Source organism: Muntiacus reevesi, chromosome 2 (genome assembly GCF_963930625.1).
Source record: "Muntiacus reevesi chromosome 2, mMunRee1.1, whole genome shotgun sequence".
In the NCBI taxonomy this organism is placed as follows: domain Eukaryota; kingdom Metazoa; phylum Chordata; class Mammalia; order Artiodactyla; family Cervidae; genus Muntiacus; species Muntiacus reevesi.
In genome coordinates, this window is record NC_089250.1 from 64493273 (window position 1) to 64564914 (window position 71642).

Sequence of the window (71642 nt, forward strand, 5' to 3'; positions counted from 1 at the left end):
TTGAAATACAATTCACATATCACACAAGTCACTTGTTTGAAGTCTACAGTTCAAAATTTTCATAAGTTTATTCAGTTGTACCACCATCACCTCAGGCAAGTAGTCCTAGAGATGGACACACCACTAGATGTTCCAAGAATCGAAAAAAGGGAGGAGCCATAGTAAAGCTGGGAGAGCATCAGACAGGAGCAGAGAGAAGCCTAAAATGGGAGCAGGTGTTTGGGGCACAAATGGATTTGGATTTGAAAATCAGTTCTGCCACTTGTAGGCTGTGTGATCCAGGTCTAGGTGTTTCATCACTTTGAGCCTTAGTTATCGAGTCTGTACAAAGGGTGTGATAACCTCTGCCTTTCCAGGTTGTTATGAGTGTCAGAAATATGCTTATAAAGTGTCTGGTACTTTTGGTCTGTGTCAGCCATTACTGCAGTTCTTATGAATAGAGCTGAGCTCTGAAAAGCTGGGTGCCATCCTGGGTGATGAGCTTAATTTGCTGTAAATTTTCAAACCCATCAAGGAAGAGGATGGAGGGAGGAAGCCAGCATGAGCTTTGAGAGTGAGAGCTCAGCCCCCTCCACCAGTTCTGGCCGCCTCGGAGAGGGGTGGGAACAGCCCGCTCGCCACCCGGCTCTCTTCCCAGGACGGGTTTTCACCCAGCATTAATTAGCGATCATGCCTGTGTGTAAGGGCTGGGGGCTTGAGCTATGGAAAGAAAGCGCCCCAGAGAAAGGCTGGCTTTAAAAGGCTCCAAAAGGCTAGGGCAGTGAGGCTCCACCGAGAAACAAGCCGTGCGTTTGTGTTGCAAATTTCCAGTGTGTTGGAGCCAGTCATTCAAAGAGGGTGATGCAAAGAGGCAGGGGCGTCGGGGTAGGGAGGACAGAGGAAGTCGACAAAGGGGGGCCTGTCCGAGGGCCTCAGACCCCGCTTTGTAAAAGCTGCTTTCACCCTCCCTGGATGATGGCAGGGTGCCCAGCCTGAGGTGACTGTGCAGGGATGGAAGGCCTGGACCCCAGACTCCCAGATTCCCATGACACCCCCCGGCACACCCCCCCACCGCTCTGTGCCTTCTTGGCCTGTTTTTATGGAGTCAACCTTGGCAGATGTCACAGGAGAGCTCCTGAGTGACATGTCAGGGGGTTCAGGGTTAGCCTTGTTGTGTGGGCTCAGGCAAAGTCACGTGACCTCCTTGAGCCTCAGTTTCCTCTTCTGTGAAATGGGGCCAATGGGGTCCTTTCTCTTACTTCATGTCCTACCTAAGCAGAAGGGTCTGTGACTGAAGGGTGATCCAATCACCATTAGACGTTCATCTCTTTCTGGAAAATTCTGTATTTGGGAAGGTCATTAGAAGAACTCTTTATAAGAGGTGACGTTGATTATATTTAGCAAATCAATTAAGTGACTGTTGCTCAGAAATGTTACTGCCATTACTATTTTATTTAAAAAAAACTTTATTTTTTGGCCATGCTGGGACTTTGTTGCTCTGCGGGCTTTTCTCTAGTTGCAGCGCACGGACTACTCTCTAGTTGCAGTGTGTGGGTCTCTCATCACGGTGGCTTCTCTTGTTAGGGGGCACGTGCTCTAGGGTTAGTGGGCTTCAGTAATTGATATTCCCGGGCTCAAGAGCACAGCCTCAGTAGCTGTGGTGCATGGGCTCAGTTGTTCCATGGCGTGTAGGATCTTCCTGGATCAGGGATCGAACCTAAGTCTCCTGCGTTTGGAAGGCAGATTCTTTACCACTGAGCCATCAAGGAAGCCCTCCCATGATTATTTAATCAGTCACCTTGCTTGCAATCTTTGGGCCAGCCCCAAGTCAGTTATTATGGCTGTGAACCATTGTGTCTGGGCTGGTAGACCCAAGGCAGAAGGAAGGCTGTTCCCAGCTGACCCTTTAGGCAAGTTCCCCGTGGTGAAGGTCTATCAGACCACCCTTCAAAACATGCTTTGGATCCCTTCTCTCCTAGAAGCTTTCCCTACTCATCTTGCCTTGTGACTCACAGATTTTATATGTGGACAAGTATCTTTCCTGAGACCCTTGGGGTGTCTGGGACCAGACGTGATTCATATCTGAGCTCCTCAAAGCATTTAATTTCCTCTAGTTCTATTGAGATATAATTGAGATATAAAGCTTTCTGATCAGGTCCCTAAACCAGTGGCATGGGCAGCCTGTTAGAAATGCAGAATCTTGGGCTCCATCCCAGATGACTGAATCAAAAACCAAATCCTCTTTGTTCCAGGATTCTAAAGGCATCCCACACCTAAGACAGTCTCTGAACGTCCTGTGGTTTTCCCACCAGGAGGAGGGCTGTGACTGCAGGCAGCCAGGAGATGGCGCTGTTCCCCAGTCATTGACCATGTCGAGCTGTGGGAAGAAAGCCAGAGGTCCCACAGCCCGGGCTTTGTTCCTTGTGAAGTCAAGGGAGCACTGAGGGTCCAGGTCAATTACTTCCATCAGGCCATGCCCTCCTCAGCCCCTTGCGCCGCACCCTCATCTTTCTTTACCCAGGTCCTGCCCTGGGTTCTCAGCTATGTTTCCAGTTGGGAGAGGCTGTGTGATCCCCAAGCTCAGCCCCTGTCCCAGGGTCCCCGGGAAGAAGCACAGAGAAACAGCACTTGGAGCCTCCCTCCGGCCTGGCTCACCAGCAAGAACGTGGCCGGTGAGGACGAGGGCATCTCTTGGGAGGCCCCTTCTCACTGGGAGACAGAGTTGTTGCATCTTAGTGACAACAGGACCTGCAGACACAGACAGAGGAAGTTCCCAGTAATTCAGTACCTACAGAAAAAACCCAAGGCCTGCCTGGGACTCCAGTTTCCAGTTTCCCATCTGATGTGGGTGACCCGTACCAGGGACCGGATTATGACTTCACTTCCTGTCTGTGGTCAGAGTGCAGCTCAGGATGCTGCATTAGCCATGGAAGGGGCAAACCTGGCCAAAGAGCCCTGACTCCAGACTGGAAACGGCGCTGCTGGGGTTTCCCTCCGGGTCCAAAGCTCCCAGGCTAGCCACATCCTCCTGGCCTTCCCTGGCTCTGCATCATTTGGTCCCTGAACACGCAGACCACAGAGCAGAATGAAGATCAGCTTCCACACTCGGCCCCACTCCTTTTTTTAAAATTTTAATTGGAGGCTAATTACTTTAGCTGGTTTTTGCCATATATTCACATGAATCAGCCATGAGTGTACATGTGTTCCCCATCCTGAACCCCTCTCCCACCTCCCTCCCCATCCCATCCCTCAGGGTCATCCCAGTGCACCAGCCCTGAGCACCCTGTCTCATGCATCAAACCTGGACTGGCGATCTATTTCACATATAATAATATACATGTTTCAATGCTATTCTCTCAAATAATCCCACCCTAGCTTTCTCCCACAAACTCCAAAAGTCTGTTTTTACATCTGTGTCTCTTTTGCTGTCTCACGTATAGGGTCATCATTACCATCTTTCTAAATTCCATGTATATGCGTTAATATACTGTATCGGTATTTTTCTTTCTGACTTACTTTGCCCTGTATAATAGGCTCCAGTTTCATCCACCTCATTAGAACTGATTCACATGCGTTCTTTTTAAGAGCTGAGTAATATTCCATTGTGTATATGTACCACAGCTTTCTTATCCATTTGCCTGCCGATGGACATCTAGGTTGCTTCCATGTCCTGGCTATTGTAAACAGTGCAGTGATGAACACTGGGGTACATGTGTTTCTTTCAATTCTGGTTTCCTCGGTGTGTATGCCCAGCAGTTGGATTGCTGGGTCGTATGGCAGTTATATTTCCAGTTTTTTAAGGCATCTCCACACTGTTCTCCATAGTGGCTGTACTACTTTGCATTCCCACCATCGGCCCCATTCTTAAGCTAGAATTCTCCTCTAACTGGGGAATTTACTCCTACTAGATGTCTGAGACCTGGCTTCTTGACTCCTACCACTCCAGCCCCTGAGTCAGCCCCACTCACCACCACCTAATCGTTTACTGGAATCTACCTGCCCTGGTTACAGCAGTGTAGCAATAACATCTCTCTCTCTCTCTTTTTTTTATTTTTTATGTGGCTGCACTAGGTGTTAGTTGCTGCATGTGGGATCTAGTTCCCCAACCAGGGGTTGAACCTGGGCTCCCTGCACTGTGAGCATGATGCTTACTATGTGTTACTCATGTAATGTACATGATCTTGTTCAATAACCTTAAAGGGTAGGAGCACAAAGTGACCTCATTTTATGGTGGAAGAAACTTGAGTATTGGAGCCATTGGGTAACTTGTCCAGTCTCACACAGACCGTAAATGGGGAGGCCAGGGCTAGAAGTGGCACCTGTCTGCTACCAGACATGACTTACTGCCTTCTACCCCAATCTTAGCATCTTTTTTTTTTTCGGTTGTGCCACAATACTTGAGGAATCCTAGTTCCCCAACCAGGGATCAAATTCAGGCCCTCGGCAGTGAAAGCGTGGAGTTCTAATCACTGGATCGCCAGAGAATTCCCCCAGCCTCAGCACCTGGAGGCTGAGTTCTGCCTGCTCCTCACAACAGATATCAGGTTTCCCTTTGAGCAGTATCAGTAGGCTGTCTGTGGACCCTGTGAGGTGGAATGATAAACGTGATAAGTGAGGATTTCCCAAGGCTGATGCCAGGAAAGTTGCGATGGAAGATGACCATGCACTCATCATGGTGACAGTGACATTTCTGATTAACATGAGAACTTTGGTCTGCCAGTTTCAACCAGGGAACCTGGAACCAAAAGTCCTGGGTTCACATTGAACCCTATTCACGCATCCCGTCAGGTTAGAGATGGTCTCAGGCACACCCAGGCGTTTCAGAATACTAATCAACGATAAAAATTCATCATTAGTTTATTTGCATATTTCATCATTCATTTCAGGCTCTCATCTATCCTTTGATAATTCATCCATCAGACATCAATGTAATAAAACCTGCCGGGAGCTATGCATTATGTTTACGATCCAGGAACCAAGAAGTAGTAAGATGCAATTTAAATTAATTAATATTTATCAAGTGCCTGCCGGGTGCCATTCACTGTGTTGGGGGTTCTGGGAGTTCTGTGAAGTGACTTTGGTGGAGACTTCCTTCTAGCTGGGAAGACAGGCAAACAGATCATTACATACCCTGTGATACATGCAGTCTGCAACAGAGGTGTGTGCCTAGTGCAATAGGAGAGAATGGGTGCAGAATTTGCTTCACCGGGGAGAAGGAGAGGCTTTGCAGCTGTTCAGTCATGTTCGACTCTTTGCGACCCCATGGACTGCAGCACACCAGGCTTGCTGTCCTTTGCCATTTCTCGGAGCTTGCTCGAACTCATGTCCGTTGAGTCAGTGATGCCATCCAACCATCTCATACTCTGTCGCTCCCTTCTCCTGTCTTCAATCTTTCCCAGCGTCAGGGTCTTTTCTAATGAGTCAGTTCTTCGCATCAGGTGGCCAAAATATTGGAGTTTCAGCTGATGAAACATCAGTCCTTCCAATGAATATTCAGGGTTGATTTCCTTTAGGATGGACTGGTGTAATCTCCTTGCAGTCCAAGGGACTCTCAAGAGTCTTCTCCAATAGTTTGGAAGGCAGCTATGCTCACCACTATACCACCAACGCTGCTCTCTTCTCCAATAGTTTGAAGGCATCACTTCTTCGGCGCTCAGTCTTTTTTTTTTATTGTCCATCTCTCACATCCGTACATGACTACTGAGAAGATGACATTTAGGCTAGGCCTTGAAGAAAGGGGAAACATTAATAAAGCATGAACAGAGTCCTGGAGGCATGATCCAGGCAAGCAGTTTGGTGTGACTAGAGTGAGGGTCCTCAGCTTTTATGTGCATCAGGCCTGGACCCCTCCAGATTCACTTGTCTGGGGTAAGACCCAGGGTTCTGCATTTCCCACCAAGGCCCCATGTGTGAGAGATGGCAATCTGAGATGCCCAGGCCAAGGGCTTCCTTGGCAGGGAATGCAGAGGGTGACTCTGGAACAATATGCGCACAGGCCAGGCTGTGCGGGGTGTCAAATACCGAGCCCAGGAATGTGGAACTTTCCTCTTCTCAGCAGAGAGAGCCCCTGGGAGGCCTTCCAGTCCAAGAGTGCCGGTTTGGATGGAGAGTTGGGCCAGCAGCCTGGAGTGGGGACTAGAAAGCAGAGGGGCCCCAGGGAAGGAGCCCAGGCGGGATGCTTTTACAGCTGGCCAGGCCCGCGGGTCTGAGCAGAGGAGGTGGTGGGAGCCCCTGAGGTGGATTTGAGGGACCTCTGGAAGATGGGTGCGTGGGGCTGAGGCAGACAGGATGGAGGGGGGAGGGGAGAAGGGGGAGGGGAGAGGGGGGAGGGGTGGGGAGCCTACAGGGTGTTCAGATGCCTTGCGGGGGACAGATTAAGAGGAGGAGCAACAAGTTCCAATTTACATGTGTTGGGATTTTCAGACTCATGGCACCTCCACGAGGAAGTGGGTAACAGGCACTCAGATCCCGGCTGGACCTCCATCTGGGCAGATTGAGAAGTGGTGGTGATGATGGGAGGGTAGGGTGTGAGGGCAGGGAGTGGGGGAGGGGGAAGTGGGGGGCGTGGGTGGGATGGGAGAACTGGCACAGAGAAGGCAGTAGGAGGAGCCTCTGAAGAGCCAGGGCTTCTCTGGTACTCAGCTGGTAAAGAATCTGCCTGCAAAGCAGGAAACCCCGGTTTGATTTCTGGGTTGGGAAGATCCCTGGAGAAGGGATAGGCTACCCACTCCAGTATTCTTGGGCTTCCCTGGTGGCTCAGCTGGTAAAGTGCGGGAGACCTGGGTTCGATCCCTGGGTTGGAAAGATCCCCTGGAGAAGGGAAAGGCTACCCACTCCAGTATTCTGGCCTGGAGAATTCCATGGACTGTATGGTCTATGGGGTCAAAAAGAGTCGGACATGACTGAGCGACTTTCACTGAAGAGCCAAGGGGCTTGGGTGGGATCCTGGAGAAAAAGACAGACTTTCAGGGCTGGTGGAGGCAGACTTCAAAAAAGTGGAGGAAAAGAACAAATTAGAAAAATAGGCTGTTTGTTGGTTGTCTATGTATTATCTCCACTCTGCAGATGGGGAGTGAGAAATAAGACACTTAAATGGCTTGTCCTCGGTCCCTCTGCTCATAAGGGTGGAGCTGGGATTTTGAATCTAAGCCTCTTTGGCTCCAGCATCTATAGACTCTCTTCTGGGCTGCGACCCCAGGAGGCAAATCTCACCCCCAGATAGGGAATGCACAGATTCATAGATTGGGGGAGGGGAAGAGGCTGCAAAAGAAACTAGAGAATGCCAGTGGAGAGCTTTGAATGAAGGGAGTGGGTTTTTCTTTATCTCCCCCCATAAGAATATTCTGAAGCAAATCCCAGACTTAATATCACATCATCCATAAATATTTCAGTCCATATCTCAATATGATAAGGACTCTTTCTTTAACATCATCACAATAATGTTATCACACTTAAAGAAAAATCTAACTGTAATTCCCATTAACTGAACCTATTGAGGGCAATTTGACAAGACCTCAGAATGTGCTTATCTTTAGCCAGTATTGTCACAGAACCACGATAAGGAATTTAAATTTTCCCAAGATAATTACAGTGGAGGCCGAACAGGGGATTGGAAATGCAGGAGATTTGAGAAGCTCTGGGGGCTTGGAATGGAAATGTAATATAAAAAAAAAAAAAAAAAAGTCTGGAAAGGTTTGCAGAGTACAAAAGAAAAGAATCTTCTTTCCAACTTCCTTTTTCCTCACACAAGGGCCTTTAGTCATAAATGTGAAATGGGAACCAGGTCTAAAGTGAAACGAAACGGATAAAAATAACACAGTGAGTAGCTGCTAAACGTAACAAGACAGATTCATGGGGCTGGTTTCCCACTAAGGCTCTCCCGACCGCTCACTTCATAGATAAGGACTGTCTTGCAGCTGCTTTCTGGGAGGTCCTGTGTATTGTTTATTACTTGGAGCATCAGCTGGACATGACCCTTCCCCTGGGCTTCAGGAAACCTGCTTTCTAGGTCCAGCTCCTCTATGAACTTGCTCTGGGATCTTGGCCAAGTTACTTCCCCTCTCTGAGCTGATCTGCAACATGAGGGTGTTAGATGCTAAGAAGTTCCCTTTTGAGCTTTTAATTCTGTGATTCAATGAATACCTAATGAAATGGCACTCATGCCCTGGAGTTTACAAAGCATTACCGGGGTACGGTATGATATTTCCCGTGTCTGCAAAAGGCGTGGCTAACCTAGATGAAGGATGCCATGCTTTTATCATCAGGCAGGTTCGTGCTCCAAAATCACCTGCGGTTGCTCTCGGTTGAGACCCGGAAGAGATCTGAAAGGTGGCTCCATGTGAGCTCTCGAGAAAAGCAGCAGTGGATGGAGACCAGATGGAAACTGCACGGAGCCATCCGCAGATGGAGCTGGTTGCCTGAGGCCCAGGAAGCAAATTGTAGAAATAAGTTTAAATGACAGCCCGATGGTTTTTGTATGGCAGGTAAAAGGGTTGATGGATGGCAACCAGGGATTGGAGGCTGAGAGGGAGCTACAGGGAAGGGGCCAGTGGGAAGCTGTCAGATCGTGTTGCCATATGCTGCTGGGATTCTGGGCCTCGGCCTGGGGAGCTGCGTTCGAGCAGAATCTTAGGACTTGGGTTCGGTGGGGAGCCAGAGGAAGCTACATGAGAACGTGAGCTGGAAGGGGCAGAAAGGTAGGGGAGAAACAAAACAGACCCCATCTGGGGCCAGAAGAGCAGGCTTTTCCAGAAACCCTGACCCCCCCAACTCTTCCCCACCATCACACTGCAGAGGAAAGGATGTGTTGAGCTCAGCTCCAGCTGCCGTTTCTTTTCTTCAATTCCTCTAATGAGCTGTGCTCTTTCCTACAAAGAGCTTTTGCCAGAGCTGTGTCATCTGCCTGGAAGGTAACTCCCCTCCTCTGGTCAACTTCCACTTAGACCTCAGCTCAAACCTGCCACCTCCAGGAAGCCCTCCTTGATCTCCCTATCTAAGACAAACCACTTCGTCTTTAGGTCCTAACCACCATTACATACTTGAAAAAAAAAAGAAAAACCAGCACTCTTCACTGTTTATAATTTGTCGTGTATTTATGTGACCCTATTTTTTTGAATATTTATTCGTTTACTTATAATGATATTATGGTCTAAATATCTCCAACATATAGGAAACCAGAGGATACGTTTGTACAAAGTCGGCCTTTCAAAGTATTCAAAGGTAGCAAAAATGATAGTTTAGTATCTCAAACTACAGGTTTAGCAGACCAGCTCCCTCACTTCCACACATCAATATTTGACGAAAAATGTTCTTTTGGCAAAACCTGTAATACTAAGAGAAAGGACAAGCTGCCAATTTCATAATGTGAGCCTTTTTTAAAATTCAAATTTTAAAATAACTTCAAGCTTTCAGAAAAATTCTAGGAATAATATCAGTACAAAGAACTCCTTCCCATATACTCTGCCTCCATTCAACAATTGTTAGTATTTTGTCTCATTTGCTTTATCATTTTCTCTCTCTGTCTCTCTCCATGTACGTATATATATAATAGATTACATGGGTAATATATACAATCATAAATGTATAGATAATATATGATATATGATTATTTTTCTGAGCTTCTTCTTCTTTTTTTTTTTTCTGAGCTTCTTGAGATAAGTTGCAGATATCTTGCCCCTTTACCCTGAAATACTTAAGTATTATTTCCTGAGAACAAAATCATTCACTTACAAAACCACAGCACAATTAAACTGTCTGATTCTTTGAATAATGTCTGTCTCCTTTTACTTAAATGTAGGCTCCATAATGGCCAGGGCCACACTTGCCCACTGCCCACATGTGCATCACCCATCACAGCGTCTGGCACATCACTGGTACTTTACAGGTATTTGTTGAATGTACAAGAAATCCTGAATTTGAGGGTACCTATCACTAAGATTGCATTCTGCCCCAGCCGGGAGCTTTCTCACTCGGGGTGCTGTGTGCCACTAAATGGGGTTGGGTGTTTGGACTTGTCTGCCTGCTTCCATCTCTGTGGGGCGTCAGAATACCACTGCGGGAAATTATAGCACCTGAAGATTTGGCTTCTGTCAGTTTCAAATCCTCTCCCACCAGCCCTGGCCCTAGCTCAACCACAGTCCTGACAGGCAGCCGCCTTTCCTCTGGCCCCGTGACACCTGTTGGCCATCACACCCAGTTAATTGGCCTCACGAGAGAGTTCTGGCAGAGGCGGCTGATATGCTGGCCAATCTTCCCAGGCAATTGCTTGTGTGGGGCATTGGCCTCGGCTTTGGAAACTGCCCTCGAAGGCCTTAGGCCCATCAGGTGTTTTGGGCTACCTTACAACCCACACTGGGTGTTGTAGCTCCTTAGTTAGCAGAGGAGCTGATGGGGGGGATGGACGTGCTTTACCCAGAAAGACTGAAGCATTATTTCCTGTTTCAGGGCGAGCGGGAGGTGGAGCCCCAAAGCTCACGGAGTTCTCAATACAAGAAGCCTTTTGAGATGGTTAGGATGGTGGTCTCCAAGCCTTAGTTTCTGTACCTCCTGGGAACTTGTTAGAAACGCTCCTCCTCATACCTATTGAAGCTGAATCTCTGGGGATGGGAACAGCAATCCGTGTGTGTGTGTTTTAAATTATTATTATTATTATCATTTAATTAAAAACAATTTTTTTTCCTGCTGCAGTAGGTTTTCATTGTGGTTCGCGGCTCTCGCGTAGCAGTGCATGGACTCTAGTGTGCGCAGGTTCCCTAGTTGTGGCGCTCAGGGTCTTTAGCGTGGTGCGCAGGCTTCAGTTGCCCTGTGGCATGCGGGAATCCCCGTTTCCCAACCAGGGATCGAACCCGTGTTCCCTGTATTGGAAGACGGATTCCCAACCACTGGACCATCAGGGAAGTCCCCACACTCTGTGCTTTCCATCCTGGGTGGAAAATACCCTGGGGGAGGGCATAGCAACCCATTCCAGTATTCTTGCCTGGAGAATCCCCATGGACAGAGGAGCCTGGTGGGCCACAGTCCATGCGGTCTCAAAGAGTCGAACACGACCGAGAGGCTAAGCACAGCACACCACACCAGGTGATTTGGCTTCATGCTCAGGTTTGTGACCCTCTGCTCTAGGCTGACCCCACCAGCTTTCAAGGGAGGACCTCAATCTTCGAGAAGGTCACCTTGACACCTCCTCTCATGCGGGCATCTTCTCTGCTCATTGCCGCATATCTGCAGCTTGCTGGTGTGTTTTTTTTTTTTTTTTTTTAATGTTTTCAGAATCATAAATAAGCTTATCACAGGCTATTACATCACCATGGCAACCTGGCAGCTGGCTAGAAAGAAGCAGGTAGCGCAGCTGCCTTGGGGGCTCAGTGGCACTAAAGTAATTGTGGATTTTTTCTCTGCCAGTCTCTGCCTGGCCTCTTTGTTTTTCTCCTCTTTTCCTCCTCCTTTCTTCTCTGTTTGGCCCTTATTCCTCTCTCACCTCATTAGGAGCAACATGTGTTCTAATTGTTTTAGATTTTCCAAGGGCTGCCAAATCTAACCTCTCCTTTGAAACTAACAATAACACCATGAAATGGGCTGATGTGAGTAGGGCTATTTTACTGCTTTTTTTACATACCCATCAACATGCTGTATTTAAAAAGTTCTTGAATTGATTAATTTATATTTTGATAAGGTACCTGCATAGAGTACAAAATGCAAAAGGTACAAAATGGCACACACTAAGAGTAAGTCGTGGACTTCCCCGGTGGCCCAGCGGTTAAAAATCTGCCTGCCAATGCAGGGGACATGGGTTTGATCCCTGATCCAGGAAGATTCCACATGTGGTGCGGGCAACTAAGCCTGTGAACTGTGACTAGCGAGCCTACGTGCCCTAGACCCGGTGCTCTTCAATAAGGAGAAGCCGCCGCAATGAGAAGTCCGCTCGCCGCAACTAGAGAAAGCCTGTGTGCAGCAACAAAGACCCAGAGCAGCCAAAAAATAAAATAATTTTTTAAAAAGAATGTGTTACCCCATGACTCACTGGAATCCAGATCTTAGTGATCCTTCTCTAGCATTTAGAGTTGCCTCATGCTTTTTAATAGCTGCATATTCCATGGTTGTAGATGTACCATCACTTATTTAAGTGGTCCCCTGTTGATGGATATCTGGGTTACTTCCAGTCTTTTGCTATTTTCATCCCCATTTTAAAGCCTGGGAACTCCATCATTCAGAGAAGGAAGTATGGTCTGTGGAAACTCCCAAAGCAGTTGTGTGCATCTGCAGGCATTGCTTAGCTACTGAATCTAAGAAAAAAGGAAGAGTTGACTGACTCCTGAATTGCAGACAAGAAAGAGCTACCCAGAGACTTGATTTCTTTTCTTGCCCTGCTAGTGTCTTACCTAGTTCAATTAAATTCTGCTAACATTACCTGATGCTTGATATGTAATTAAATAATTGTTTGTGAAAGTGTTTCATATCTGTCTTCCCTGCTAGGTGATAATCTTTGTTAGGGCAGGGACTGTGTTTTCTTCCCTATTGCATCCCTAGCAAGTATTATACTCCTAGCAAACACTGGGTGTACAGCAGATGCTCAACAAATAGTTGTTGAATGAATGAATGAATGGGCCAGGATTCTGGGTGGTTAAGACAAAGGGCTTGGAGGCCTGGGCTTGAATCCTGACTCTAACACTTATTAGCTGTGTAATCGAAGACCCATCACTCAGCATCTCTGTGCCTTGGTTTCCTTGGCTGTGAAATGGAAACACACTCTCCTAGTTGTTGGGAGGATCAAGTGAGTGATTGCAAATCAAGTATTCAACACAAGGTCTGTAGAAAGTGAAGTTCAGCCACTTCTCTCAGCTTCTTCTAGGGTCATATACAGCAGGGGAATTCTGATGGAGGAAACAAAAAAATCTAAGACAAGGTAATTTGAACTGGGCCCTGGGGAGGAGTTAAGATTCCACTTTGTGTGGCTAGGGCCAGATCTCTTTACTGAGATCATCCAACTAAAAAATGGAGATGATATACCCAGTTTCTGGCTTCCTCTGGGGAGATGGTCCCACTTAAAGCTCCCAAGAAAGAAGATAGTGCACAATTAAAAGCCACCATCATTATTCAGCTGAAAAAGTGCCTTCACAGAACAAGTGAACTGATCTCCACCAAATATGACTCTGCTTGTATTGTGCGTAATTGAATATTTAGTGTGGATTTAACCTAGGGAGCCACCTATGCTGTTTGGTTAGAGTCAAGTTTTTCTTTAAAAAATTTAAAAAAAAAATTTGTATTGGAGTATAGCTGATTAACAAACAGTGTTGTGATAGTTTCAGGTGAGCAGTGAAGGGACATTCACATACATGTATCCATTCTCCCCCAAGGGCTTCCCAGGTGGTGTTAGTGGTAAAGAATCCGCCTGCCAGTGCAGGAGACACAGAAGACACGGGTTTGATCCCCGGGTCAGGAAGATCTCCTGGAGAAGGAAATGACAACCTGTTCCAGTATTCTTGCCTGGAAAAATCCCATGAACAGAGGAGCCTGGAGGCCTACATACAGTCCATGGGGCTGCGAATAGTCAGATATGATGGAGCAACTAAAGATACATTCTCCCCCAAACTCCGCTCCCATCCAGGCTGCTTCATGACATGGAGCAGAGTCCCATGTGCTATACAGTAGGTCCTTGTTAGTTATCCATTTTAAATAGAACAGTGTGTACATGTCCATCCCAAACTCCCTAACTATCCCTTCCCCTCATTCTTCCCCAAGGCAGTCATAGTCTCCTTCATGAAGTCTGTGAGTCTGCTTTTGTTTTGTAATTAAGCTCATTTGTATCATTTCTTTTTATATTCCACACATAAGGGATGTCATACGATATTTCTCCTTCTCTGTCTGACTTACTTCATTCAGTATGACACTCTCTAGGTCCATTCATGTTGCCACAAATGTTATTATTTCATTCTTTTTAATGGCTGAGTAATATTCCTTGTATATATGTACCACATATTCTTTATCCATTTCTCTGCTGATGGACATTTAAGTTGCTTCCATGTCTTGACTATTGTAAACAGTGCTGCAATGAACATTGGGGTGCTTGTATCTTTTTGGATCATGTTTTTCTCCAGATGTATGCCCAGGAGTGGGATTGCAGGGTCATATGGTAGCTCTAGTTTTAGTTTTTGAAGGAACCTCCGTTCTGTTCTCCATAGTGGCTGTACCAATCTACATTCCTACCCAACAGTGTGGAGGGTTCCCATACGCTCTCCAGCATTTATTGTTTGTGGGTTTTTTGATGATAGCCATCCTGGCTGGTGTGAGGTGATATATTATTGTAGTTTTGATTTGCATTTCACTGAAAATTAGCGATGCAGAACATCTTTTCATGTGCCTAATTTAATGCAGCATTTCATAAAGGTGGAGGTAATTAGCACCATCCAGATGCTGGATCCCTGTGAAGTTTTTACTGCTTCCATGGCTGAAGGATTTTCAAGGAGATGAAGCTCTGGACTCTTTCCAGAACTTCAGTACTCTGGAAGTATGAGCCCTGACCTGGCCTTTGCTTCAGCTGTAACCTCCTCCTGGAGACTGAGTATCATAGGTGACACTCTAAGATGCCCTCCATGATCAATGAAAGCAAAGTCTGAAGCTTCTTCTGGGTTTTTATGTCGTTCTGCACACACTTCTTTTGTAGAAACTCAAAATATCCTATTGTGTTAGTGTGTGTCTATGTCTGTCTCTCTCACCAGAGCCTAAGGTCTTATTCCCACTGGCTCTCAGTGAATGTCTGCTGGATAAAACTTTTCAGGTTTCAAAACTGTGGGAAACCTGGGGTCTCAAGAACAAGTTATAGCATTTGGATTTTCCTGGGAAGGGCAAACCCTCTGTGGTGTTGATGTGCACTCTACCTTCTGATTAAGTTCTATGTGATGACTTAATGAGCCCGTGGGTGAACCTCTCCTCCTCTGAAGCCGACATGTTCCTGTGATATCCTAAAGCACAGTATTAGGATCTGAGTTTACTGATGCTGAAGCTGCAGCTCCAATACTTTGGCCACCTGATGCGAGGAGCTGACCTCGATGACCAATGACCATCATTGGAACAGACCTTGATCCTGGGAAAGATTGAAAGCAAAAGAAGAGAGCGGCAGAGGTTGAGATGGTTAGATAACATCACTGACTCAATGGACATGATTCTGCGCAAACTCTGGGAGATAGTGACGGACAGGGAAGCCTGGTATGCTGCAGTCCATGGGGCTGCAGAGAGTTGGACATGATTTAGTGATTGGACAACAACAAACCATGGGTTTATAATTTTTAATGAATTAATTTATTTTTGGCTGTGCTGGGTCTTGATTGATGTGTGTGGGTCTTCTTCAATAGCCATGAGGGGGGCTACTCTCTCGTTGTGATACATGAGCTTCTCATTACAGTGGCTTCTCTTTTGTGAAGCACAGGCTCTAGTACACAGGCTTAGTAGTTGCGGCGCATGGGCCCAGTTGCACCACAGCATATGGAATCTTCCTGGACTAGAGATCAAATCCATGTCCCCTGCATTGACAGGTGATTCTTAACCACTAGACCACCAAGGAAGTCCACCACGCGTTTATAGACACTCAAGTGTGAAATCGAGCCTTTAGTTCAAGTTCACACCTTGTAGAAAGCAAGAGAACAGGCAATAGACTATCAAAGATGGTTATCTGCTAGAAGGGTCCTGGAGGCCCAGAGAAAGAGACCAGAATATGATGAGCCTCCACTATTGTTTAGGCTCTGCTGGCTCCAAGATGAATGTGTCCCTTGACTTTCTGGCACATAAAGTACGTCCTCCCCGTTTGGAGGAAAATACATAAAATATGCCTCCTCACCAATGGATACATTCTGGATTCACCAGGATGCACCACACTCAACATTCCTAGTTTCTTGCTGGAGCCGAACCTAAGGGCAGGGAAGGAGTTAATGGAACACAGCAGGACTGAAGGAGCTCGGGCAGGAGCCACCCAAGGCCAGGTGTGGCCAAGATCCACTTGCTCTGAACAAGGCCCTGGACTTGGGACCCTTCGAGCTGGCACTCCTGCCTCCAGGCTCAGAATCTGGAGTGGGGGCTTCTGATGGGTTGTGGTTAAGTTCAGCACCTTTGCTCCAGCAGGGACCGAGGAGAGGGTGTGTCCATCCCATCCATCTGCCATAGTGAGGGGGGCCTGTCTCCTCCTACCTCTTGGGATTCCCACAAATGGGGGTTCAGATTTTGGGCAGCCCAAGAGACAAATAGCAGTTACCCCCCGACTCCGTGAACTCCATATTCTCTTCTAGTACTCTTCAGAAGAGCTCCATGTCCTGCTCACTCAACAAACATTCATTTGAACCTACACGTACCCCAGGCAGGGTGCTAGGTGCTGGGAGGTAGGAGTGAACGAAGGAGATAAGAGTTTACATCCTAGAGGGGGAGAGACTGATCACAAACAAGCATATAAGACAACTTGTGATAAATGTTATAAAGGAAATAGGCAGGAAGCTGTGATAGAAAGTAAAAGAGATCTACTTAGAGAAATTTTGTAATCTATTCCCCAGATCTTAGTGGCTTAAAATATCCATGCATGATTTTGTGGGTCAGGAATTTGGGAAAGGCTGGGCTGAGAAGTTCACCTCTGCTTCAAGTGGGATCAGTTGAGGTGTTTGGGACTGAGGCGTCCCCTTCCAAGATGGTTTCTTTTTTGCTCACAACTTTGTGGTGAAAAATTTCAAATATACCAAAAAAAAAAAAAAAAGTTGAAAGAATTGTATAGCATATGCTATGCCTACCACTTAGATTCTACACTTAACATTCTACCATCTTTGCTTTATCACATATCTATCTGTCTTTCTGCCTCTCCAAATGGCTTCTTCACTTCTAGGTCTGGTGTCTGCTCAGATTCCCTTCCTCCCCACGTGGCTTGGACTTCTCACAGCTCACTGGTCTAGGCCTGGTCATACCTCTTAGCTGATGGCTGACTTTCAGGCCAGTTGGGTGCCACGTCTGAAATGGACGCAGCAACTCTTCCACTGTACGCAGTTGGTCCAAGCAATCCTAGGGCAGAAAAGAACCTGTGGGATGAACAACAGTGCTGGAGTCATTTCTAGAAAAAATAACTAGCTGGAAAAGGTGATCATGGGAGACGTTTCTGAAAAGGTAGTGTTTGGGATGAGCCCTGAAGGATGCTAATGAGCCTGTCTTGTGAAGAGCTGTGAGAAGAGGCGAAGACATCAACAAAGGCAAAGGTTTGGAGGTAGAAAAGCAAGTCTTGTGCCTCACTTTCCTTTGTGTATGTGTTAATCACTCAGTCGTGTCCTACTCTTTGCGACTTGGTGGACTGTAGCCTGCCAGGCTACTCTGTCCAGGGAATTCTCCAGGTAAGAATACTGGAGTGGGTAGCCATTCCCTTCTCCAGGGGATCTTCCTGACCCAGGGACTGAACCCGGGTCTCTTGCATTGCAGGAGGATTCTTTACTGTGTGAGCCACCAGGAAACTCCACTTTCCTTTGCCCATATCCAAATTCAGCCCATCATCCAGGACCCACATCGAGCCACCTTCCTCATGAAGCCCTCCTGATACCTCCTTCCCTGTTGATCCTTCCCTTCATCCTAGAGCACTCAAGCCTGGAATGCCCATCTGGCTTGAATAGCTTGGTTAGGTAGCTCGGTGGTTATGCACACCATCTCTGTGGGGCCTTGGGGAAGTTGCTTAACTTCTCCATCCCTACTTTTCGTCACCTGTAGATGATAATAATAATACCTGCCTTACAGGGAAGCTGCTGGGAGAATATTGATATATGTAAAGTGCTAAGCACCTGGTGAATACTCAATAAATAGCCGCTATAATTAATAATTTCAAACTGGTTCACCCCGTCGTGTTCATCTAGTTTAGAAATGTTTCTCAGAGCAGACACCATGCTTTTTGCAACTTTTTCTCTTTCATCGTGCAAGCAGTGTGCCTCGCAGAGATGTTATGGATAAGAATGAGCACGCCGCAGAGTTCTCCACCGTGCTGTGGTGCTAATGAAGCCAGGCAGGGCGCAGAGATGAGTAAGACTCAGCTGGATCCCTCCAGAAGCTTCCAGAGAGTAAGGAAGTAGCTGTGTTTGCAGCAGCCGTGCTGGGAATCTTTCACATTTGGATACTGATACTAACAGGTTTCAAAGCACCTGCACATCTGTATTAGTTTGCTCGGGCTGCCATAACGCGGTACCACAAACTGGGTGTCTTCAACAAGAGATAATTATTTTCTCACAGTTGTGCCAGCTAGGAGTCAGAAAGTAAGGATGAGGGCTGTGGGGAGAGATCCCCTCCACGTCTCTCCCATGGTTTCCAGTGGTTTTCTGGCAATCTTTTGTCATTCCTAGGCTTGTAAAAGCATCACCCTGGCCTCTGCTTCCATCTTCACATGGCATTCTCCCTAAGTGTGCGTGGTGTACAAATTTCTCCCTTTAATAAAGACACCAGTCATATTGGGTTAGGGTCCATCCTAATAACCTCAGTGTAATTTGATTACCTCTGCAAAGACCCTGTCTCTGCATACAATCACATTCTGAGGTACTGGGGTTCGTTCTCTACCAAATCATTTTTGGGGGACACAATTCAACATGTAAGACATCTCCGTCTCCTATGGCCCTCCTCATCCATACCCCACCGTGAGCCCCTCCAGGACAAACACCAAGTCTTATCTTAAATATCTGTACATTACTTTCTCTCTTTTTTTTTTTTTTTGGCCATGCTGTGTAGCTTGTGGGATCTTAGTTCCCCTACCAGGGATTGAACCTGGGCTCTGAAAGTGCTAAGTCCTAACCACTGGATCGCCAGGGACTTCCCCTAAATATCTGTACCTTTCAGGCCTTGGCTTCTCCCCACTCTTTTATGCGCCAAGCCTTTTCAACAGCCTTTCCACCTCCTACCATCCTTATGCCTCTTTTGCCTGGCAAATTCCCATCCATCCTTTGTTTCTTAGTTTAAATGTTACCTCCACAGAGAGAACTTCCTTGATCACCCTTTCTTGATTGCATTTCCCAGGTTATTTATTCTCTCATGGTTTCCTCTTCTTTCTTCTTTACACATCTCATGGTTAATAAATATACATTTCTTTGCAATTGATTAATGAAGGTGTCAGATAACCCCCTAACCTCTAAACACAGTGAGGGTAGAGACCAACCTACTCACTATTGCCTTTCTGATTCCATAGTATATGATTCAGAGTGGAAACTCCATAGATATCTGTTCAGTGAATGAAGAAACAACACATCCTTGGATTCTCCATATCATCTCACACAGTAAGGGTGATGGAGGATGTTGAGTGAATTATAATTATTTCTGTCTGTGTCCTCTAGGAGACAGTGAACTCCTTAAGGGAAAGATCAGGTCTCATTCTTTTTTTTTTGAATCTCTAGCATCCCCCTCCTCCTCCTGGATCTTCTCTGTACTAGTTCTATATGCTGAAAGCAAATTACCCTGGAACTTAGAAGTTTAAAATCGTTTCTATGGGTCAGGAATTGAAGAGTGATTTTGTTGTTTTTGGCTCAAGGTCTCTCAATTATATTAAAGATTTTAGCTAGGGATGGAGTCATCTGAAGGCTCGGCTGGGGTTAGAGGATCCATTCCCAGGATGACTCACACATATGGCTGGCAAGTTGGAGATGGTTGTTGGCAAGAGACTCAGTTATTATTCTTGCAAGCCTCTCCCCAGGGCTGCTTGAGTATCCTCATAATATGGATCCCTCATGAATGATGAAGAGAGTGCAAAAAGGAAGAACAATATCTTTTTTTGTCTTAATCTTGGAACTCATACTTCATGATTTCCATAATATCCTATTAACTATATCTGTTAGCCTTATTCAGTGTGAGAAGGAGCTACACAAGGGCATGGATCCCAGGATTCAAGAATCATTCAGGTCCAAAGTGGAGGCTGATTACCATGTCCAACTAGAGTTCCCCTCCCCCCTCGTTATTTGCTGAACCCATGCTCAGTCAGGAACTGTACTGCCATCTAAACACTCATCACATTATATTACAGTGTGTTCAAATTGTAAGCTTTGTGAGGGCAGAGACTCCATCTGTCTAGTTGAACAACCAGCACAAGCCATAGAGTAGGTACTTGGTGAATGTTTTGAATGAATTTTAATAATTTGCTTCTGTCTGAATTACAAAACTGTGCTTGTCTGTCTCCTTTCTGCATTGCAGGCTCCTAGCTCAGGGTCCCACATAGAATTAAGGCATCTATCTATACAATGTAAATCAACTACAATGAAGTATCACCTCACGATGGTCAGAGGACCATCATTAAAAAGTCTACAAATAACAAATGCTAGAGAGAATGTGGAGAAAAGGGAACCCTCCTATACTGTTGGTGGGAATGTAAATTTGCTGCAGTCACTATGTAGAAAAGTATGGAAATTCCTTTAAAAAAACTAGAGTTACCAAATGATCTAGCAATTCCACTGCTGGGCATATATCCAAGAAAACTCTTAATTCAAAAGGATACACACACCCCAATGTTCATAGCAGCACTATTTATAATAGCAAAGACATGGAAACAACTTAAATGTCCATCAATTGCTGAATGGAGAAAGAAGATGTGGTATGTATATACAATGGAATATTACTCAGTCATAAAAAGAAAAACATTGCCATTTGCAGCAATATGGATGGACCTAGAGACAGTCATACTAAGTGAAGTCAGTCAGAGAAAGCCAAGTACCATGTGCGCTGTGCTTAGTCGCCCAGTTGTGTCTGACTCTCTGTGACCCCATGGACTGTGGCCCACCAGGCTCCTCTGTCCATGGGGATTCTCCAGGCAGGAATACTAGAGTGGGTTCCCATGCCCTCCTCCAGGCGAATCTTCCCAACCCAGGGATTGAACCCAGGTCTTCAGCATTGCAGGCAGATTCTTTACCATCTGAGCCACCAGGGGAACCCAAATACCATGTGATATCACCTCCATGTGGAATCTTTTAAAAAATGATACAAATGAACTTATTTACAAAACAGAAATAAGACTCACAGACATAGAAATCAAACTTATGATTACCAAACAGGATGAGAGGAAGGGATAAATTAGGAGTCTGGGATTAACAGATACACTATGTGTAAAATGGGCTTCTCTAGAGGTTCAGTGGTAAAGAATCCACCTGTCAAAGCAGGAGATGCAGAAAATGCAGGCTCGATCCCTGGATTGGGAGGATCCCCTGGAGAAGGAAAGGGCAACCCACTCCAGTATTCTTGCCTGGGAAATCCCATGGACAGAGGAGCCTGGCAGGCTACAGTCCATGAGGCAGCAAAAGAATCAGACATGGCTCAGCGACTCAACAACAACAACAATAAACGTATAAAATAGATAAACAATAAGGGCCTACTGTATAGCACAGGGAACTATATTCAATATCTTATAACAACCTATAATGGAAAAGAATCTGAAAAAAAATATATATATATAGCTGAATCACTTTGCTGTACACCTAAAACTTACACACCACTACAAACACACCTAAAACTTACAAACTACTTTGTAAATCAAACTTCCAAAAAAAAAAAAAAATTAAGGCATCGATAAACGTGTATAAATGTTTGCTGAAATGGGCTGTGATACAGCGCCTTAGAGAATCCAGGGAATCTGGCTTTCACTTCTGCAGGCCTCTCTCTCCAGCTCCAAAGCACAGGGTTGGGACAAAAGGCTAACAAAAGCCCAGCAGCCTAGATTCGCCAACCCTAGCAACACTGAGGGGCGGAACCGAGCCCGCTGGTTGCTCAGGAGCGTCACTTCCGGGCCCCAAGGTCGCAAGAAACCACTTCCGGGGACGCGGCGCGGCAGCGCGGGAGGTGAGTACCGAGGCGCCCGCGGTCGGTCCGGGCTTCGGGGCGGGGCGTAGTCATCGAGGCTGTGGTACTGGAACCGGGATTAGGCTCCGGCGCCGCTGCCCCAGACCCGGAGGCGCTGTTCTGCTGGCCCGGGGACTGCTCCGTGTTTGGCGCAAATAACTTCCTGGGTCGCTTGTTCGGAAGTTACTTGCGGAGGACAGTTTGACTCCCAGGGGCGGAGGGCCTTGCTTTGCTCGTGTCCAGCGCCTTAGCTCTGAGTTGGGACCAGACCCGGTGCTCCTCACAGTTGTGACCTGGCCTTTCTTCCCAAGGGCGGAGCATTCGGAGGAGCTCCGGAGTCAGTCTGGCTGGGGTTCGAATCCTTAGTGTACTGTGTTACTCGGTAACTGTGGGCAAGCTCTGTTGCTTCTTTGGTTCTCAGTTTCCTTCTCTGTAAAATGGGTGCATAGAGTTGCTTGTAGGATTAAATGAGATGGTGAATGCAAAAGGCTTAGTAAGTGCACAATGCGTGTTTGCTGAATTTTTTTTTTTTTTTTGAGAGAAGTGAGAAATGAATCTATGAAACCACACTTTTTCATGTGTCAGTCGCACTTGCCGCATCAGAATGACATTTTACAGGACATCTGCCCGTCTTTTTCAGCCCATTGGCTAACACCGTTTACTACTCTGGGAGATGGCTTATCTTTGCATAGGACAAAATTCGAACTCAGTTTTGAGCAGTTCTTGGGAATTTGTTGTAATGGGAGGGGTCTGGGTAAACAGCCCAGGGTAGTAATTCCTGACACTGATTTTCTATTCCCCATTCTGTTCCAGTTGAAGTCTCAGAGCAGAATTTTAAAGTCATTTCTTTAGAAGCCAAGGATCCCCTACCAAGATACTTGGAATCTGGGTTTTTCTGTGTTAGACAAGACTTAAATTTCTGTTTGCTAAGTCTGGACATCTATACATGTCTGAAGGGTTATTTATTTTGAAATGTTGACTTTTTTCCAATAAACTTAATTTTAGAATAATTTTAGATTTTCAAAATTACTGTGAAGATACTACAGTGAGTTCCCATATGTCCCCCCACAATTTTCCCTATTATTAACATCTTACATTAGTATAATACTAATGTCACAATTAATGAACCAGTATTGGTAACTAACTAAAGTTCATGCTTTCTTCAGATTTGCTCAGTTTTCTCTTTGCTCAGTCTCTTTGCTCAGATCCCATGTTACGTTTAGTCATTTCTCCTTAGGTTTCTAGGACTGTAGTAGTTTCTCAGACTTTTCTTGTAGATAAACTTGACAGTTTTGAGTATTACTGGTCAGACATCTTATAAAATGACTCTTGTTTGGGATTTGTCTGATGTTTTTCTTATGATGGCATTGGAGTTACAGGTTTGGGGAAGGAAGATCCCGGAGGTAAAGTGCCATTCTTATCACTTCACAGAGTATATACTATCCTGTATGTACCTCACACCGTCACAGTAGGGTACATACTGTCAGTATATGTCATCACTGTTGATGTTAACCCAGATCACTAGCTTGAAGTAGTCAAGTTCTTCCACTATAAAGTTACTCTCCTTCCACTACTTTTCCATATTGTACTTCTGGAAGGAAGTCATTATGCACAGCCCATCCTTAAGGAGTGTGGAGTTACACTTAACACTTTAAGACAGATTATCTACATAAATTATTTTAAAATCTTGGGAGGTTTGTTTGCTTATTAAATAATATCAGTATGGCCTTGAATAATTCTTTTCATACTTCGAATTATAATCCAGGGCTATTCAATTTGTTTTGCTGTGCAGATTGTTCTGGCTTTGGCAATCGAAGTGGGTCTTATATCTCTTTGACATACCTTGATCAATGTGTTTTGTTGTTTTGAACACTTTCTTACTTTCTGTTACAGGCTCATCTTATATATTTCCTGCTTCTGTCCTAGAGTTAACCATTTCTCTGAGGAGGCCCTGGTTCATTTTCTTGGAGAATTGTATTAGACACCAAGATCTGGGTGCTTCGTGTGCTTATTGCTACTGTTTGGGATGCCCAGGTTTCTAGGCCCTCTCAGTAAACGCGTAGCAAGAGATGTATGTGTATAGACTAGCCTCTCCTTCCCCGCCCTCTCTGTCTCTCTCTCTCTCTCTCTCTATATATATATATATATATGTAGCTGTATCTATAATAATCTAAATATGACTTTGTACTGATATCCACAATGCTTATCCATCCACGTGGATCATCTAGCCTCCTCTGGCTTATCTATAACCTCCTACTCCCAACTGTAACAAACCTGGCTCCCACCATCTACCATCCATTTACTTAATTGTGCAATTCCAGTGTATGTGTATAGTTTCAGAATTGTTAACCTGTATCCCATGTGGAAAACAACAGAGCCCATGTACAGTTCCTCTTGCTTTTAGTCTTCTAAATTCCATCTGTTTCCACAGTTACTGAGGTCAGCACCTCATTCCTCCTACCTCTACAGTGAAATTACCTCATCCATTTGTAATATATTTAGACTCAGAACGTCACATTCTACATTCCATCCTGGACACCTAAATGATTTTTTGAAATATATTTGTGTACATTAAAGTTTATGCTTTGTGCTGTAAAGTTCTGTGGGTTTTGACAAATACTTACGGTCTTAGATTCACCGTTACAGTATCATACAGAATAATTTCACCTTCAGGTCTTATTGGTAATTTCTGTCTTTTAGATTTCATCCCAGAAATCCTGTTGGCCCTCCTTTAAAATGTATCTATAACCTGAGAATTTACTGCCTCCACTGCTGCCTGGTGCAAGTGTGTCTTTTTGACTAGTAATTATTGTTGTTTAGTTGCTAAGTCATGTCCGACTCTTTTTTGACTCCACAGACTGTAGCCTACCAGGCTTCTCTGTGGGATTTCCCAGGCTAAAATACTGGAGTGGGTTGCCATTTCCTTCTCCAGCGGATCTTCCCTACCCAAGGATTGATCCTGGGACTCTTGCATTGCAGGTAAAGGACTCAGTTCTTTACCACGAGCCATCTGGGAAACTCTTTGACTAGTATAGTAGCCTCTTAACTGGTTTCCCTGTTTCAGATTCTTGTCCCTCTGCGATCTGTTCTCAATACAGCAGCCACAGGGACCCTTTAAAAATGTCAGATGATGTTGTTTCTTTGCTAAGAACCTTCCAGAGGCTCCCCTTTGACCCAGAGTCCTACTAGTCTTACACAGCCGCTCATTTTACATTCCTCCGATCATAAAGTTCTTTTCCGCCTCAGACCTTATCCCTTGCTCTCCTCCATCTTGGGGTACCTAACAGATGTTGAAATAACTTGTTCTTTCGCTTTCTTTGTCTCTGCTGAAATGTCGCCTTCTCAGGGTGTCCTTTCCCTGACCACCTCATATAGAATAGCACCCCTTACCTCCCTCTCTATATTTTCTCATACTACTCACTGCCAGCATTACATTCTATCTTTATGTGTTTGGGTGCCTCTGATTGGATGGAAACTCCACGGCAGGGACTCAGTAACTCTGTGTTCAGTGAATGAATGTCTCAGACCACTGGTGTCTGATATTCACGGATGAGCCTCAAGGGGTCTCATGACCCCCAGATCATAAGGTCTAATGACCTTATGAAATTATCTTTTCCGTGTTTGATAATAAATGGGTCTGTACTTTTTATTAAATTCCAGTAGGGGTATGAGTTTCCCCATGTGTAAAGAAAAAAAAAAACAAAACCTTTGCTCTTAAGCAGGCCTGGAGCACCACAGGGTTAGAGACATAGCGGGTTGTTCAGCTTTGCCCTGATTCAGTGGGTGAGCCTGCGTAAGCCCCGTGCCTCCCAGCTCCCCCTCCTTGTTAAATGAGGCTACTCTTTAAAGATGGGAAACAAGCGTAGGTTTGATCAGTTACCAGATATTTGTGTCAGGCCCTGGAACAAACTCAAAATGGACCCTCGGTTCCAACTACCTCAGGAGCTTATAGTGGAACAATACGAACATTAGACTGTATGGTATTTTTCAAACAGTAAGAAATGAATTTTGATCCAGAACATGCATGCTGGGACGTAGATGGATATAACTGGAAAAAAAAAAAAAAGCTTCAAGATATAATGCTCACCCTTACTAATGTGATATTTTCTATTGTGAGAACCATTGACCCCCAGGTGAGTTTCAGTCTTACCCACCAGCCAGTTTGGATCCCGACTTTGCTACTTTTCAGCCAAGTGATCCCTGGGTAGGCCACATAACCTCTTTGAGCCTTGGTTTCCTTGTCCTCATTAGTAATACCCCCTGTCCATAGTGGTTGTGAGTTGAATGAGTTAGACTATAAAGTACTGTGCTAATCTGGCAGATGATCTGCTGGGACAGTGGAAGGGGTGGAGGAGCAAAGCCTGTCACAGAGTCTGAGAGCTAAGAGCCTCTTCATTGGGAGCCGAAGGATGAGTAGCACTCTTGTGACTTCTGTAGTCAGGAAAGGAAAACCCAGAAATCCAGGCAGGCAGGTGGGGAAGTAAAGCCTGGGTGCAAAGAAAACGAGATAGAAGTCCTAAAGCAGACACACAAGCTGTATAGAGCATTTTATGTTTTCTTGAACTTTACTACAGCCACTCTCTGATTATACGTGTGCTGCCCAGTCTGGGAGTCCTCTAACCACATGTGATGATTTATAAATTAATTGAAGTTAAAATGAAAAATTCAGTTCCTCAGTTCTCCTTTAAGTGCTTACTAGCCACATATGGCTACCATATTGGAGAGCACAAGTATAGAGCACTTTGGGCATTGCAGAAAGTTCTCCTGGGCAGCATTTCAATTTGTTCAGTCGCTCAGTTGTGTCCGACTCAGTTGTGTTCACGCCCCATGAACTTCAGCATGCCAGGCCTCTCTGTCCATCACCAGCTCCCAGAGTCCACCCAAACCCATCTTCATTGAGTCGGCGATGCCATCCAACCATCTTATCCTCTGTTGTCCTTCTCCTCCTATCCTCAGTCTTTCCAGCATCAGGGTCTTTTCAAATGAGTCAGCTCTTTGTATCAGGTGGCCAAAGTATTGGAGTTTCAGCTTCAGCATCAGTCCTTCCAATGAACACCCAGGAATGATCTCCTTTAGGATGGACTGGTTGGATCTCCTTGCAGTCCAAGGGACTCTCAAGAGTCTTCTCCAACTCCACAGTTCAAGAACATCAATTCTTCTGTGCTCAGCTTTCTTTATAGTCTAACTTTCACATCCATACATGACCACTGGAAAAACCATAGCCTTGATTAGATGGACCTTTGTTGACAAAGTAATGTCTCTGCTTTTTAACATTTCATTAAACTCTATAAAAGTCTTATGAAGAGAGCAGATAGGGCATTGATTTTTCTTTCAGATTGTATTAATTTTTTCAATAAGATTCTCGCCTGAATTAAAATTTATGGCCCCTTCACTTTTTTTTTTTAATTTTTTTCTTTTTTTTTTTTAAATTTTTTATTTTTCAGTGGGTTTTGTCATACATTGATATGAATCAGCCATAGAGTTACATGTATTTCCCATCCTGATCTTCCCTCCCACCTCCCTCTCCACCCGACTCCTCTGGGTCTTCCCAGCCCACCAGGCCCGAGCACTTGACTCATGCATCCCACCTGGGCTGGTGATCTGTTTCACCATAGATAATATACATGCTGTTCTTTTGAAACATCCCACCCTCACCTTCTCCCACACAGTCAAAAGTCTGTTCTGTACTTCTGTGTCTCTTTTTCTGTTTTGCATATAGGGTTATCATTACCATCTTTCTAAATTCCATATATATGTGTTAGTATACTGTAATGTTCTTTATCTTTCTGGCTTACTTCACTCTGTATAATGGGCTCCAGTTTCATCCATCTCATTAGAACTGATTCAAATGAATTCTTTTTAACTGCTGAGTAATATTCCATGGTGTATATGTACCACAGCTTCCTTATCCATTCATCTGCTGATGGGCATCTAGGTTGCTTCCATGTCCTGGCTATTATAAACAGTGCTGCGATGAACATTGGGGTGCACGTGTCTCTTTCAGATCTGGATTCCTCAGTGTGTATGCCCAGAAGTGGTATTGCTGGGTCATATGGCAGTTCTATTTCCAGTTTTTTAAGAAATCTCCACACTGTTCTCCATAGTGGCTGTACTAGTTTGCATTCCCACCAACAGTGTAAGAGGGTTCCCTTTTCTCCACACCCTCTCCAGCATTTATTGCTTGTAGACTTTTGGATAGCAGCCATCCTGACTGGCATGTAATGGTACCTCATTGTGGTTTTGATTTGCATTTCTCTGATAATGAGTGATGTGGAGCATCTTTTCATGTGTTTGTTAGCCATCTGTATGTCTTCTTTGGAGAAATGTCTGTTTAGTTCTTTGGCCCATTTTTTGATTGGGTCATTTATTTTTCTGGAATTGAGCTTCAGGAGTTGCTTGTATATTTTTGAGATTAATTCTTTGTCTGTTTCCTCATTTGCTATTATTTTCTCCCAATCTGAGGGCTGTCTTTTCACCTTACTTATAGTTTACTTTGCTGTGCAAAAGCTTTTAATTTTCATTAGGTCCCATTTGTTTATTTTTGCTTTTATTTCCAATATTCTGGGAGATGGGTCATAGAAGATCTTGCTGTGATTTATGTCGGAGAGTGTTTTGCCTATGTTCTCCTCTAGGAGTTTTATAGTTTCTGGTCTTACATTTAGATCTTTAATCCATTTTGAGTTTATTTTTGTGTATGGTGTTAGAAAGTGTTCTAGTTTCATTCTTTTACAAGTGGTTGACCAGTTTTCCCAGCACCACTTGTTAAAGAGATTGTCTTTTTTCCATTGTGTATCCTTGCCTCCTTTGTCAAAGATAAGGTGTCCATAGGTTCGTGGATTTATCTCTGGGCTTTCTATTCTGTTCCATTGATCTATATTTCTGTCTTTGTGCCAGTACCATACTGTCTTGATGACTGTGGCTTTGTAGTAGAGTCTGAAGTCAGGCAGGTTGATTCCTCCAGTTCCTTTCTTCTTTCTCAAGATTACTTTGGCTATTCAAGGTTTGTTGTATTTCCATACAAATTGTGAAATTATTTGTTCTAGTTCTGTGAAAATTACCGTTGGTAGCTTGATAAGGATTGCATTGAATCTATAGATTGCTTTGGGTAGAATAGCCATTTTGACAATATTGATTCTTCCAATCCATGAACACGGTATGTTTCTCCATCTGTTTGTGTCCTCTTTGATTTCTTTCATCAGTGTTTTATAGTTTTCTATGTATAAGTCTTTCCTTTCTTTAGGTAGATATACTCCTAAGTATTTTATTCTTTTTGTTGCAATGGTGAATGGTATTGTTTCCTTAATTTCTCTTTCTGTTTTTTCATTGTTAGTATATAGGAATGCCCCTTCACTTTTAATAGCAACTATTTACATTTTCTTATGGCCTCCATTTTGATCTTTAGCCAGTGAAATCACAATTTTTATATGGTTGCAGTGATAGTGTTTATGTAATTGTTTTCTTTTTTCATGTAACATAATTTTGCAAAGACTTTTCGCTGGCCTGATACGCAACATCTGTATTTGCTATTTAAGCCAAGGGGCAATATGCCTTGATGTACCATAATTGGGTTAACGGCTTCTTTATTGTTGGACACTTGAGTTGCTTCCTGGTTTTCAGTATTATGAATAGCACTGCCATGAACTCTTTTTGTACCTGAAGTCTTTTTCTTCTTTTGAATTGTTTCCTTACTGTAAATTCTAGGAAGTGAGTTACTCAGTCAAAGGATATAATAATCACTTTTATGACTCTTGCTATGTATTGCCTAATTGATATTAAAAAAAAAGCCTAAATGTATTATAGCTTTGAATACATTATTGTTGTTTGGCTCCTGAGAACATCAAGTCTCTAGATTGGTTCAAAGTGTAGCTAATTGGTAATAGAAGCAGAGTCTGTGCCCTTAGCCTTACTCTTGGCCCCATGTTTTTATTGTATTAGAAATATTCTTAACAGTGTTGCTGTTAGTAACACTAATAAATCTAAATATTGATAAGCCCCCTAGGCTGGTCACAGCCTTAAAGGTAAAGTTTAAGGCCAAGGGCATTTTTAAAAAGTGTGTATTTATGAGGCATAACTGAAGAAATGAGAGAGCTTTTTTATACCTTACAGTTCACACAGCACGAGGATACAGTGCCCTGTCTGGCCTGCACGTTTCCTCTAGTGAAGCTGTTCTTGCAGCTGCCTTGGAATTCACTTCAGAGCCAGTGTCTGAGCCACCACAAACAATCTGCCGAGGCTCTGAGCGTCATACCTTGTATTTGACCAAAAATGGTATTCCTGGGCTTGAGGCGCCACCTGATTCACCACCCTGGGATCCAGATGATGTTGGGTTCTTTCCAGAAGTCAGATCTTTTCTGGGAGGATAAGATCTGCCAGCTCTGAGGGTTTGGGGCAGGGGAGTGAACCTCAGACTTTGAAAACTATTCCCAAGGGAGACAGGAGTGGTGTGGGACAATGGCCACCTTGTCAGCACAGGTGCATGACCTTCCTAAGAGACTAGGTTAAAAGGTAGACCATGTGTATTTGCATAAACCCCCCAGCCTATTCACTTCAAAGATCATTGTTGTCATCCTTTAGTCACTCCGCATTCATGTTGGAAAAATGTTGCAGAGCAATGAAGTGTCAGAGCCAAATTGGAGGAAGCTTTTCGGGCAAACGCAGAGCCATACATAGGGGTATAATGCAGGCCACGTGTTTAGTTTTCTAGTAGCCATATTTAAAAAGTAAGAAGAAACAGGTACAGTTTTGTGTGTGGTACAATATCCATAGCATAAAATTTATCATTTTAACCACTTCTAAGTGTACAGTGTGTGTTACCATCACCACTATTTCCAGAACTGTTTCATAATGCCAGACTGAAACTCTGTACCCATTAAACAGTAACTCTCCATTCCTCCTCCTCAGGTCCCTGTAACCTTATAGTCTAGTTTCTGTCTCTATGATTTTGCCTATCCTAGGTACCTAGCAAGTGGAATCATGTAATATTGTCCTTTTGCGTCTGGCTTATTTCACTTACTGTGTTTTCATGATTCATTCATGTAGTAGCATGTGTCAGAATTTTATTCATCTCAGTATTAATAGCTGAGTAAATATGTGTGTCTTTGTGTGTATATATATACCACATTTCGTTTATCAATTCATCTGTTGATCAATACTCCGTTGTTTCCATCTTCTCACTACTGTGTATAGTGTAGCTGTGAACATTGGTATAAGTATCTGAGTCCATGCTTTCAGTTGTATTGGGTTTATATACCTAGGAGTGAAATTGCTGGGTCATATGATAGTTTTAGGTTTAAGTTTTTTAGAGTCTGCCAAACTGTTTTCCAGTTTGTCTTTCACTCTCTTCATAATTCCCTTTAATGCACAAAAATTTTCAGTTCTGATGTAGTCCAGTTTATTTTTTCTTTTGTTGCCTGTGGTTTGGCATCTAAGAAGTCACTGCCAAATCCAATGTCATAAAGATTCCTTCTATGTTTCTTCAATAAGTTTAATAGTTTTAGCTTTTAAGTTTAGTTCTTTGAAACATTTTGGGTTAACTTCTGTTCATTCTTCTGCATGTGGATATCTAGTTTTCCTAGCCCTGTTTGTTAACAAAACTATCTTTTCCCATTGGATGGTCTTGGTACCTTTGTTCAGAGATCAGTTGACTGTATATGGGAGGATTTACTTCTGTGGTCTTTATTCCGTTCCATTGGCCTAGATTCTTATGCCAGTATCATGTTCTTTTGATTATTGTAGCTTTGTTTTGAAATCAGATTTCACATTTTGAAATCAGAAAGTGAATCCTCCAACTTTGTTCTTTTTCAAGATAGATGATGTTAATAATTTATTTAGCCCAGTGTATCTTTTCAACATGCCATCAATATGGATTCAATATAAAACATTTCTAGTGAGATATTTTGCATTCTTATGATCATCCTAACTTATAAATTGAGTGTGTTTCTAACTTAACAGCCATCTCAGTTTGGACTAGCTGTGTTTCAACTCTCCATAGCCACATGTGGCTCATGACCATGATATCAGGCAGCTTAGATTTAGCAGAAAGTTATCTTGTGGCACAAATCCCTGAAAACACAAAGGGCTTTGGAGTCAAGATGGGTCTGGTTCCCCAAAGTTTTCCCCTTTCTTGAGAAAATTGGGGTGGGCCAGAGGAAGCCACTCACAGGTGCTGTGGTAGAGGGGGAGCAGTTCAGTCCTACAGGATAGGAGGAGGGCGGTAAGAAAAGCATGCTGGGGAGGTGACATGAGTTCAGCCTTAGAGGTAGAGTGGGGACTTGGCCAAGCGGTCGGAGTGGGAAAGGGCATTCTCGACAGAGGATGCAATTTGGGTAAAGACCCAGGATTTGAGAGAGTTCAGTGCTCTTGGAGAATTACAGGCAGGTCTTTCAGCTCGACTAGGATGTTAGGGGTTGGGGGCTCTGGTGAAAGGAGAGTCTGGAGAGGTGGATTGAGACTGGACCTGCCACCACTGACCACCACTGCCCCTGTCATCCATGTCCCCAGCATCTCTTATTTGGATTACTGATAGTAGCCTCCTCATGGGTCTCCCCATGTCCACTCTTGCCCCACTTAAAATGTAAGTCAGATCATGTCACTTTTCTGCTCAAAACCCTTCTGTGGCTTTACATTTGACTTCATAAAATCAGAGGGTCAGGATGCTTCCAGGTCAGTCCCACTCCTCTCTATCGTACCTTGTCCTTTTCCTTCCTGCATTCCTCTCTGGCCATTTTGGACTCATATCCCTGACCAGGGGCTTCTACACTTGCTTTTCTCTCTTGGGATATGCTTCCCAGAGATGCCACCCCGCCTCACTCTCACGCTTCCTGTCTCCACCACTTCGTTCCTGTCTTGTCTTCTTATCACTCTATACAAAATAAAGTGATGCCCTTCTGAAGCTTTTTGTCAAAACAGTGTTTTGTCAAAACACTAGCTGGCATGTTCCATCTGGATGAGTTCTTTGTCTGCCTCTGCCCTTCAGTCCTTAGAGGTCGGCCTTGAGAGAAGAGAAGACTGTTTTGCTCAGCCTTCAGTGCTTGGTGTTCAATGAGTATTTGTTGAATGAATGACTGGATGTATAAATGAACAAGTAAAGAAAGCCTGAAACAGAGTAGACCTTCAGCAAATGTATGTTGATTTGAGATTTTTGTTGAAGTGTTTGCATTTATTTATTTTCTGTAACTTCATATTTGGAAAAGATTGAAAACGTACAAGAAAGTTGAAAGAATGGTCCAGTGGCTCTCCGCATATCCTCCATTTAGACTCAAGAGCTGTTAACATTTCACCACAGTTGCTTTACATATTCTTGCATGTATGTGGGCGTGTTTGTGTAAGTGGACCCGTTTAAACATCAGTTGTAGAAACGTGACATTAACTCTTTGAATTTAGAAGCTGGCTCTGGATAGCAGTGAGTCGGAGGGGACCTCAGGCAGCGGGCAGCTGGGGCCATGGCCTCCGACCTGGACTTCTCCCCTCCCGAGGTGCCCGAGCCCACGTTCCTGGAGAACCTGCTGCGGTACGGACTCTTCCTGGGGGCCATCTTTCAGCTCATCTGCGTGCTGGCCATCATCATTCCTGTTCCCAAGTCCCACGAGGCGGTGAGTCTTTCCCTGTGAGCCTCAGCTCCTCGGGCTGGGTTCTGGGTCCTGAAAATTACAGACTTCGCAGCAGTGAAGACTAGCAGGGATTATGCGGGGCTTGATTGATTTAAAGTGTATCCAAATTCCCACCTGGTGGCATTGGGCCATGTGGTTCATACCTTATTTGTTTGCATATGTGTGAAACAGATTTTTATTTCGTACCTACTTACTATGTGTCAGACTCTGCTGAAAGATGTGGGGTCTGCCCTCAAGGAACTTCTAGTCTTTGGGAGAAGGGCAGATATGAAACAAATACACATGTTTCCCTGTGAAGTACAGGGTACTGAGAAGGTGTGTAACAGTGGGAGGACCTGAACTTACACTCCTCCCCCAAGGAGAAGGAACTGCATATGTAAGGACCCGAGGAATGAAGGAATGGGCTCACCCCTGAATGCAGGTAGGTGCCTGTGGCCAGAGCCCAGAGGGGACGTGATGAGAGGTACAGCCAGAAGAGTGGGGATGGGGGCCCAGGGGTTTTAAAGAAGAGAGTGATGTAATCAGATTGACTTTCTTGTTATTTCAGCTTTTATTCATTAGGTCTGTTTATTCTGTAGCTCTACAGCCTCTTTCCTCCACCCTACCTTCACTTTTCTCGTGACATTGATTTGTTGGAGAAGGTAGGTCGTCATCTACCACATCCAGGATTTGGCTGATTGCTTCTGTGTGGTGTCATTTGACATGTTCAACTTGTTCCTTATATTTTCTGTCAATGAGAAATGCAGTCTAGAGGCTTGATTCAGTTCGGATCCAGTTATTTAGTGAGAACACCTCATAGCTAGTGCTGTTAATGTCTTGTTCTTTGAAATCAACAAGCACTTAGTGTCTGTTTGTCATATAGAGATTCTAAGATACCTGTGGGTTCAGGTGGTTATAGTTGATCCCTCTGTTACAAAGTCTTCATCCCTCTTTCACCTAAATGGTTTTAGCATCCATTGATCATTGCTTAGAGCCATTCTTTCCTTCTGCATTTTATTAGCTGGAATTCTTCAGTGAAGAAGATCCTTTTATCATGCCTATATGATTAGTCTGAAATGCTGTTCATAGTAAAAGGCAGGATAAATGCTTGATTCTTTCCCTCTATTAGTTTTCAGAGTTGTGAGTTTGGACTCTAGCAACCTCCAGTCTTGACCAATAAAGCTTTGATTTTCAATGGGAACCCCATCCAGTTGTGTGAAAGACTGTCTACCAAGGAAACCCATTAGAGACTCCTTGCCTAGGGTTTTAGTGGGGACAGGTCACATAAGCACCCTCTGCCCAACACAAACCAAAATTCCAGACTTCCAGCAGGAAGACAGGTTTTCAGCATAAACCATGTTGTTTCCACAGACAGGTTAGGCCTTGTGAGCCATTCTTATCAGTTCTGAGAATTGTGGGAACCACCCAAAATCCAGTTTCCCAAATGTCAGCCAAGGGCCAGCTTTGCAAGCTGGGTTTTCTAAGGACTGCAGTTTACTTTTTTTTTTTAATGTAAACTTTGTTCAACACACCTGAAAAATACTTATTATACCTTTCAAATAACTATGTTGTTTTTCTCTATTAACAGTAAGATTTAGAATGAAATTCACCATTTCTTTATGTTTCTTTCTGGGCCCCAAAATATGTCCCAGTAGGGATGTATATTCGGAGTACTGTGTTTATAAGCCTTTTCTTCACATTGGTATACTCCCACCATGACATAACATTGATTTGCTTCATTTTGTTTTTTACTTTTAGAGGTTTTTCCTTTTGATTTAATTTAAAAATTATGTAAAACTTTTATATTACAAACTTTCCCAGAGTCAAAACTATGTAACAGGATGCAGTTTCAGAAATTTCCTTGAATCTCTATATCTTCCACCCTTTCCCCTTCCTCCCCTGGTAGGTACCCATTTTTATTTAATTTATCCCCCTTTTGTTTCTTTTTTCTGAAGATGTATGCAAATGGATATGTGTGTGTGATATACCTTATTTGTTTATTCATTTATTTTTTCCCATTGATTTACAAACAATACTAAACAGTTTTATGTGCTTCCTTATTTAACAATATATTCTGGAGATACATATCTTGGAGATGACTGTGTCCCAGAGATCCTGCTGGTGTAACTGGGAGGAACTCTGGCAAAGGTGGGTTTGGGGTGAGGATTGGGAGGCAGCATGCTGGGTTCAGTTTTTAACAAAGGCCTTTAAAATGTCCAGGTGATTCCATCAAGTAGGCAGTTGCATCTACTGTTCTGTATGAGGAGGAGGGTCTGTGCTGAGTGTTGATCAACATTTGAGAGTCAGTAAGATATAGTTAAAGCCATGACAGAGGATGAGGTCTCTTAGGAGGGAATGTGGAGCAGAGGCAGGAGCTAGATGGGCCTCTGGGTGAACAGCTTGTTTCTCCCCTCTGGATAGCTACTCCAAAACAGCAGGAGAGAGAAGGGCTGAGCCTTCCCAGATAAGAGATAAAAGACAACATATTTCTCATTCTTAAGGAGACCTTCTCAACTACACATGCCCAGAAAGGCTCTTGGAGGTAACAAGAGAGGAGATGTCTGCTTGTGGTAAGTGATGTCAGCTTACCCATAGGTCCCTTCGCTAGAATCCATCTTGGCTAAGAGATGCATGGGCACACATGGAAGGGCCCTGAAATATAATGATGCCAAGGACAGACTCAGAACCAGGCAAAGTAAGATTATTGGCTGAAGGAAACTTGGAAGAAATGCCCTGTAAAAGTGATTATAATAAAACCACCATGAGGGCGAAATTCTCTGAGCCCACCTGTGTCATAAACACTTTACTTGTTTCACTTTCAGTTTTGCCAGCACCATTTATTGAAGATGTTGTCTTCCCACCACTATATATTCTTGTTTCTTTCATTGTAAATTAATTGACCATAAGAGCATGGGTTTGTTTCTGAGCTCTGTTCTGTTCCATTTATCTATGTGTCATTACAATACCACTTTGATTACTGTAGCTTTATATAGACTGAAGTCAGAGTGCATAATTCCTCCAGCTCTGTTCTTTCTCAAGGTTGTTTTGGCTATTTGGGGTCTTATGTGTTGCCATACAAGTTTTAAAATTATTTGCTCTAGTTCTGTGAAAAATGCCCTTAGCATTTTGACAGGATTTCACTGATTCTGTAGATTGCCTTGGGTAGTGTGGTCATTTTAACAATATTGATTTTTCCAATCCAACAGCGTGGGATTTCTTTCCATCAGTTTGTGTCATCTTCCATCTCTTTTGTCAGTGTCTTATAGTTTTCCAAGTACAGGTCTTTTGCCTCCTTAGGTATTAGTAGGTTTATTCTTAGGTGCTTTATTTTTTTTGACATCATGGGAGATGGGATTGTTTCCTTAATTGCTCTTTCTGATAGTTCATTGTTGATGTATAGAAATGCAACAGATTTCTGTATCATAAATGAGTTTTTGCAGTTCTCTGGTGGCCTCTTCAGGATTTTCTATGTATGGTAGACAGATAGTACCATCTGCAGACAGGGAAATTTTACTTCTTTCCTAATTTGAATTCCTTTTATTTCTTTTTCTTATCTGATTGCTGTGGCTAGGACTTCCAGTGTTGTGTTGGATTAAAGTGGTGAGAATAGGCATCCCTGTCTTGTTCTTGATCTTAGAAGAAATGGTTTCAGCTTTTTACCGTAGAGTATGACATTAGCTGTGTGTTTGTCATATATGGCCTTTATTATGTTGAAGTATGTCCTCTCTGTGCCTACTTTCTGGAAAGTTTTTATCATGAATGGATATTGAATTTTGTCAAAAGCTTTTTCTGCATCTGTTGGGTTGCTCATACACTCATATTCTTCAGTTTGTTAATGTGGTATATCATGTTGATTGACTTGTGGATTTTGAAAAATCCTTTCCTCTCTGGGATAATCTCTCTTAATCATGGTGTATGAACCTTTTAATATACTGTTGGATTTGGTTTGCTGATACTTTGTTGAGGATTTTTGCGTTACTGTGTTCATCAGTGATATTACCCTTTAATTTTCTTTATTTGTGGTATCTTTGGTTTTGGTGTCAGCAACCTCATCTTTTTTTAAAAATTAGAATACAATTGCTTTACAATGTTGTGTCAGTTTCTGCCGTACAACATTGGGCATCAGCCGTATGCACACATGTACCCGCTCCCTCTGGAACCTCCCTCCCACCCCCATCCCACCCCTCTAGATCGTCACAGAGCACCGAGCTGAACTGCCTGTGCTATGCGCAGCTTCCCACCAGCTCTCTGTTTTACCCGTGGTAGTGTACATATGTCCATGCTGCTCTCTCAGTCCGTCCCACCGTCTCCGCCCCTCCCTCTCCTCCCCATGTACACAAGTCCATTCTCTGTGTCAGCGTCTCTATTCCTGCCCTGCAGATAAGTTCAGCAGTACCATTCTTCTAGATCCTGTATATATGCCTTAATATACGGTATTTGTTTTTCTCTTTCTGACTTTACTCTGTAATAACCTCATGTTTTAAAATACAAATGTGGTACAAAACATCTCATTTTCTTTTATCTTCAAGTTCAGGGGAGTAAGGAACACAAATGTCTTTGTAATTGAAGATTCCTGTGTTAACGTTTTTTGTTTCTGTTTGTTTTTTGGTTTTTCAGTGGATCAGTAGCAAAAAATATAGTACCATTAATTTGACTTTTTATTGATGTGTCATGTCCGAAAATGGTCCTCAGTTATGCAGGGATTCCATTGCTAGCTTTACTCTGCATGCCCCCTAAGGCAGCCTTTTCCCAAACTCTTAACTAAATGGAAAGGAAACACCAAATTCTATGTGTATAAACAGCCTTAACAAAGAGAGAATGAGTGCTAAGACTGTGGTTAGAGATTGTGCTCAGCAGCTAGCTGTGACTGGAATTTGGATAGGGAGGGAAAAAGAAAGGGGTTTTAACTTGGGGCTGGGGCGCTGTTGTGGAGGAAAGAAGCCTGTGGGAATGGGGACAGCTGTGGGGACTCTAGGCAGCTTGAGAGCAGGAGCGAGGTACCTGGAAGCGGAAGGTGACAAGGAGGTGGGAAAGGGTGGGGTGGGGGGCCCAGAGAACAATCTTGTTCTCTCAGCCACATTGCTTAGGGGAAAATCATGCCTCTTGCTTAGCCTATAGAAGCAAGGTTTATTAGTGGCTTTTTGGGTCAGAAGATAATATTTTTGGCTCTAGATGATGGGAAAGGCTTTGAAAGGCAAAAGAATGTCTTTCCTGTTGTTCCAGTAAGCCGATTTTCTGCAACTAGTTTATGACTTCAGTATTTCAATACTTAGCAGATTATTTGAAAGCTCTTTTGGGGGTAATCAGGAAAGGAAAAAAAGAACACAGAGAAATGCTTCTCACCCCTCACCCCTTTCTTTTCTGTAGTAGGAGCGAGAACTAATTTGTAAAATTAAAACCAAAGCCCCTAGAATCCTAAGCCAGATGAGAACGTTTTCTCATTGACACCTCATTAAACTAAGACCCGAGAAAACAAACATTTGTTTGAGCCTGATTGAGGCCTGAGCCACATTGAATCCAAGCATTTTCTTGTAGGCCAGGCTCTAAAATCTAAGAAGGTAGGTCCTTGTACCGTTTCTGTCAGTTCCAGGATGCAGCTGTGTTTCATCTCTCATGCTCAGTCTGATTGTTTGTGTGGTGGCCATGGTGGAAAGGATTCTGGGGCTGCTTTTAGGCTCCAGAGTAAAGAAATTATTCATTGATGTCTGCCTTGAGTTAGGGACTGGCGAGTGTTATCATGAATTGCCTTTTCTTGGTCTGGTCTGTGATTCTCTCTCTGGCTCTTCCCACCTGGGGAATTTTCAAAGGCCTGGTCTGTACCCATGGAGATTCTGGTTCAGTTCTCTGAAGCCTTGGATTAGAAATTTCTTCAAGTGCCCAGGTGATTCTGTTGTGCAGCCACTGGTCCTTAGACTGTTTCCCTGAAGCACAAACCAATTTGGGGAGCCCAGGAAGTGTTCAGTTCTATGTGTTTCAAGTTTGTATAAAAGGTGGCATCCAAGTGGGAAGGGAAAAGCTGGCAAGAAGTTGGGGGTGGAGACCTGGGGATTATTTTAACCAACATAGTATTACTTCTTGAAACCCTAAGAATGAGTTGCTAAGCCTTTCAAGGGAAATGAAGATTCAGGGAAGGCCTGAACTTGAGGCATGCCTGACTTGCTTGAGGCAGTTCTTGTGCATTGTAGAGATACTGAGAAGATATGGGTGATCTCCCTGAGCAGGGATGCAGCTGGGCCTCTGGAATGGGTGGGACCCGATCACTCACATCCCCTCTGACTCCCCTCCTGTGCGTCTCCTGTGTCTCACTTCTCTTGCCCTCCTTCCTCTGCTCACTGTCCCTGTGATAAGGTAAAACATGGCCACTAACAGATTCCCAAGTTTGCATCTTTCACCTGCAGCCTCTGGAGGCTGCCTTCCTTCTTGGTCCCAGTTCCAGTATCCCCAGAGAAGGAGCTGTACCTGAGACCCTGCTTGGGACCGCTGTGGCCAGTGTTGGGGAGGGCAGCATCCTGCGGTGTGACCTCTGGAGGGGGAGTGGGAAGTCAGCTCCCAAGGGAGCAGGAGTGCCATGCAGACAAAACTGGGGTCTCCATTCCTTTTATTCTCTTGGAGACGGGCAGACTAATTAATGGACAGAGGACTAGAAGACTGTGGTCTCGCTGCAAACCCCCGTGTGGTTCAAGGAGGACACAGACTAGGCTGAGTGATGGAGGAAAGGCTGCTCCACCTGATGACATGTTCAGACTGCCCTCCTTCAGAGCTGGTTTCAGGAAACTAAATCCCTAGCAGAGTTCTGGGTCCCTGGGGTGCCCCTCGATAAAGACTGCAGAATCCCGTGAGCTTCCTGCAGCTCTGTGCAAGAATGCTTCCATGCTTAGTCACATTTTCTGGGAAGAAAAGCTATCGCTTTTCTCCAAGTGGAGGGCAGTAGTTTGAATGAGGTGGGTGCCACGTTCCAGGAGTGAAGGAGTAGGTAATGAGGAAGCGAAGGTCAGGAGTCCTCTCCATGTTCCCCACAGCCTACCTGAGCGTCCTCCCCAAGCCTCTTTTGGATTCGTTTCTGCCCAGACTGTTGATCCTGTCCATCTTGGGCAAGCAGGTATTGACTTTTTGTTCAGTGACTCATGTTGTAGGTAGTATTAGTTCTTCTGCCAGTCACAAACTCTCCTAGTAGTTTAAAGGCTGACTGTTCTCAGGTTTTCATATGTTTATGTCACCTATGCCTAGCCAGCCGCAAGCCCCTCAGCAGGTGCCTTCACTCCCACCCTGCCATCTTTGCAGGCTTGCCTCAGTCTCTTCTGTTAATGGGGACTCTTTCTGTTGAAAACTCAGAAACTTGACTCCAGCACTTTCCTTAGAAAGAGGCTGTAGGGGACTTTCATGGTGGTCCAGTGGCTCAGACGCCACGCTCCCAAGGCAGGGAGCTTGGGAAGATCCCACAGGCCGCACCTATGGACGATCCCGCCTGTGGCAACAAAGGTACCCGTGCCATCATTAGGACCCAGTAGAGCCAAATAAATAAGTAAAAAATTTGTTAAAGAGGAGAGAAGGAGACTGTATTGGCTTTTAAAGCTGGGAATTTCAAGGCACAGCTGGATTCAGAAGCTGAAAGGTCATCAGGGTTCCCTTTGTCTCTCCATCTGCCTTCCCACCAGTGTTGTCTTTATTCTTAGGTCCTTGCCGCACATCCGCAGAATGGCTGCAGCAGCCCCAGTCTGTGTCCTTATTGCCCATGCTTTACAAGCAAAGAAAGCCATTTCTCTGCCTCTGCTCACTTTCCAGATCTCATGGAAGGCCTCTGCTTGGCTGTGGCCTGGCCACATGTCTATACTTTGCCTCATAGGTGGGAAGGGGCATTGGGTACCATTTCTGGCCAGGCCATGTTTAACTGGCCATGGCTGTGACCACAGTGACTGAGAGCCCCCAGAATCACATGGGACAAGGAAAGAGCATGGCCTTGATGGAGCGGGGGTGGGGGGCAGACAGATAACTGGTGCTTAGCACTATGATCCCGCGGAGAAGAGCTCACCAGAACCGATGGCAGGGGTGGTGACGTTCCATGCGATGCCCACGTAGACTTCACTGCAACCAGGAAGCCCTGAGATGGATGGAGCCTTCCTGAGGTAGTGGGGCTGTGGCCTGGAAGTTCCTGTTGGGAAATCCGGCATGGAGGTCTTGATTTGATTTTATTTTGTTATCTTGGTCATGCTGTGTAGCAAACTGGATCTCAGTTACTCAGTCAGGGATCGAACCCATGCCCCCACCATCGGGAACTCAAAGTCTCTTTACCGCTGGACTTCCAAGGAAGTCCCAGGTCTTGATTTTAAACTCAGCCCCCGATTGCCAGTGAAGGCTGCCATAGTAAATAGTTAACTTGGGCAGGGTGTATGCCTATTCTCAACACCTCAGGGGATAGTCTCACAGAACCACCTCTGCAGTTCTGCCCTGTGTTTTTTTAAGCTTGGGAGGGGTTTGCAGTTGAATTGGGCAGCAGGGTGTTTTTTACTTAATGAGCCGTTCTCAAGAGATTGCCACGCAGTGGGTAGGGCAAAGGTCTAAACACGGTCTTGAGATGCTTACCAACTCATGGGAGAGATGGCCGGACATGCATGAAGCCACAGACCAGCTGGTGGGCGGGGCCCGCAGGGGTGCTGAATCGTGTCTGGGGTAAGCTCTGTGGGCCATTCTCTCTAATCACAGCTCTCCTCGCCTGCCAAGCATGTCCTGGACTCTGTCTCTGTTCGCCTGTGGAACTCACATGAACAGCTTCCCCCTCTTGATTTCAGCTAGTCCTGTCCTCTGCCCAAGGCCAGTGCTAGTCCCAGCCCCGCAGGGTATCCTAGCCACCACCCTGCCCAGGGCTTCAGGCAAGAGCGCACAGCAGGGCAGGCTGAAGCTTCAGCCCCGGGCGCCTTCCCCTCTCTGAGCCCGTGTCCTGAGCTGGAAAAGGACGGCATTCATGCTCAACCCATGTGGTTCTTTTTTTTTTGTTTTTTTATAATTAAAAAAAAAATTAGAGTATAGGGGCTTTACAGTGTTGTGTTCTGCTGTACCGAAAGTCAGTCAGCCATACATACACATATATCCCCTCTTTTTTGGGTTTCCTTCCTGTTTAGGTCACCATAGAGCATTGAGTGGGATTCCCTGGTGGCTCAGACGGTAAAGAATCCACTTGCAATGCAGGAGACTTGGGTTCAATCCTTGGGTGGGGAAGATCTAGAGGAGGGCATGGCAACCCACTCTAGTATTCTTGCCTGGAGAATCGCATGGACAGAGGAACCTGGTGGGCTGCAGTCCATGGGGTCACAGAGAGTCAGACATGACTGAGTGGCTAAGCACAGCACAGAGCATTGAGAAGAGTTCTGAGTGTATCTATACAGTAGGTTCTCATTAGTTATCGATTTTATACGTGATCGTGTATATATGTCTGTCCCACACCGTCCTTGAGGATCGGGTGAGATAAGACCCATGGGGCTGCCTGCGCACAGCACAGGGTCTCCTTTGCCAGGATCATTTCAGAGGAGAGAAGAGCTTCAGTCTGTGTAGAATGACATTTTGTCCTGATTTATTGGACTCAGTCCACCCTGAACTGTATAATGGAAATTATAAAAATTCTGTGTGCTTTCCCTGCTGGAAGAGATTAGATGCACTGTGGCACAGATTCGATTATTTGAAGCTGATGAATAGCAGCAATTTCCTGGCCTCATAAGTGGCTGTGGAGCTGCTTCATTATTGATGAGGCCTGTGTCACGGAGGACGCCTCCGCAGACCCAGGAGCTCCCCGGGTGGAGGGGTTCGTTCACTCCCTAACGTGAGATTGCGGGGGGCACTTGCTGCAGAGGAGGCGCAACTGAAAGGTGGGGCTGTCGTCTTCGGAGTCTGCCATCTGCCTGGCTTGTACCAGCAACGCACATTTGAAGAGGAATGAGAAGTCAGCCATTTATTCGGAGTCACTCTTGCTAGCTAAGAATTTGGAACTTGCTCTGTGTGGCTAGGACCCCAGCAGCTGAATCAACGTGTGTAACAGCTGCCTTTGTTTCCCTGCCCCTTTCGGGGAAGGGGCTCTCCCTCACTGGCTGAGTCTCCAAGTCTTGGTTAGCCTCAGTTTCCTGGCCTGTGAAATGGGGCTCACAGGGATGGTCTCACCAGGGTAGTGGGAGGCTCAGCAGCTGATGTTTGAGAGGCAGTCACATGGCACACATCAGGAAGTGCACCTCCTCTTGGTTCCCCTGACCCAGAACCCGCATGCACTGGGCGCAGATGGATGAGTGATGGGTGCTGAGCACCTGTGCCGAGCTGGAAAGATGCAGAGCATCTGGGAGTCACTGGCTGGCCAGTCGCCCAGAAGTGACAGAGTGGGCTGCATGAGGGGGCGTGCCCAGGGACAGGGCCAAAGCTGCAGTTGGAATAGCTCTGGAGGCCACTCAGGGGTTCTTGGAATCTGCCTTATACGAAGAGGGAACCAACAACACGTTTAAAGCAGAAAACAGGCTGGTCAGGATGGTTGTTTTAGGAGAATAGACTGAAAGCAGTGCAGTGGATGGTAAGGAAAACCTTGAAGTGGGCAGGCAGGAGACCAGGGCGTTGGGGTGGGCGGTGCAGGGGTCGTCAGCCGGCTCAGTAGAGTGTCCAGAGGGGACCGGGCAGAGCTGAGAGCTCTGGAAAGCTGAATGGACTGGCTATGATGACAGATTGGATGTGGGGCACGCAGGGAATGGCGAGAACTCAGAAATGGCTCAGTGGTTTGTAGCTTGGGGAATTGGGTGAGTGACAGTGCTAGAACCTGAGCTGGAGAAGAGAGGAGGAGGCCTGGGGTGAGGAGGAGACAGACAGGGCGCTCGGATGACGCAATGACTGTGTCCACGCGCCCGTGGAGAGCTGCTCTCAACTGTAGGAGCAAAGCCTGACTCGAGGAGCACTAAGCCACTTTCCTGACTCCCGCCACAAGCAGGGCGTCCTGAACCACCCATCGCAGGATCCTGAACAAGCTTTTTTTGTCAATCCACCATCACCTGTGCTTTCAGATTCGGCTAAACAGAGAGAAAGTAGATTCACAGTTCACTCCGAGTCTTGATCTCCATCAGCCCAAGGTCCCTAGGAAACCTGAAAGAAGCTATATACCATACAGTTTAGGTCATCCTGGCCCTGCTGCTTACCAGCGGAGGCAGGTCACATAACCTCTCTGAATGTCTCTTCTTTAAAATGGGGCATGTTATGGCACTTTGTGAGGGAAAAATAAAACATGTTTAGATCACAGAACATGGAGCCTGACACGTTGTAAATATTAGCAGCTGTTGTGGCTCTTACTATTACTGGTCTTATTGATGGCTGTGTCTAGATGTTGACTTAGGGTGCGTATATTGGGTTTAAAATCTGCTGTGTCCTCTGTTCCTATGCAAAAAGGCCTAGTCTTTTTAAATTAATTTATTTACATTGTTTTTTGGCTATGGTGTGCGAGCTTTCTTTAGTTGTGGTGAGCAGGGCCTGCTCTTCGTTTTGGCCTTCTCTTGTTGCAGAGCACAGGCTCTAGGGCGCGTGGGCTTCAGTAGTTGTGGTACACAGGCTTCCTTCCTCCACCGCATGTGGGATCTTCCCGAAGGAGGGATCGAACCCACGTCCCCTACATTGGCAGGCGGATTCTTACCGACTGAGCCACTCAAGGAAGCCCAAGATCTAGTCTTAAGTGCTGTATTTTCATGAAGCACATAAAGCAAGAGTGAAGTTCCCATGGTTATGGGAGATCTTGTGTGTTCTTTCATTTCATTCATTCATTCAGGAACAGTTGAAGCCGTTTAAGGGGCTCACAGGCTAGGAGGGGAGACCATCATGAGCACATGTAATTGCATTGTTGAGGTTCCTGGATGCCTGGTGCGTCAGGGTGGAGGAGAGCATGCACCTGCTGGAGGAAGAGTGGAGGAAAAAGGCTGGACAGGGAGTAGCAGTGTGTTCCTGGTCGGGGGGCAGGGGCGGGGAGCAAACTGTGGAGAGGGGTTTGCTGGGTGGCCAAGGAAAGAAGGGTGCTCCTCTTGCTTAGGGCTGAGCAGTGGAAGCCCAGGGGAGGCTGGAGAGGTGGCCTCCTTAGCTGCCATCCCCGATATGGGACATAAGACTGTGAGTGATGGAAGCCACTGAAAGGTTTAAGGTGGGGAGGATCTGCATTTTAGAAAAATTCTTTTGGCAGATACACAAGTCATGGCATAAAGAATTAGAGCCTTTGATGCTTAAGACGGTGGCCAAGTCAAGGTGGAGGAGGTCAAGTCAGCAGGATTTGGTGACTGTTGGACGGAGGGGAGCAAAGGGAGGGTGGGGTCGCTGGGACTCTGGTTGTTCTGCCTACTGGAGGGAGTGGGGTGGAGGAGGAAGGCCAGGCCGGCTGCAGAGGGGCCATGCTCTGTCTGCAGCACTTGAGCTGGAGGTGCCTGGGAGGTGCCCGTTCCACGCTGGGTCAAGAGAGAGATCTGGGAGGTGACAGACAGGGTGAGGTGCCCGAGAGAAGGTCTGTGGAGTAAAGGAAGCACAAGGGATGACAGCTGGGTGTCTTCATCTCTGGGTTCTGAACTTGCCCCACTGAAATCGGAGAAGACCCCAGCTTTGAACTGAGAGTGGGGCTCCATCTCCGGAGATCCTGGCAGGCCTGGCAAATCCCTTGTGCAGAAACCCTTTTGTTTAATCAGATCTTGCTTGCCCGGGGCACGCAGGGATTGACTGGTTTCCACTGGCCACGCAGGTAACTGGACTGGGGATGGTTTCCAGTTTCCAGAGTCTCCAGAGGTTCTGTGCTTGTGAGGCTGGCCTTAAACCGTCGCCCTCCTGTGGCTCTGCAGCCATCAGCCTGTGCACTTGACACTGTCTCCTCTAAGGTTTTCTTCTTTGTTTTTTTAATGGGGTAACTTTTTTTCTTTTCTTTTTTCTTCTTCCTTCCTTCTTCCCTTCCACCCTCCCTTCCTCTCTTTCATAAACAGCATCACAGCGAGGGGACTGCATGAGCTCAATCAGGGATCTGGCCAGCCAGAGGCCGGCGCCCTGATTATCTAGGGAGGATCACCCATGGGTGCTTGGAACTGGGCTGAGCATTTACGCCTGGTTTCCCTGCTGGCAGGCGAGCAGGGTGGAGAGCTAGTGAAGGCTGATAAGAGGGAGCTGGTGGACCTTTGGACTGGGCCTTAGGTGGGGACCGCCCGTCTGCAGCCACAGTCCAGCCTCTTCTGTCTGACGGAAGCTTGAGGCTGGGGCCAGAAGCCGACAGTGAGCAGAGAAGGACCGAGAGTGAAGCGAGCTGGGAGCTGGCCAGTTAGACACGAAGAAATGCTTTTCTAGAAACACCGTGCTCCCTCCTTGTCTTCTGAGCCTGCTTTTTGTTTTCCCATTTGTAAACAAAAGAACACAAGTCCTGAAAACGTTTCTTTACTACAGTGCTGGGGCCAGTGGAGTGGCGGGAGCCAGGGGAAGGGGAGGGGGCCACTGAATAAAGGACAGCCACTGCTCAGCCCATTTCTTCCATGAGGCCAGTGTCACCGGATGTTTAAAGTTTTCAAGAAAAGCAAGGACTCCACGTTGAATGGGATATCTCCCAACTGGCTCGAATTCCTAAAAATAAACACTGCAGGCCAAGTGAGGTCTGCCTGTGGGCCTGACCAGGCCTGCAGACCATGGCTCGTGTTCTCTGCGCTAAATGGGAACTCCAGCATCCTTCCTGGCTGAGTGTGGTTTATCACCAGGGAGGAGCAGACTCCTGATAGGACAGGGGCCACTCCAGAGTCTCCTCTGACAGGAGCCTGTGAAGCTGGGGCAGGCCAAGTCCCCTCCCCAGAGTCCACTTTCTTTGTCAGCGCTGTGAAGGCCAGGGCTGGCTTTGTGGTTTTAAACCTTTTTTCAGCAGCAGAGCCTTTGTTTAAACCAGATCGTCCAGGGAACAAATCACAGTGTACATGACAGATAAAAACCAGAGCTGCCCCGGACGTAGGGAGAGTCTGGAGTTGTGCCCCGAGGCTGCCCTCTGCCCTTTCCCACAGGGCACCCCTGCCAGGCGCCTCTGAACCCTGTGTAGTGGCCGCGCTCTCCACCCTTCCCTGCCCCCGCCTCTGTGGCTTGAATGGGAGGAGGGGCTGGCAGGGCCGGAAGGAGAGCAAGCCGCAGAAGGTCTGCCCACCGCCGCCTCCCCACCCGCACTCTGCCCAGGCCCTGCTCACTGTGTCCCATCAGCCCCTGGGTGCGTTTGTGTTCCCTGGGTCCTTCCCCAGCATTTCTGCCTGCTCACATCAGCCCTGCAAGGTGTGCGTCGCTGTTTCCATCCCACAGGTGGGTGAGCCGAGGTGCAGAAAGGGGAAAGGGGTTGCCCACAAGGTCACTTGGCTGGAACTGGGGGAGCCTCATTGCCCCCCAGGCCTGTGAGACTCCAAAGGCCGCCCCTCCCCTCAGGCCTCCTCCCTTATCTTTCACCTGCTCCCCGGGGACAGTCCCGGAACACAGGACTCCCAGGTCCCCGTGGTGATGGTTTGATCCCCTGGTTTCTCTGTTCCTGTTTGCAGAGTCCTTTCAGACATGATCTCATTCCACTGGTGTCAGGCTTGATTTGTCTAATCAGGACTCTCCTTTCTGTCACCACACAGGAGGCAGAACCATCCGAGCCCCGAAGTGCAGAAGTGATGAGGAAGCCCAAGGCCACTGCTCCTTCTGCAAATAAGAGACCCAAGAAGGAGGCCAAGAAGAAGCGGTAGAAGAGGCGGTGTTTGCAGCCAGGCATGAGGGCCTGGAGGGCAACCCTCCTGGGGCACAAGGTCTCAGGTGGCTGGGATGCCCTGTGACCACAGAGATCTGGACAATCATGACAGCGCCCAGGCCCCGGTGGGCAGACCACCACTTCTTCCTTCTGCCTTCCTGAGGGCTTCGGGCCAAGGGGGCTGAAATACCCTGTGAACAGAGACTGTCCTGGAAGCCTCTTGAAAAGTTGGGTCAGCTCACAGAGTTCCATTTTCTGACTTAATCCCTGTGTTCTACTTTTAGTCGCCCACCTTGTAGGTTTACACTACGTTTTGCGAGTCTTTATCTACTGCTGCAAGCACCACCCTCTGCCATTATCCATGCCCCGCAGATCGGATCTCCTGCTAATCAGTCACCTTTGTCTCTGCTTGTGCAGAGGGAATCAGGCCAGGCCTCCCCTGTTTGTTTAGGTCAAGGCGCCAAGGCCATTAGCACAATGGTCCCTCTGGTGCAGCAACCAGGCCTTAAAGAGGCCTGGTCCTCCTCCAGCCGACGGAAGGGATTTGGCTTGAATGAGTGTGTATTCTTGAGCCCAGACTTCCTGAGCATCTCAAATAGGGGGTAGGGGCAGGGACTTGTCAGTCGCAGACGAACCTCTCTTCAGCCCATCACAGCACATTGAGGGTGTAGCTTTTTGCTTCTGTCTGTATCCCCTCCTCTCCCTCCAGTTCCTTCAACCCCTGACCATAGTCATTTGGGGAAGTAAAGGTCAATGAATGGCCCCGCACACTGAGCCTCCTGTGTGTTGTCTGTGCTGAGGGGGAGCCTGGTCCCTGCCCTGGAGGGTAAGGCAGGGCACACCCCTGGAGAAGAGGGTGGCCTGAGTGGGGGACATCTGGTCATTTCTGGGATGAGTTTCAGGAAGGGTCCAGCCAACTGCTACATGTGGCCCTTAAATCACTGTCACTGGAACACTGAGAACTTCCACATGTGTGTTAGAGTTTGCGCAGGCCAGGTCCCACTCAGTCCCTGGTCCAGCTGCCTGAGGAGGACGCTGCTTATCCTCAGAGTGGCTCGAGGAGAACCCACGTGGAGGCCTCCCATGGCCTGGGGTGGGTCAGTTCTAGTCACATGCCCTGAATCAGCCACCAGGGAGGAGCCTCGACTGTGGTACCTCCGAACGTCCGGCTGGTTTATAGTTTGCCAAACACTCTTCCGAAGGGCACAGCTGAGGAGGAGGAGCTTAAGGGATGAGCACGCGTCCTCTCCCTTTCAGAGATGGGAGACTGAAGTCCTGACGCCTTGGGAGTGCCAGGACTTGAGCTTGGACCCAGTCCTTGGCCCCTTTCCTGATATTTAAAACTCTTCAGTGAGTGTCAGCAGGTGGGTGCCGTGATGGCCGGTCTGCCACGGGGGCCCCGGAAGATCCCAGCACCCCAGGTTTCAGGGGACGGAAGCATCTGCACGACACAGCACTAGACACAGCCACATCCCAGGGGAAGGGGCTTCTGCTGAGTGTGGTGTTCTCAGATGTTTACTGAGGGTCTGACACCTCACGCCATGCTAGCCCGGGGGATGCCCAAACAGGAAGCTTCTGAGAAGCCCAGTGTGCTCCTGGCCCAGTGGGAGACTGAGACGTGTACAGGCTGGGTGTGGAGGGCTGTCCAGTGGGGAGCTGTGGGAGGTGGGTGGGGGCCCCCAGTTCAACCTTGGAGGGCAGCACAGCCACGTGGCAGGGGGGAATAACTGAGCTGAGCCTTAAAAGCTCAACTGGAGCTAAGACCAGAGGGGAATGATGCTGGGGAGAGCAGGGATCAGACCTCTCGGGCAGATCCATCCAGCTGCCTGGAGGGGAGACAGCTCTGGAATCGCAGGGCTGCCTCGGTAGGTCCAGCTCTCTTAAACTGTCTCCCATAGAAGCTGTTTGCCAGAGAACAGCCCTAGGAAAGTGACATAGCCACCCTCTGCTCCACCATCCTCGCTTCGCACTCACTTTGGACAGTGTTGGCAGGATTTGGCACTCTTCAGGCTTCCAGGACCCCGCCCTGGCCTGGTTTTCTTCCTACATCACTGGTTCCTCCTCAGCAAAGGGACTCAGGTCTTAGTCCTTGATCACTCTGCCTGTACTTCCTGGGAGATCTCATCCAGGCTCATGGCTTTAAATACCAACATGCTGATATCTTGCCAACAGATCCCTCCAGACCCCTCGCCCAGATTTATGCCAGACTCATAAATCTGACTTTCTACTCAGTATCTCCCTCTGGATACCCAACAGGCATCTCAAAGTCCTGACACCGGCAGCCCCAGGCCTGACTTTTTGTGGTCTTCCCCATCTTGGAGAGCATCTCAATCCTTTCAGTTGTTGATCCTTGACTCCCCTCTTTCCTTGACACTTCACTTTTGATTCTTAAGTGGTTCCTTGCAACTTGACCTTCAAAATCGAGAATGAGACCCATCTTACTGCCTCCCTCTATTGCCATGGTCCAACTGGCATCATCTCATGGATATTGCAGCCGCCTGCAATATCCTGCAGACTCTCCAATGGAGAGTCTTTTCTCAACACAGCAGCCAGAAGCATCCTGTTAAAACCCATAAGGTCACGTCCTTTACCTGCTTCCAACTTATTTGGGTAAAGGTCACAGTCCTTACTGGGACCCAAAAGGATCTGCAAGAGCCATTGTACCTTCTTCCCCTCTCTGACCTCAAGAGAGACCACTCCCCTCTTGCCCACTCCGCTTGGTCTTCACTGGTCTCCATCTTCCTCAAACATGCCTGGCAAACCCTGCCTCAGGGCCTTTGCACTTGCTGTCCTCTATGCCTCATATGGTGGACAGAACAGCTTCCTTGAAGATGTCCCTATCCTAAGCCCTAGGACCTGTGACTATGTCACCTTACATGGCAAAAGGGACTTTGCAGATGTGATTAAGGATTTTGAAATGGGGAGAGTATTTTGGATTTCCAGGTGGGCTCAATATAACCACAAGGGTCTTTACACTTATGTATATACATATATATATAATTTATTTTTGGCTATGCTGGGTCTTCACTGTTGCTCAGACTTTTCTCTAGTTGCAGCGAGTGGGGTCTGTACTCCGTTGTAGTGCTCAGGCTTCTCACTGCAGTGGCTTCTCTTGTTGAGGGGCATAGACTCTAGGTGTGTGGACTTCAGCAGTTGTGGCTCTTGGGCTCTAGAGCACAGGCTCAGGAGTTGTGGCACGTGGGCTTAGTTGCTCCACAATGTGGGATCTTCCCGCATCAGGGATCGAGCTGTGTCTCCTGCATTGACAGGCGGATTCTCTACCACTGAGCCACCAGTGAAGCCCCACAAGGGTCTTTATAAGGAAAAGAGGGAGGTAGGAAATGTCAAAGAGAAGGAGATGTGATGACAGGTGAATGTTGGAATGATGCAGGCCTATGAGCCAAGGAATGCGGGCATCCTCTAGAAGCTCACAAAGGCAAGGTACGAATTCTCCCCGGAGCCTCTGGAAGGAACACAGCTCCCCCAGCACCTTGATTTCAGCCCCATGAGACCCATTTTGAACTCAAGAAATGTAAAATACTACATTTGTGTTGTTTTGAGCCACTAAGTTTGTGTTAACTCGCTATAGCAGCAAGAAGAGATGAAAACACCTCACTGCCCTCAGAACATTACTCAGGGAAACCTCCTGCCAACCCAATTAAAAAATTAAAAAAAAAAATCCTAATCTTTCCTCAAAACTTCCTATCCACACCCTTTATTTATCTTTTCCTCTTTAGTATGGGTCGGGAAGAGCCTCTGGAGAAGGAAATGACAACCCACTCTAGTATTCTTGCCTGGAGAATTCCATGGACAGAGGAGCCTGGTGGGCTACAGCCCACGGGGTTGCAAATAGTCGGGACATGACTGAGCAACTGAGCACGCACACACACACATGAAACATACTATGTATTTAACTTAGTCTGTTTATTGTCTTATACCCCAGTTGGAGTGTGAACTCCAAGAAGAAAGGAATTTTTTTGTTCTTGCTTAGAGATGAATCCCCAAGGCCTAAAGAGTGCCTGGCATGTAGCAGGTGCTCATTAAATATTTGCAGCACAGGTGACAGTAGAAGCAGGTGTTCTGCCCTAACAGTAGAGTTTAGTGAATGAACATCACCTCTGAACATTCCCTGTGCTCGGACACTACATGCCTGATACTGGTCCATCCTCCAAACACCCCCAGGAGCCTGGTAGCAGACCCATTTTACAGATGAGAACATGGAGGTGCCTGCACTTGAACTCCGGTAGGCTGACTGTGGGGCCCACTCTCTGGGTCATGCTGCCATTTCCTCCCTGAATTTCTCAAGCAAGCAGGGAATTCTCTGGGAGAGGAAAGATTGGGACCAGGTGCTGGGGAACTTTACTACCCCAAGGACTTAATTATTCGTGGTAAGATTATGCTCATTAATGAGGAAAAGACAGCAGGGTGAAGTGTTTTTAAAAAACTTTTTTTTAAGTGTTTTTAAAAAAATTTTATCGAGGTAAAAGTCACGTAACATAGAATTAACCATTTTAGGAACTTCCCTCGTGGTCCAGTGGCTAAGACTGCACTCCCAATGCAGAAGGTTCGGGTTCAATCCCTGGTCAGGGAACTAGATCCCACATGTTGCAACTAAAAATTTTGCATGCCACAATGAAGATTGAAGATCCCATGTGCTGCAACTAAGACCCAGTGCAAACAAATAAATAAACTTTTTAAAAGTATTCAGTTCAGTGACATTTATTACATTTACTGTGTTGTGTAACCACCATCTCCATCTAGTTGCAAACCATTTTTGTCACCCCAAGAGAAAAGCCCACAGCCATTAAACAATTTCTCCTGTTCTCTCCCCACAGCCCCAGACAACCACCCACTTGCTATCCGTCTAAAGGTAGATTTACCCTTTTTGGATATTTGGCATAAATGGAATCACACACTGTGTGACCATTTATGTCTGCCGTCTTCCGCTTAGCGCGATATTTCTGAGGCTCATAGATGTTGCAGCATGTATCAGCACTTCATTCCTTTTCATAGCTGAATAAAAAGCAACTTGAGTGAGATTTTGGAGCCACAGTTGCATTTTGAATCTAGATCCCATGGAGATGTAGCTGTGTGGTGTTAGGCAAAGAAATTCATATCTTTGGACTTCCCTGGTCTGTGGATAAGAATTTGCTTGCAAATGCAGGAGAAATGGGTTCGATCCCCGCTCCAGGAAGATTCCACATGCCATGGAGCAACTAAAGCCCATGCGCCACAACCGCTGAGCCTGCACTCTAGGGCCCATGAGCTGCAACCACTGAAGCCCATGTGCCTAGAACCTGTGCTCCATAAAAGAAGCCACAGCAATGAGAAGCCCTTGCGCCGCAATGAAGAGTAGCCCCTGATCACCACAACTAGAGAAAGCCCGTGTGTGACAAGGAAGACCTTAGTGCAGCCAAAAATAAACAAATGAAAAGAAATTCATACCTGATGTTTAGAGACCACCGAATAGAGATCATGTAACAACCTTGCAGGGTTATTGTAAAAATACACATACTGTGTGTAAATACATGTACCATGCTACTACTGGAGCAGAGCAGGCAGTTTATAAATGGTAGCAGTGAACGTGATTATTCAATCAGGGACAAGTTTATCATTAAAACATTCTGGGAACTTCCCTGGTGGTCCAGTGGTTGACTCCCTGCTTCCTATCCAAAAAAATCATTGACAGTACCAACAAGCAACAAAAAGAAAAAAAAAGTGTCAAAAATCTTTTGCACAACAAAAGAAACAGCAAAATGAGGAGACAACTGAGAAACTGTAGAAAGAGATTTTCATGTCCTCTGATAATGAATCAACATCCAAAATATATAAGGAAAGCCTACAACTCAATAACAAAACACAAATAACCCAATTAGAAAATAAGCAGAAGATCTGAATAGACATTTTCCCACTATATATATATATACACACACACACACACACAAATGTCCAACAGGTACATAAAAGGATGCTCAATGTGGCTAATCATTCAGTTCAGTTCAGTCACTCAGTTGTGTCCTACTTTTTGCAACCCCATGAATCGCAGCACGCCAGGCCTCCCTGTCCATCACCAACTCCCGGAGTTTACTCAAACTCATGTCCATCGAGTCGGTGATGCCATCCAGCCATCTCATCCTCTGTCGTCCCCTTCTCCTCCTGCCCCCAATCCCTCCCAGCATCAGGGTCTTTTACAATGAGTCAACTCTTTGCATGAGGTGGCCAAAGTATTGCAGTTTCAGCTTCAGCATCAGTCCTTCCAATGAACACCCAGGACTGATCTCCTTTAGGATGGACTGGTTGGATCTCCTTGCAGTCCGAGAGACTCTTAAGAGTCTTCTCCAACACCACAGTTCAAAAGCATCAATTTTTCGTCATTCAGCTTTCTTCACAGTCCAACTCACATCTATACATGACCACTGGAAAAACCATAGCCTTGACTTAGATGGACCTTTGTTGGCAAAGTAATGTCTCTGCTTTTTAACATGCTATCTAGGTTGGTCATAACTTTCCTTCCAAGGAGTAAGTGTCTTTTAATTTAATGGCTGCAATCACCATCTGCAGTGATTTTGGAGCCCCCAAAAATTAAGTCTGACACTGTTTCCACTGTTTCCCTATTTCCCATGAAGTGATGGGACTGGATGCCGTGATCTTAGTTTTCTGAATGTTGAGCTTTAAGCCAACTTTTCACTCTCCTCTTTCACTTTCATCAAGAGGCTCTTTAGTTCCTCTTCACTTTCTGCCATAAGGGTGGTGTCATCTGCATATCTGAGGTTATTGATATTTCTCCCAGCAGTCTTGATTCCAGCTTGTGCTTCTGCCAGCCCAGCGTTTCTCATGATGTACTCTGCATATAAGTTAAATAAGCTGGGTGACAATATAGAGCCTTGATGTACTCCTTTTCCTATTGGAACCAGTCTGTTGTTCCATGTCCAGTTCTAACTGTTGCTTCCTGTCCTGCCTATAGGTTTCTTAGGAGGCAGGTCAGGTGGTCTGGTATTCCCATCTCTTTCAGAATTTTCCACAGCGTATTGTGATCCACACAGTCAAAGGCTTTGGCATAGTCAATAAAGCAGAAATAGATGTTTTTCTGGAACTCTCTTGCAGCTAATCATTAGGGAAATGCAAATTAAAATCACTATGAGATATCTCTTTACATCTTTTAGTTTGCCTATTATCAAAAATAGATAAATAGGGTTGACTAGGATGGGAGAAAAGTGAACCCTTGTGCACTATTGATGGGAATATAAATTGGTACAGTCACTGTGTGAAATAGTATGGGCCTCCTCAAAAAATTAAAAATAGTAATTGTTGTTAAGCGGCTAAGTTGTCTCCGACTCTTTGTGACCCCATGGACTGTAGCCCGCCAGAATCCTCTGTCCATAGGATTTCCCAGGCAAGAATACTGGAGTGGGTTGCCATTTCCTTCTCCAGGGGATCTTCCTGACTCAGGGATTGAACCCATGTTCCCTGCATTGCAGGCAGATTCTTTACCACAAGCTACCTGGGAAACCTCAAAATAATACTACAATATATATATTTTTTTTAAAAAGAGTCTGCACTTCTACTGTAGGGGGCAGGGATTTAATCACTGGTCAGGAAATTAAAAGTCACGCACACTACACGGTGCAGCCAAAAAAAAAAAAAAAATTCTGACGTCAAATCAGCCATGATCTTGTCCCAAAACAAGTCCTTAGCTCCTCAGTCCTGGGAAACCCAAGTCAGCGGAGGGGTTCCAGGGCTGAGCTTACATTTGATTTTGTATTTGTAGAGCCCTCTCATGGGGTCGCAAAGAGTCGGACACGACTGAGCGACTGAACTGAACTGAACTTACATTTTCAGTAGATTTGGTCATCCGTTTTCCCCTTCCCTATTTGTTCATCAGTCCTTCTAATCGTAGAGAGTGAAAGATACATGGCAGCAAAGGGGAGAGGGACTACCTTGGAAAATCTTCTAAGTAAGCACATGACAGGAATTCATTAGTCATGGGGAAATGCAAATTAAAACCATGATGTGATACCAGAATGACCAAAATCCGTAAGACTGACCACTCCAAGTATTGGTGAGGGTTTGAAGTGACTAGAATGCTCATACATCACCGATGGAAGTGTGAAATGATACAACCCCTTTAGAAGATCATTTGGGAGTCTCTTTCAAAGGTGCAACATACATCTGCCCTATGATCCAACATTCCACTCCCAGGTATCTACCCAAGAGAAATGAAAATATCTGTCCATGAAAGTCTTCTACTAAATTCTAATGAGAAGATTTACAGCAGCTTTCCTCATAATAGGCAAAAATGGGGAATAGCCCAGAGGCTCATCACCAGTACAATGGAAAAGTTGTACTGCATTTATGTGATGAAATACTACATACCATAAAGGAAGCATCCTACTCATATACAGAGTAATAGGAATGACCCTCAAAACTGTCATGCTGAAGAAGCCGAACATCCCCACAAACACACACATACAATATGTACTGCCTAGTTCTATTTGTATGGAATTGTAAAAGAGATGAAACTAACCTGTGGTGATAGAAATCAGATGTTTCCCACCCCCCTCAGCCCACCGCCCCGGGAAAAGGGTTGCCTAGGAAGGGAAATGAGAAAACTTTCTGCAGTGATTGAAATGTTCTGTATCTTGCTATGCAAACATCAAAGTTGAATGCTGAAGATCTGAGCATTTCACTGTGTAAACCACACCTTCATAAAAAAAAAATTCATATGGGTCAAACACTAAGCTATGTGCTTTGTACACATCATGTTATTTAACCTATCAGCAAATCCCATGGGTAAATGTTATTGTCTCTGCTTTACAGATGAGACAATTGAGGCTCAGAAAAGTTAAGCAACTTTCCTCAGGACAAACAGCTAGAAAAATGAGATTAGAATCCAGGTAGTGTGATTTCAAAGCCCATGCCTCAGGGGTCCTCTCTTTTTACTCTACCCATTATCTTCTCTATGATTTTACAGGTGGGGAAACTTCAGTCCCAGTGAGGAGACTTAGCTTCTTGACATCAGAGTCAAATTAGAAGCCATATCTCTGGAAATTTCTTACTGTTATCACACAACCTCACTTGGTCAAAGAGGTCAAGTTCACTCCCACTTCTGCCTAGTCGGGGCATGGGAGTGAAAAACACAATTAAAAAAAAAATTTTTTTAACCCACTTCCGTATTGTTTCCTGGAAAATCTCACGAACAGAGACGCCTAGCAGGCTACAGTCCATGAGATCACAAGAGTCAGACACGACTTAGCGACTAAACTACCACCACTGTTGTAATCTGTTGGTAAGTGCTTATTAAACGTTTCTGTGATGCGAGCTTTTAATACTGACAGTTTGGAGTTACTTTTAACCCTTAAAGTCTGTGTTTCCAGAGACAAAGGTTTATTAAATGTTTGCTTTTTATTACAATTTTAAAACACTTTCATGTCAATTTTTATTAGGAATACCATTCCTTTAAAGTATTTGGTTTTGAATCATGAGAATATGCATTCTTAATAAAGATCATTTTTGACCAAAAAAAAATTTTTTTTTATTGAGGTAAAAGTCACATAATGTAACACATACTATTTTAACCATATTTAACTGTACAGTTCATTGGCACTAAGTACATTTACACTGTGCAACTCTTACCACCATCTATTTCCTGAGTTTTTCACCTTCCTAAACTGAAACTCTGTCCCCATTAAACACTAACTCCTCATCTCCCCTCTCGCCCCCCACCCTGACCCCTGGCATCTACCTATGTACAAAAAGTACCATTTTTAAAGACTTGAATATAATAGTCGTATTATAAGAGATGCAAACTCAGGGCATAGATATCCAGTGACTTCAAAATAAGAGATGGGGTTATCCATCTGTCCCTGCACTGCTGGAGCAGTTCCGGTGGTTTTCTGTGAATGGTGGAAGCTCACCATTCAAGTTCACGCAATTAAACCATGCTTCCTCCTAGATCCCCCAACCAGACTCACCTGTTACCTCCCTCCTTGTCTTCTTGAGTTACAAGATGTCCAAACCATCCAGCACGTTCTCCTTTGCTTAATTTAAGTGGAGCAAGCGAGATAAGTTTCTGATCTTCCTTTTGACCATCAGAGTTCTGGAATGGATTAGTGCCAAGGACAACAAAAGCAGTCAACCTAATTTGGTTTTAACTCACATCCGGTCAGTCAGCCGTCACAGTGGCTGTTGTCAGGTTCAGTCCACATGTTGTTTAAAAAGCAACGTTGTCCTTGGGATTTACTGAGGATGCCACCTTGCCTTTTGGGACAATTTGGCTGAAACCATGATAGTTTCCTTCTCTCAAAGCCTGATTTTCTGGGAGGAAAAAAAAAGTGTATATATATATCCCAATTCCTTCTCTGTCCGCTAAAGAGAAACTTAATCTTAAAATTTCTTTGTCTCCTGTTTAACAGTTGCAGAATGTATTTCATGGTCTGTCTTTTCTCTGGAACTGGCAAATGGTGCTGTGATGAATCACCCTGCTCCTTGGGAATGTTTTGCTCCAAGAGCTCAAGGGGGTACGACAAGATGATAAACAGCCTCTGGAATGATCTCCCCTCCCCTACCGCGGCGCCTGGAGTCTGTGAGTTCACAGAACTGGACTGTGGCTGAGCTTCCAGAGATTGCTGCATCCAGCCCAGTTTTGCAGATGAGGAAACCTAGACTTTAGCATTTCTGGGAGGAGAGCCATGGGACAGGGCCAAGGCCATCTGAGTGTGATTCATGTTATGCCCTCTGATCTTCAACCCATGGACTGTGCCTTTGTCGCTCTGCGCTTCAGCTTCCTCCCCTGGAACATGAGCATGAGAAGCCTGATGTCCCTTTCAGTTTCCTATCTCTCAGGGCCTCTGTGCCTCTGCATGTCCACTTGGTAGGGATGCTAAACCCAAAACGTGGTACTCTGCCTGGAAGCCAGAGAAGGATCAAAGTCTGTGACCCTTCACAAGGCACTGCCAGTTCGGTTCAGATGAGATCCATTCAACAAACACACCCACACCTCTGCTCTGTGCAGACCCTGAGCTGGGCACTGGGGTGGATCAGATGTGGCCTCTGCCTTCAATCTGTAGAGCCAAGTGGACACGCAGGCAATCGGTTAGGCAATCGGATAGGCAAGCCTGGTGATGTTATACCTGAGGGACTTTGGGAATGAAAGGGAAGTCCCTCTCCCAGCCTGGAAGAGAACCAGGAAGGCTTCCAGGAGGAGGTGACAATGCCAGAGGATTATCATCTGGTGGCACTGATGAAGGAGGGATTGATCAATGGAATGAGGTGTTGGGCAAGACCCTTCCCCATTCTGGGCCTAAAACTCCCCGGAGCACACTTCCAGGGGGAAGGCTAACTCATCTGAGAGCTGTGGTCACTCTGGACTTTCTGAAGTGGGGAAAGTGTTTACTAGTTTCTTTCTTTTTCTTTTTTTTAAATTAGACTTTTTTGGAATATAGTTGTTAAGAATGCGTTAGTTTCTACTACATAGCACAGTGTATCAGTCACGCATGTACATAAATCCCCTCCGTTTTGGCCTTCCTTCCCATTCAGGTCCCCACGGTGTATTAAGTAGAGCTCCCTGTGCTATCCAGTAGGTTCTCATTAGTCATCTATTTTATACACAGTATCAATAGTACGCATGTGTTAGTCCCAATCTCCCGATTCCTCCCCATCACCCCACTTCCTATTGATGTTAATTTCTGAGCGTGGAGGGCGCCTAGTCCAGCAGCCATGCGAGGCTCCTTGTTCTGGCATTTGAGCACGCTGGTCCCCTACGGGCCCACAGTCCCTGGGAAGCACCAGGGCGCCCCACAGACCTCTTGGCTGTGACAAAGCCCTGGTTTGTGTGGGAATACCGGGGGTTGAGAGAGGTGACAGTGAGTCATCCGCCTCCCCTAACCCTGCACTCTGTCCTTGGTCCCCTGAAGAAAATCCGCGGGCGGGAGGGAGTGCTCCATGCTAACACAGGACTGAGCTGCCACCGGCTGGACCATATCAGAAAGGAAGTTAATCTGAAGTGTCCATCCCTCCGGCAAACGGCGGGCGTCCCTGCCCCCAGATGGGCAGGGCGGCAGCCCAGGACCCTCAACCCCTGTTAGCTGCCCCTGTCTCTCTCCTGCCCTCCCCAGCCAGACTTAGAAGTTGGAAAGTGTGAGGCCACTTTCTCTGTCTTCCTCTCCCCTTCCCATTCCTCCGGGACCTCTTGTGATCCAGCTCCTGGCCCCCACTCCTCTGCATTCACACTGTGTCTCCATCCCCTGGACACTCTGTCATCTCAACTTTCTCTCATGTGACCCCTGGCAACATCAGGCTGATCCAGAAGAACTACCTTCTGGGAAGCCCAGGACTCCCTTCAGAGGGACCCCCTGCCTGTGGTCTTTTAGATGTGAGGGCTTCTTGAGACTCTGCCTGGCTTTCTTCTCATGCTGTACGCTATATCCTACTCCAAACCTCAGTTTCCTCATCAAGGAAATGGGCATAATAATGGTACCTATTCCTAGGGGTTGATGAAAGGTTTAAATTGCCTGATGCAAAATGTGTGCAATGAGTGTTGGCTGAAGTATTCATTTTTTCCACATCACCATGGATACTTGAAAGGTTTCTCTAACATAATTTGGCCAATGCTGAACTTGTGACTTTTTGCCCTCAGCTGGCTCCTACCCAGGCTTCCCTATCTCAGCTAATGGCAACTCCATCCACTCAAACCAGAAGCCTGGGGATTCATCTCGATTCCACCCTCTGTGTGCGCCCACACTCCCGATGCAAGCAAGGACTGTGGGTGCGTCCTCCACATGCAATTGAATCATGCTCTCCTCCACCTCCCCTGCCCCACCCCACCTCCCCTGCCCCCCTGCCATCTCCCCTGCCCCCGCCCCCTGGGCTGAGCCACCTTCACCAGCCCCCCAGAGGGCATCCCAGCCTCCCCGCCTGCCTCTCTGCTCCTACCTGCCCCCTATAATCCCCCTGCGAGCAGCTGCCAGGGGGATATTTCAAAAACATACACTGAATCGTGTCACTCCCTCTTGCTTAACATCGATAGGCTTTCCAGTGCATTTAAATAAAGTTCAGAGCTCTCACTACAGCCCAGGAAACTCCAGGCCCCTTTCCAGGCTCCAGCTTCACCTTTCTGCCTGCGTACCCCCGACTCCAACTGCTCCACCCAGACCAACTCAAGCCCATTCTCACCTCAAGGCCTTTGCCTGAACGCTCTTCCTCCCAAATCCTTGTATGGCCACTCTGTTTATCTTTCAAACTTCAAAGCTAAAATTAAAAAAAAAAAAAAAAAAAAGCTAAAATTCACCTCCTCTGAGAAGCCCTCCAGACCTCCTGTCCTCAGTGTTTCCCACTCTTCCCCATCACACTCCGGGCTTCCTCTCATCCTAGTAGGTAGCACGATCCACCTTTTTATAGGTTTGTGCTCTGCTTTTTTATCCATCACCTCTCACACCAACCAGTGAACTTCACACAGGCAGGAGCTGTGTGTATTTTATCAACCGTTGTGTACCCACAAGATGATAAAGTAAATATTTCATCAACTCCCACGTCCTTAACCAGATCTCTGCTCCTGGGCTCTGTGACCTTGGGCAAGTTTCTCACCCTCTCTTGTGTCTCCTGTGCCTGGCAGGTAGACGGACTCCTTCTCCTCGTCCTGGCCCCAGGTGCAGCGGGGAGGCAGGCAGCCTGGCTGGCACCATCACCTGCTGCAGACAGGGCTCCACAGGGTTTACTGAGCTGAATTGAGTCAAACAGCCCTGCCTCCAAGGCCCTGAAAACACAGATGCCAGAACCTCCAGGAATGAGAAGCCGGAAGGGGAGCTAGTCTCAAGGCCCCGGGAGCTCTCTTACCTGTAGGATGATCGCGAGTATTCAGTTGCTTGGTCATGTCGGACTTTTTGTGACCCCATGGGCTGTAGCCCGCCAGGCTCCTCTGTGCATGCAAGTCCCCAGGCAAGAGTACTGGAGTGGGTAGCCATGCCCTCCTCCAGGGAATCTTCCTGACTCACAGATCGAACCCGCGTCTCTTGCATTGCAGGTGATTTCTTTACTGTCTGAGCCATCAAGGATGATTAAATAAGTTTAATTATTGGGAGGCAGATGCGGTAGAAGTTGAGGACAGACCACAGTGACAGGAGCTGGCAAGAGACCTGGTTCAAACTGAGATTGTGGGGAGGTGTGTCTCCAGATCCAGTCATTGGGATGGGAGAGGTCTCAGTCAGGGAGGGCCGGGTTCTTTTCTGGCTCCTTCTGGGATCCCCAACCCCCTGAACCCCTCCCTGAGTCGGCAGGAGTAGGGGAGAAGGTGAGGCCAGATGCGGAGTGTGACCTGAGTGGCTGGCCCAGTTCCTGGTATGGAAGCCTGAGTGAATGTGTTAGCCTCGGGCAGGGGCCGGCACAGGCCTGGCAGTGTTTCTGGGGAGCTGGGAAATCCAGGCCTGAGATTCCTGTCTGGACAAGCCTGGGGCCTGTTCAGTGTCAAGCCCTGCGGGTGAGGGGGGGCAGTGCTGGAGTGTAAGGATGACCCCAGCCCAAACTCTGCCCACTTGGAGCTCTTGGCCCGTGGTGGGGGGAATGGTCAGCTGAACATTCCTTGTGAGACACGCAGCTGAGGTTTGTGAAACTCTGACCCAGACTGGGGATCACTGTGTTTGTGTGTTCGTCGCTCAGTCGTGTCCCACTCTTAGCAACCTCAAGACTATAGCCCACCAGGCTCCTCTGTCCGTGGGATTCTCCAGGCAAGAATACTGAAGTAGGTTGCCATGCCCTTCCCCAGGAGATCTTCCCGACCCAGGGATTGAACTCGGATCTCTGGCATTGCAGGCAGATTCTTCATCATCTGAACTACCAGGGAAGTCTGGGCGGGGGGGGGCCGGGGAGGGACCAAAACATGAAGAGGATTAACTTGGGAGGAGAGGCGGGGAAAGGATCATCCCTTGTGGAATAGAGAGCAAAGGTAAGACAGTGCTCCTGGTTCAGTTCAGCCCTGGGGAGGATTCAGACAGGACTGGAGAGGCTGCCCAGCCCTGTGTGGCCTCCTTTATGGGCTGTGGCCTGAGGCCACAGGGGAGCCACTGGAGGACAGAGTTGTGTCTTGAAAATAGGAAGGCAAGGGCTGTTAGAGGCAGAGTGGGGGCTGGGGAGACCAGCGGCCGGGAGATCATGAAGAGGCCCGGATGCTATCTGGATGCTCCAAGCCCACCTGAGCTTCGGGGGTGGGGGAGTATCCAGGATGCCAGAGTGGGGGAGGGGAGCGTGTCCTGGGAAAAGGTCTGGAGGATGATGGACAGATGGGTCCTAAGCTCCAGAGAGAGACCAAGACATGGGAGGGGGGCTGGGGTGAAGCTGGGTGGGTGCTCCCTTCTGGACTCTTCTCCCTGTGGCTCTCTGGAGGTCATGGAATGTGAGGGAGTTAACAGCCCGGGGGCTATCCCGAAGCCAAAGGGAGTCAGAAGTGAGGGACAAAATCTCCGTAGGATGGACAGTTGTGGAGGCATGTTGAGACTCATTTGAGGTCTCAGAGGAACTGGAGCGCCTGTGGCCTCCGGCAGTGACCTGGATCAGCCTACTTTATTGGCCTGTCCTCTTCTGTGTCTCTTTCTGTCCCGTCCCTGAGGCTTCTGCGAGCCTCTCCCAGAGGAGTGTGGCCTCAGGCTCTGCTTTGGGAGAGCTGGACCAAGATGGAGATGAGTGGGAGCCTGCAGACTGTGGGCTCCTCCCGGGCTACTATGGGCTGTGCCCTTGGCCCCAAACCCAGGCCCCGGGCCAAGGAGCCCCCCTCCTCATTCCCTGCCTCTGCCCCAGCCTGGAAGGGTTTGTGGACATACACGGGGTGAGTTAAGGTCTAGGGGAAGGGAAAGAGCAGGGCCCCAGAACATCATGGAAGAGAACCAGGCACTTCCCCTGGAGCCTGGCTCTTCTTCATCAGGTGCGGGCAGGAGCAAAATGAGCCACAGGATCCCAGGTGGAGGCACCTGGGGGTGGAGGGTGGGAGTGATCACCCAGAGTGGGTGGGGAGAGGCCAGGTGCAGGGCCAGCTCACCCTCATGGACCTTGGCCCCCAGAAGCCCTGAGCTGTGGAGTCTATGACCAAGCCTGGCCCTGGGCGTCCAGACCAGTGAGGCAGCCGATCAAGTCACAAATTATATCTATCACTTTCTATTGCCCCTGTATCACAACTCAACCAATCCTGAATATTCATTGGAAGGACTGATGTTGAAGCTGATGTGCCAATACTTTGGCCACCTGATGTTAGAGCCGACTCATTAAAAGAGACCAGGATGCTGGGAAAGATTGAAGGTAGGAGGAGAGGGGACGACAGAGAATGAGATGGTTGGATGGCATCACCGACTCAATGGACATGAGTTTGAGCAAGCTCCAGGAGATGGGAAAGGACAGGGAAGCCTCACGTGCTATAGTTCATGTGGTCACAGAGCCTGACACGACTGAGCAACTGAACAACAACAAAAATCATGACTTCATTTTAGAAAATTTAAAATATAACTATAAGCACAGAAGAAAAAATTATTAAGCTCATCTGTGAGTTACCCCCTCACCCCCTATCCCGAGGACAACTGCTCGAAACATGGTAGTGTTTATTCCTTTTATTTTCCCTACTCCCACATTTTTTTAAAAACAGAAATGGGATTATATTTTTAATACTATAACATTTAAATGTACTAGTAGAGTATGAACTCTTTCCAGGGCAAAATATATAGATGTACACTGCTAATTTTAAGACTGTCACAGCTGTCCACTTTTCTAATGGAACCATAAACTGGCTACACCAAAAATAATAATAATAATAACAACAATAGTAATAGTGTCCATTTACTGAGCATCTAGCATGTGTCATGGTCCCATAAAGAAGGCTAAGTGCCAAAGAATTGAACTGTGGTGCTGGAGAAGACTCTTCAGCGTCCCTTGGAGAGCCAGGAGATCAAACCAGCCAATCATAGAGAAAATTAACCCTAAATATTCAATAAGGACTGATGTTGAAGCTGAATCTCCAATACTTTGGCCACCTGATGTGAAGAGCCTACTCATTAGAAAAGACCCTGATCTGGGGAAGATTGCGGGCAGGAGGAGAAGGGGGTGACAGAGGATGAGATGGTTGAATGGCATCATCGACTCAATCGACATGAGTTTAAGCAAGCTCCAGGAGATACTGAAGGACAGGGAAGCCTGGTGTCCTGTGGTCCATGGGGTCACAAAGAGCTGGACACGACTGAGTGACTGACAAGAAGAAGCATGTGTCATGCTAATCGCTAAGAACCAAAGGAAATGTGTACAGTTACCCCTAGTTTACAAGTGAGACCAGTGAGGATGATAGGGTCAGGTGCCTTGCCCAAGGCCACAGAAATATCCAGGCAGGATTCAAAGTCCTGTCTTCATAGTTGCTCTTAATCATGATGTCTGGCCACCTCATAGGCCCCTTTCCCAGGCCCCCATGTCTGTTTCCACCCAGAAATTCCAGTGAACCGAAGCTCTGAGTCTGCCTTTAACCCGTTCCACTCAGAGGGAAGCTTTGTATTGGCGTCGACAGAATGGGGATTGGGTGGGGTGGGGCAACCCTCTCTATCTCCCTGCCTGTTCCCTTAATTAAGGCTCCCTGGACGTGGCATTGAACCTTTCCCCTCAGCAACTATGGAAACAACGCTGGCCAGACAAGGGAAGGGACTTGCCCAAGATCACACGATGCAGAGGCCATACCAGACTTCCTATTCCCCACCCCGGGTGTGGACAGAGCGTGCAGGATGCACGGGACATAGAGTCTAGAGGCCCCCGCTCCAAAGACAGGGCTCGTGCCAGTCTTGCTCGCTGCTGATCTGCCTGCCAGGCAGGAGGCATGAATGGGTAGAGAGGATCCAGGGACCAGAACGGGTCTCTGCGGAAGGCCTCCGGGAGGAGCTTAGGATGGGCTGAGGAGGGCAACTGGGGTTTGGACCAGCGGAGGGGAGAGGGCGGGCAATCACGGGCAGATGAACGGAGGTAGGAAGGAGAAAGTGTACTTTGGAGGGCGGGGCGGGACACGAGACCAAGTGTCTGAGTCTTGGAGTGACCAGAGCAGACCCCAGGAGGCTCTGGGCCCAGACTTTGGGGCAGTCCCCCCAACCCGCAGAGCCTGGCCCCGGGTAATTCCTGAACAAGAACAGAAGGAGGAAGTTGTATAAGCGACACTCAGCTGGTGAGTGGGAGGCAGGGCTGGGTTTCATTTCCAGACAGTCCTGGAGTTGTTCAGCTCTGGTGGCCGCCCCCGCCCTCGCCCATCCCCACTGCCTTTGCCCTTGACTCAAGGCAGTGGTGAATCCGAAAGCCCAGGGGAGGCCAGGAAGGAGGCATCAAGGCCAAGAAATGGGGAAGTCCCATCCCGTGGGAATGCCCTCAGAGAGCAGCTTGATGCGTTTCCTTCTCTGCCAGACCAGGCAGTGAACTCTGGTAGCTGGGGCTGCAGTTTCCACATCCTCTCTCCCTGGCAAACTCCTTCCCATACTTCAAGACCCAATCGAAAGGTCCTTCACCTAGGAAGTGCCCCAAGAAAGCCCCACCAAAGTAACTTGACAAATCGCTCCCTCTCTGAGCTCTCCAGCACTCAGACTGCACTTGAAAATAAGGAATCATTGTTTATTGAGAAATTTCAGCGCCCAAAGTGCCGTATTAGATCCCCCACAGCTCCAAAACCTTATTTCCTCCTCTCAGCATCGCTGAGCATCACGGAGAGAAGGTTCCATTACCAGCTGCTTCCCATGCAGTAGCATCGTGAGGCTTAGCAAGATCACGTGGGTTGCAGACGGTGGGGCTGAATCTTCCGGACATGGAAGTTCATGGCTCTCTGGCTCTCCTGCTCAGAGTGTTTCAGGATCTGTTTCCCCTTCTGGTTTGAGAGCCCTCAATGGGCAGGGTCTGCGTCCCTGCACACCCGGCCAGGGGAGGTGCTGACCTGTGGACAAAACCCTGAAACTCTCAAGGACCTAGGCTGGTGTCTTGTGTACATGAGGTATTTGATAAATACCTGTGCCATCCAGAACCCTTGATCCTAGTTCAGGCTGTCATGAACTTGCATATGACCTTGGGAAAATCTCTTCCATTCCCAAGTCCTTGGTTTTCCAAGTTTTAAAAGGAAATGTTTAGTGACAGTTCTCTTGGCTTCCTGTCTATCCTAAAATTCTGTCCTTTGTTATAGAACATAACATGGCATATGGTGGCGGTGGTTTAGCCACTAAATCATGTCTGACTCTTGGGACCCCATGGACTGTAGCCCACCAGGCTCCTCTGTCCATGGGATTTCCCAGGCAAGACTATTGGAATGGGTTGCTATTTCCTTTTCCAGGGGATCTTCCCCACCCAGGGATTGAACCCTCATCTCGTGCATTGCAGGCAGATTATTTTTTACCGCTGAGCCACCAGGGAATCCCAACATGGCATAAACTCCCTGACTGGTTTCCCCTATAACTGATATCTTCCATCAGGATGGTAGATATGTTCCAATGGATGAACCAATCTCAGTGTACTATCGTTAACTAATGTCCATAGTTCATTCAGAGTGCTAAGTTTTCCCCTAATGCCCTTTTCTGTTCCAGAATCCCAACCAGGATGCCATATTACATTTAATCATCATGTCTCCTTAGGCTTCTCTTGGTTGTGAAAATTTATTGGACTTCCCTTGTTTTCTATGACCTTGACAGTTTTGAGGAGAACTGGTCTGCTGTCTTGTAGAATGTCTTTGGACTGTGTCTGATGTCTTTGTCATGATTACATTGGGACTGTGGGTTCTGGGAAGGAAGACCACAGAGGTGAAGTGTTATGTTCATCATATTATCAAGGGTACATATTATCATCGTGACCTATCCCTGTTGATGTAGATCTTAAAAACCTGACTGAGGGAGTGTTTCTCGTGTCTCTCCAAGGTAATGTTGCTGCCTCCTACCCCATGCTGTCCTCTCTCTGAGGAAGGAAGCCACTGTGAGCACCCCCCATCTAATGAACTGGGAGTCACGCACCCCTCCTTGAGTTACCAATTTTTTCTTCTTTAGTATCTACTTTTCAAAATACTCCCACAGAACATTGCTACGTTCCATCTACCCAACAGGCCTGGGAAATGTGGGTGATGGAGATGTTCCATGAGATGGAAGCGGAGGCTCAGGGTAGGAGGGGTCAGGGGTAGCGTCCAGCGTTGTGGGTCTCGCCTCTTCCTACTGGACGTGAAATATGCCCAAGGTCTGGGTGGGACAGAACCACAGAGCCTGAGTTTCAGACTCAGGAGGGCTTGAGATTGAGGTCCTGCCCTCCCTCCCCCGGGCGCATCGCCTTGCCTTGCCTCGCCTCAGTTTTCTCATCTGTACAATAGGAATAACAATAGCTCCTCCCTTCAGTGCGGTGAAGAACACACTGCTATGCACAGACCCCAGAACAGGGCACCGCCCAGGGAGCTCCGGACACGGTCCCTGTGGGCTGTTGCGACGCCGATTATTTTCACAAGCGTTCTTTGAAGCTCTCCTGTTGCAGACTCTCTCCTCTCAGCTCAGCAGGTTTCTCACCCCCTCTGATGTCTGGGGTCACAGCTCTGGCTGCAGATTTCCGCCCTGCCCTCTGCCCTGCTGCCAGGCCAGGCAGATCAAGGGCCCTGGTTCCTTTTATCTTTTCTCACAAACATTCTGAGATTATGGAGGAAGGAGGCTTAGGGTGGAAGAGGGCTGGTTCTGCCGGCCAGTGACTCTCTGTGTGACCTTGGGAGAGTGTCTGTCCCTCTCTGGGCCTCAACTGAGGGGAGTGATGTGATGAATAGCTGAGTTTCTTAGTGGTGGGGCAAGAGTCGCCCCTATTTTCACACGGGCAGCCTCTGTTCTGTCTCCAGACTACAGGCCGAGAATAGAAATTGGAATCACACATTTCCATCTGTGAAGTGATCGTACAGACCCAGAAGGTGGGCTGCAAGGATTCTAAATGTGCGGGGTGGCATTCAGAGGTCAGCGCTGTCACTTGTAGGTCTTCGTTTGGACTCTATCTGCTCAGGTGCCCACTGTCTCCATCCCTCCCCCAGAGGTGGGCGGATGCTGCACCACCCCTCCAGAGGACGGCCTCTGAGGACACATACGCTCACTTGCTCCCAGCTCCTTCCGGCTCTCATGGGATTGCGGGCACTTCCCTGGTGTCCTGGGCCTTAGGCCTTCGGGCCAGTTTGGCCTCACTCCCTGGAATATAGGTTTGCGCCCACCCCCGCACACACCCTGTAAGCCAGGGGTTCCACCTCTGCTGGTCCTCAGCTGTAGTTGCCATCAGCCCGGAGGGTCCCAGACTGCTCCTCCCACCCCTCCATCTGCCCCCCGCCCAGGGACAGCACCTCTCCACCAACCCTCCATGGGTCCCCGTTGCCTCCAAGACAGAAGCCAAGCCTGACATTCAAGTATCTTCAGGGCTCTCCCCAGCCTCCTTCCCACCTCCCTTCCCCCAGCCCAGGCACCCACTGCTCATTACACTATGCTCCTTCAGCACCGCCTGCTCCTGCTTCCAAACAGGGTTTTCAGCCTCTGTCTTTGCTCATGCTGGTCCCTCTGCCAGGAATGCCTTCTCTGCCCATCTTTCACCTGCAACTACTTCCTCCGGCTTCTATATTCTCCATAGACAACCTCCTTCCTTCACCCAGACTCCCTCACACATGCAGAGTCAGAGCCCCTTCCCTCCAGCCCCCAGTGCTTGCTCATCACTGTGCCAAGCACCACACCGTCACTCTGCTCCTCCAGACTGTGAGCATCTCCAAGGCAGAGACCAGACCTGGCTTGTTCACTACTGAATCCCAGAGGTGAATGCACAGAGCACAGATCCTAGCACATAGTAGACGCTTGGTAAATATTGACTGATCAGAGGAAAGAAGAGTAAGGCTTAGCCAGGGGTGGCGGGTAGAGGGCATTCCAGGCAGACAGACCAGAGCAGACGCTTTAGGGTGGAACAAACTGCTGTGATAGCAGGGAGGCAGGCTTCCCATAGTCAAAGCTATGGTTTTTCCAGTAGTCATGTATGGATGTGAGAGTTGGACTCTAAAGAAAGCTGAACGCTGAAGAATTGATGCTCTTGAACTGTGGTGTTGGAGGAGACTCTTGAGAGTCCCTTGGACTGCAAGGAGATCCAACCAGTCCATCCTAAAGGAAATCAGTCCTGAATATTCATTGGAAGGACTGATGCTGAAGCTGAAACTCCAATACTTTGGCCATCTCATGCGAAGAACTGACTCACTGAGAAAGACCCTGATGCTGGGAAAGATTGAAGGCAGGAGGAGAAGGGGACGACAGAGGATGAGGTGATTGGATGGCATCACCGACTCAATGGACACGAGTTTGAGTAAACTCCGGGAATGAATTGGTGATGGACAGGGAGGCCTGGTGTGCTGCAGTCCATGTGGTTGCAAAGAGTCAGACTCAACTGAGAGACTGAACTGAACTAAACTGACTGAGGCTTCCTAAGCGAGGCCCGAGCAGTTGGCAAGGCTGATACACTGGACATCTCTGTGTAAACTGTAAATTGTAGTGCCATGAGAGGTGCGAAACCCATTTCACAGCCTCAGGCTAGAGTCTGTCATCTTTTCCACCTTGTTCTGCAGCCCTGAGCCTGGTTCTTCGAATCTCAGCAGACTATCTAGGGAATGAGAGGGCGGGTCTGGAATTTCCCACCCAGTGCCTGGGATGGGTCAGCTTCCCAGTGGCCTTCCAAGGATGTGCTGGGCTCAGGGTGGGTGAGGCGAATAGCCTGGGGGAGGTGCAGGCAGTGCCCTGACCCCATGGCATGGGAAAACTCTCGCCACAGGTCTGCTGCCAGCTGTGAGGAGCCAGGCCTCACCCCACAAGCTCCATCCTGCCCTCGGTTGTGGCTTTGACCCAGGTTGGGGGGAGGAAAAGAGAGGAGGGTTTCCAGAGACAGAGAACTGTATACAGCTGGTGCTCACCATCTCCACAGTGTTGACATCAATAACATCTGTCTTCTGCTGGGTGCGTGGGGTTGGGAAATTATCCCTCTTGGCATTCCAGGCCTGGCACGGGGGTGGGTATATTACCGGTGACCAGTGTTTGCCGTTCATGGACAAAGATGAATGATTGGCAGGTATGAAGCAATGAGCTGCTGTTTTACTAACAATCTTTTAAGCAAAATAATATACAAAGAGTCACTTACCGGTTCCCCAGGCTAGACCAGCAAGCAACTCTTGCACCTGCATAATCCTGGTAAAGTTATTGCTCCCAACTTATTGATGAGTAAATTGAGGCTCAGAGAGGGCAGGATCACATAGTCAATGAATGAAAGAGTTAGAACTCTTGTATGTATATCCCTAACCCCCGTGCTCTCTTGGCCAGAGAGCGTCGCTTGGCAGGGGAACAGGCCAGAGTTCCTGCCCTCTGGGTGGGGACAGACACTCCCAAATGGCTCGGGGTGTGCCTCCAGCAGAGGATTGTCAGGAAACTTATCCTGGAGGAGGCCACACTTTACTTAGGACCGTGATGGACAGGGAGGGTCGGGAAGCTAGAGAGGTGGGGCGAGCATTCCTGGTGGGGGTGAAGACCCAGAGGGGTGGTTGAAAATAACGAACTCTT

At 46.9% G+C, this 71642-nt stretch overlaps 1 protein-coding gene across 1 annotated transcript; it reads left to right on the plus strand.

The window, feature by feature from the left end:
* Nucleotides 1–21732: 21732 nt before the first annotated feature.
* MANBAL (mannosidase beta like) lies at nucleotides 21733–48855 on the plus strand. Its single transcript, XM_065921970.1, has 3 exons — nucleotides 21733–21780; nucleotides 33163–33371; nucleotides 47978–48855. The coding sequence occupies exons 2-3, from the start codon at nucleotides 33222–33224 to the stop codon at nucleotides 48083–48085; spliced, it is 258 nt and encodes an 85-aa protein (XP_065778042.1). The 5' UTR covers nucleotides 21733–21780; nucleotides 33163–33221; the 3' UTR covers nucleotides 48086–48855.
* The last annotated feature ends 22787 nt before the right edge of the window (nucleotides 48856–71642 follow it).

What these genes read in the sequence shown, in the direction of transcription:
- MANBAL (XM_065921970.1), top strand. Translation starts at nt 33,222, where the DNA reads ATGGCCTCCGACCTGGACTTCTCCCCTCCCGAGGTGCCCGAGCCCACG. An exon ending in TTCCCAAGTCCCACGAGGCG is followed by an intron (nt 33,372 to 47,977) that starts GTGAGTCTTTCC and finishes GTCACCACACAG; the next exon opens with GAGGCAGAACCATCCGAGCC.